This window comes from Sminthopsis crassicaudata, chromosome 5 (assembly GCF_048593235.1).
Source record: "Sminthopsis crassicaudata isolate SCR6 chromosome 5, ASM4859323v1, whole genome shotgun sequence".
NCBI lineage: Eukaryota > Metazoa > Chordata > Mammalia > Dasyuromorphia > Dasyuridae > Sminthopsis > Sminthopsis crassicaudata.
In genome coordinates, this window is record NC_133621.1 from 85,748,997 (window position 1) to 85,821,085 (window position 72,089).

The following is a 72,089-nucleotide window of genomic DNA, read 5'->3' on the forward strand; positions in this document are numbered from 1 at the left end:
GCAGCCTCAGGCACGGGCCGGGGGCCCCTGCTGCTCAGCCCCTCACCCGGGTCATGACCCGGCTCGGAGTGAGGGAGCCCTCGCCCAAGCACGTGGAGACGAGGAGCCCTTTGTTCCAGCGGCCGGGACGGGCCTGAGAGAGGAGCGGGGGAGGCCCTGCGGCCCGGCCGGCGCAGCTGTCCTTCCAGGTCTCACCACGGAGGAGAAAACGCGGCTGACTGAGCATCCCCGAACCCATTCATCCCGGAGTCAGGGAGTCCTGAAAATGGAGGGCAAACAAGCCGCCTCACGGCCCCCATCCTCCGTGTGCTGGGCCTCGGGTGGGGGAGGGCCTCAGGCTCCTTACTGCTCCGAGGCCCTCTTGGAACCTTCTTGTTCCCTCAGCCTTTCCTATGCTCATTTGCACAGAGTGACATCATGGTTATTGATAGGAATAGTACTCATATTAAGGGGTGGCAGCAATGAGAACTTCGGGCAATCGATAGCAAGTGGGATCTTTCTGGGGACTAGGTTCTCTTGAACACTCTCTTTTTCCCCGAGGCTGGGGTTAAGTGACTGGCCAGGGTCACAGCCAGGAAGCGTTAAGAGCCTGAGGCCGGATTTGAACTCGGGTCCCCCTGACTTCTGGGCCGGTGCTCCCTCCACTGCGCCACCTCTCCGGCCCGGTTGAGCTCTCTTTATCTCCCTGTTTCTCTCGGTGTAGACGTGTGGTGTATCCGGGCCTCGGGACCAGATTGTAGCTCCGGGCCGGAAGAACCCCCCTACCGGGCGCGCCCTCTGCCTATAGCACCTCACCCCAGCTGAGCCCTCTCCCCGGGACGGATGTGACCTCTGACTGCCGGCCCTTTCTCCAGATTGCGCTGGGGATAAATTTATCTCGAGCAAACCGAGTCAGAGGCCGCCTTCTTTCTCCAAGTGTAAGTGACATTCAGAGAGCCCCTAATACAAGGGGCAGATAGAGCAGACTAGTCATTCCTTTAAAAAGAGTTTTATGAACATCCTCAGCTCTCCCTTGTAGCGAAGAGAAACACGTCAACAAGGTCCACACTGACTGACTGATTCCGTGGGCTACATTCTACATTCCTAGCTACAGCCCTCTCCTGAAAGGAGGCCCTATTTTGTCTCAGGTTTTCACAGCGGAGACTCTACTATAATTTGATTTCTCTTCAGTGTTCCTTTGGTTCATTATCATCATCATGTATGTCATCCTCTATCCTGTTTATTTTACCCTGTGTTACTTAATACAAGTTATTCCATGTTCCTCCGAACCCTTCAATTTCCTTATAAAAACATTTCTACAATGATATTTTTTCATTCATATTATACGATTTTTACAATAGTCCTCAACTAAAGGGCCCTCTTTGTCTCTGTTTTTGGAACCACAAAAAGTGATGCTAAAAGTAGTTTGGAATGTGGTACCTTTCTGTCCTCAAGCTTTTTAAAAGTATAAAACATCTTTATTTAAAGTTTTAAAGTTCCAAGTTCTCTCTCTCCTTTTCCCCCACCCTTCCTCTGTGAAATGGCGAGCAGTCAGACATGTTACGCATGTGCCCTTCTACAAAAGTCCTAGTCCTGCAGTTACCTATAGGAAAGGGGGCCACATTTTACTTAGGAGCCCTTGGAAGTTTGAGTTAGGGGCCATCAGGCGCTCGTTCCGCCGCTCTTTCTGGTGTTTCCATCCATCCAGACAGTTCTCCCTGAGAACGCCTTAGTCACTCAGGGGCCAAGAGCATAGCAGGTATTATTTGTGGAGATTTCTCATCTGCATTCCATGAACTTTTTTTTAAACATTTACACATCCTTAATATTTAAACATTTTTCAAACATTTTAAACATTCACAATACTTCAATATAATTGGTTTCTTTGTGATCTTACACACTTTATTTTATGCATTTAAAACATCATTCTTAAATGGAATCCTGAGGGTTCACCTGACTGGCAAAATGGTCCCCACACCGAAAAGGTCCAGCATCCCCCAGTTCTGGTATAAAACCTTTCTTTTACAATGCAAAGCCTGAGGCAAAATATCATATTCACAAACCCACAGGTAGTGAGTAGCAAAACTGGAATTTCAACCCGAGTCCTTTAACTCCAGATTAAGTACTCGTTCTACTATACATACAGGGAGATACAGGGAGACTCATTTTCTCTGGCTCTCCTCCATGTCTGGATGGCTTTTCCTCGTCCACTTGGACTAATGACCTCCCTCCCTTCCTGCCCCAACTAAAACTCTGCTTTCTACAGGAAACCTTCCCCACGCCCTCCCCCGTCTCAAGGATTTCCTCTATAGCTTATTCTGTACATGTTTGTTGGTATGTGGTCTCCTCCACCAGATTTTAAACTCCTTGGCAGTAAGGACTCTTTTGCCCCCCTTTTGTCTCCAGTACTGCCTAGCACACATTTGGAGCTTAGTAAATGTTTATTGACTAATTAATTAATTGACTGGAAATCATGTGTAAATGGGGTGGATCTCCTTCATGGGAGGCAATGCAAGTTCATTTGGATCCACCCAGGCTTTGTCTGCATCCTCCCACAAGAGTTTGACTTCCCAAGTAGTGCAGCCCCATCCTTTGGATAACCTTTCCTGCCCTCCCCCCAGCCTCCCAGGGTGCTCAGCCTCCCCACAGTGAAGGGCTCTGTACTTCCTCAAGGTCCCTCTCCATAGCTTGGTGAATTAACGCATCTCACACCCTGCACTGCAAGATGCATGGAGATGCATTCACTAGAGGGTTTCTGAGGCCCCAGGAGTCCTGGGAGAAGTCACTTCATCTTTGTGGACCTCATTTTCCTCCTCTGTAAAATGGACTTAATGATCATTAAGCTACTTCTCAGGATTTTTGTGAGGAATATCCTTTTTTTTAAGGTTTAAAAGTGCCCCCAAAAGCTGTTATTATCTCCACAACCCCATGGTGCTCTAGATTCTATGATTGCCATGAACCTAACACAGAGACACAGATTAGTTGATCATAGAAATATGGAATATGGGTCAGTCAATAAACATTTACTAAATGCTTCCTGTGTTTCAGGCTCTGCGTTAAGTGGGATTCAAACATGTATAACCTATGTTAGATTGCTTGCTGTTTTGAGTGGGGTGGAAAGGAGGAAAGGAGAAAAAAATCAGGACAGAATCTTACAAAAATGAATGTTGAAAACTATATATGTGATTAGAAAAACAAAATACTATGGTGGGGGGAAGAATGGAATACAAAGAATGGCAAAAAACAATCCCCGCCTTCAAAAGTATATCGTCTAATAGGGACGGCAACTCATCATAAATTCATAAAAGTTATATTCAAAGGGGATGGCATTCAGACAGGCAAAGTGGGAAAGACCTCCTGTAGAGGTGGGGTTGGAGCTGAGTCCTAAAGGAAGCCAGAAAATTTAAGAGGGGAACTGAGCGTCCTTCCAGGTATGGGATGCAGGCTTTCCAAGGCCAAGAAGGGAGAGAAGCATGGAGAATGCCAGTTTAACCGTATTGTGGAAAGAATGGTGAGATGGAGCGCAGAGAGCGTAAGAAGATGCATGAAAAAAGAAAGGCAGGAAGGGGCCATTTATGGAGAACCTGTAAGTGCTACCCAGCAGAGTTTATATTTGATCTTGGAGACGACTCACAAGAATTCTTTGTGCAAGGAGAGGTCACATGGTCAGACCTAGGCTTGGAAAGAGCACCTTGACAGCTTGACAGGAGAGGATGAATTGAAGTGGGGAGATATTTGAATGAGGAAGAACATTTATAGCAATAATCCATATAAGAAGTGATGAAGGCCAGAACTAGGATGGCTGCTCTATGAGTAGAGACAAAGGGACAGATGAGGAATGTTGAGAAAGAGCATAATTTAGCCAAAATTGGCTATTTAGAGTGAAAGCAAGAAGTGGAGGGTGACACTGATGTTGGAGGTATGGGGGCCTAGGAAGATGATGGCACCCTCCATAGTAATAGGGAAGTCTGGAAAATGTTTCAAGGGGAAAGATAATGAGTTTAGTTTTGAACACCTTGAGTCTGAGATGCTGATGTATAATGGTTTGGAATGTCTAAAAGGCATCTGATGAAGCAAGCCTGTAGCTCAGGAATGAGACTCGGGCAGAATCAACAGATCTGGAACGCTTCTCAGAGATAGAGACTTATGGGTTCTTCTCCAGGAGAGCAGAGCCAAGATGGCGTAAAGGTAGAAAATTTACCCAACCTCTCCCCCAAACGGCCCCAAATTCTTTTAAGAATGGCTCCAAACAATTTTAGGGCACCAGAGTGCCCCGAAGGATGGAGGAGAACATTTGCGGGTCTGTGACGCCAGGGTGGGAGTACGGCATGCAGTCCTGCAGCAGGCCCAGATGGGCCCAGGCCTGACCTGTGAATCAGCGGCAGTCCTGGTGGCCCAGACCGCTCAGCCCAGACACCAAGGAGGACCTGGAAGGTTCCCAGCTCAGGCCCTCCCCGGCTCCAGCCTCAGCCTAGCAGGATTCTGCTGCTTTAGCACCCTGGACCTGACACCCTGGGCCGGGGCATTCCTATCCACTCTAAGGGGGGACGGAGAGCTTATGGTCAGAGTCCTCGAGGGAGCTCTGAAAACAGCTGGGCCATTTTTGTTTTAAAAGCCTGATTCTCCCCATCTTACTAGGACTGGAACAACTGGAACTGTTTATTCACAGGCTGGATCCTCTCCTTGGTCATCATGGCAGCTTGGATTAGCTCTTTTTCCAGGCTGCACCAGGGACCCTGCACCCTCCTCCCTGGAAACAGAGCCCTTCACACAGATAAAAGCTGAGTAGTAGGCTAGGGAAATGAGCAGACACCACCAGAGTTCCTGACTATAGAAAGTTACCATGGTGACAAGGAAGATCAAAACACATTCAGAAGAAGACAGCAAAGTCAGCTTCCAAGAAAAGCAAGAATTATCCTCAGACCATCAAAGAGCTCAAAGGAGATTTTGAAAACCAAGTAAGAGGGTTAGAGACAAAGTTAGGAAAAGAACTGATTGGTGCAAAAGGAAATACAGAAAGAGGAGAAGAATGCCTTAAAAAGCAAAATTGGCCAATTGGAAAAAGAGGTACAAAAGCTCACTGAGGAAAATAATTCCTTAGAAATGAGAATTGAGCAAATGGAAGCAAATGACTATGAGAAATACAATAAAATAAAACCAAAAAATAGGAAAAATGTGAACTATCTCAAGATACCAATTTATAGAAGCTAGAGAGACCTGAGAGATTATGTAATTCAATCATCTCATTTGACTAAATTAGGGAATTAAGGATTAGCACAGAGGAAGGAGCTTTGAGATTACCTAAATACTTAGGAACAGAACCAGGTCTTCTAATTCAGCTTTCTTTCTTCAGGTAGCACAGAATAAGATCTTGGGGAGGTGGAACACTTAGGGCCTTAGCAGTCATTTTTTCTTCCTTAAACATAATTGCTTTCATAGTTTCCAAATATGTCATTGCCTGGACATGGGTAAAGCCTAAGGAAGGAGCTGGATGGCTGCAGCCAAATTTCAAAGATCCTAGCTGCATTTTCCTAGAGGAAGTTTGAGATATTATCACATAATACCTAACGCTGTTAAACAACAACTACAAACAAAACAAATTCTACAGTAACATCTTCCCTAAACTGTTTTGTCAATTGCTTTTCCCAAGAAAACTATCTCAGGGATTTAAAAGGTATTCTGATTCAGCAAACCTACTATATGCAAAGCACTGTGATAACCAAATACAACTACTCTGGAGGCCTTCTATGATTCCCTCCTTAATAGAGGTCGTGCCATGGCTGTGTTTTAGGTGAGATTAAATTAAACTGAGATCCTTCATGCACTTCCCGCAACTAAAGGCCCTTGGATAATTAACCAAAAAGTGCCAGCTATACCAGGCCATGCTAGAGAGGGATATCCATTGCAAAAAAGTGTAAAGTTTTTGAGGAAATTTCTCTTTCTGCTCATTTACTTCCTGCTTCTTAGTGCCATATTTTGTGTGATTGATGATGGGCATATATATGGAATTATGTGGCTGAATAGTCAAACTTAATCAGCAGCAGTTATAGCTGTGGCAGGCATCAGAACATCAAAGGCTCAACTTGCAGACTTTGGGGACCTGGAGAGCTGGATTTAGTTTCTAAGGCTGACTGGTCAGCACTTGCTCCCTTCTCGTAGGTGAATGACAGGTATCTGTGACATTGGCTCATTACTTCGCAGCGCTTAGCACAGGTGGATGCTGCTGATGACTCATCATAACACCTTGCCATCACAGACATTTACGGTGTTCCCATGGTGTGTGTGTTGTTCCAGGTGCTTTTCTTTGTCCTTATAGCCTAGACTGGTGCATTGAGTGCGGGAATGCATTGTATTGTATTATGTTGATAGTATAAAGGTTTTTTTTGGGGGGGAGGTTTGGACCTGGGGAATAAATGAGAAAAAACACCTTCCTGCCATCATGGTGATATCAGTGGATGTAGAACATTGCATGGACTGTCAGACTCAGTCCTATTCTTTGTTACCAAAAATGGCTCAGTAACAGAGGAACATTTTATTTGCAAAATGAAGGGTCTATAAAAATGTAATATATCAGTTAAAATTGTCTTAAATCTAGAAAGGAAATGAGAAGAAAAAGATCTTAGTAATATTCTAAAGAGGGTCAAGCCTAAAGTTCAGTTTAATTCATTTATTAAGAACTTACTGTAGGGATAGCATAATGTTGGAGATATATACATATATATACCAGAAGACAGAAAATTTAGACAAGACAGAATCCCTGGTCTCATGGAGTTTATAGTCTGTTAGAGCAGCATGACATTTGTGTGGTTATTGCTTTTTATTACAATTATTTGTGAATGGGAGGTGAGATCTGAGTAAACTGTCAATTGACTGACTAAAATTTTCATTTTTAAATAGTTTGGGCATTGTCAGAATATCATCTTCATCACTAAAGAAATAATTCTGAAAGGAATACAGAGTTGAAGAAATCCAAAATTTAGCCTCGTTGTTGGGGAACTCACAGAGGGCTAATATTTCAGGCTCATAGATCTAGAACTGGACAGCACTTCTGAAGCTATCTAGTGTGACTCTCTCATTCTTTAAAAAAAGAAATTGAGGCCCACTAAGATTAAATGACTGGCCCAAAGTCACCCAGGTGGAAAGTAGGAGGGATGGGATTTGAACTCAGATCCTCCTTCTCCAAATCCAGGAATTTCCCCACCATGATTCATCTGGCAATCATATACCTTTTTTCTCTGCCAGAAGATTGTAAGCTCCTAGAGGGCAGAGTCCATGCCTTATCTTTTAAATACTGCAAAGTGTATTAGCATAGTGCTGTGCACCTGGTAGGTAGTTAAAGCAACACTTGCTGTATTGAATTGTTGGAGAGAAAGGAAGTCTGATTATTTGGTAAAGAACCTTTACCTTCATTATGGGAGGGAGGCAGCCCCCACACCCATTTATACAGACTGCTCATTACAAGGAAAACCTGTCCAATGTTGGAATGTAGATCAAGTGCTAATGGCAGCCAGTGGCCCAAATCTATAAGAATAAAAGGACTAACTAATGTTAAAACCAATTCTATTTTGAAGCTGTCTACATTTAATTCAATAAGTAACTTATCCAATATTTTTATATATGTATGTACGTACACATGAGGGACAGTATGGCATAGCGGATAGAAAGCTAATTTCTCTTAAGTTCAGTAAGAGCTGGCTTTAAGGCCTACTTTTGAGCGATACTGGCTGTGTGATCCTGGACAAATCACTCAACTTCTCAGTGCTACAGAATATTACAAAAGTCTGACTAATCCTAAGTTTTAATATCTTAAGAATAGCAATCAGGCTTTGGGCTGTCCTGTGTAGGTTACAAAGGTCGGAATTCTCTTTACCACTATATAATGGAGGTTCCTTACCAGTGAGTTCCCAGCACTGGTGAAATAACAGGCCGTGTGCTTAGCTAGCTGGTCCTTATCCCTCTCCCTGTGTTCAAGGTGTATTATACATGGAAAATGAGAGAGGAGAATCTCGGATGTACATTCTGGTGAGAATATAGGGCATCCTATTAGGCACATGACTCAAGAGGGGACAGGGACAATGAGGAGATCCAGATCAATCGCCAAGAGAACTTTCAGAGAGGGAGGTCACTCTCAGCTCTGTGCTCCAGGGTTCGCGGGGCATTTGTCTGAGCTGGCATTCAAAGAACATGAATGTTCTCAGCAGACAGAGATATGCAGGGAATGAGCTCCGGGGCCTAGGGCAATCCATGAAGGCCGAGGAGGCCAGGCCTCCACACACAGCAGGAGAGAGCAAGTCACCCACTTTGTCCTGGCAGTGTTGGGACCTGAACCTCCCAGGCTGGAGCCCCCTGTGGAAGGCCTTCCCTGTGGGATTCAGGATTTTGTGATTATGCAGCAGGAACTGTGGAACTGGCTTTTGAATTGGTGGCTGAGCATTTCCCCCAAAAAGCATAGTATTTTAACAAAATAAGAAAAGCTGAGCCTGCCTAATGGGACAGTAAGACTCTAATTGCTTTCCCGTATAAGAAGAGAGAATGAAATGAGATGTGGATTAAATGATCTTTGGTGTGAAGGATATTGGTAAATCTCTGTGTATGTGCTGGGGAGAGGCTGAGTAATGAGGCCTCATTCTGAGATCCCAGCCTTATCACAGACAGAAAAACAGTGCTCTGACCCATTAATACCGAGACCCAGGTGGTTCTGCTTTTCCCTAAGCCTATCCAAGAGACGGGAGATGAAAGGCTCCACGCTCAGGAGACAGTCTGGCCTTTGGACCAGGACTCAAAACATCGTCTGCTCTGAATCCCAAAGCCCAGCCTGGTTCCTTTCCTCGCTAGTCCTTCTCAGGGAGAGAGCAAGCGGGCTCAGCCAGATAACGATGGGAACGTGTTCAGCCTGGAGGCCTCGAAAGCCTCCACATCCTTTTTCAACACGCTTGGGCGTAGGCACACATGTTCTCCCATGGCTTGAGAACTGATGTTGACTGAATACAGATGGAAGCATACTCTTTTTGGGGCAGCTGGATGGTACAGTGGTACAGCACCAGCCCAGAGTTCAAATCAGATCTCAGACACTTAACACAACCTTGCTGTGTCAGCAAACAAACAAAAACAGACTCACTTTTTGGGGGGTTTTTGGTTCATTTGTTTGAATCTATTTGTACAAGATGAATAACATGGAAATATACATGATCGCACATGTATAACTTATATTGCTTGCCACCTCAGGGAAGCAGGGAGGGGAAGGAGATCGGGGGATTGAATTTGGAAATCAAAATTTTTAAATTTTGTTTTAACATGTAATTGAGGGAAAAGTAAAATATTTTTTAACAATAAAAAAGTGAAAATACTGTGTTGTGAATTACACTCAGTTTCCACAGTCCTCTCTCTGGGTGCAGATGGCTCTCTCCATCACAAGACCATTGGAACTGGTCTGAATCATCTCATTGAAGAGAGTCACGTCCATGAGAACTGATCATTGTATAATCTTGGTGTTGCTGTGTGTAATGATCTCCTGTTTCTACTCACTTTAAGTCTCTGTAAGTCACATGTAAGTCTCTCCAGGACTCTCTGAAATCATCCTCCTCATCATTTCTTACAGAACAATAATATTCCATAGCATTCATGTCCCATAATTTATTCAGTCATTCTCCAACTGATGGGCATCCACTCAGTCTCCAGTTCCTTGCCACTACAAAAAGGGCTGCCACAAACATTTTTTGCACATATGAGTTCCTTTCCCTAGGAGCAGATTCTTAGAACAAAGATTTGCAACCTGAACTTTGGTGAGAACAATATATCTTTCTTTTCATTAATATTTAACAACAATTCATTCAGCAAAAGAAAAATTTTTTTAAAAAAAGTTAATTTTTGTGAAGCAAAGTGTTGTCTTCATAGTCAAAGATTATCTAACCCTGTCCTTCTGTTCATATCTTGTAAAAGAATTTTTAAAATGTATAAAACCTGTGAGTCATAGACTTGTAGATTAAAGTTAGATTCAAAGAATGTAGATTTTAAAAAATCAATTTCTGTCAAAGGGGAATAAAGTGATAACTCCTCCCTCCAGCCCTTCTCCCCCCTTCTTCATAGGTGTGAAGATCAAATGAGATGATTTGGTAGGTATTTTGTAGAGGAATTATAATATTTTAAAAACTTGTCAGGTTATTTTCAAATGTAGCTGTACTTCCAAAGATGTTGATCTATCCCGAAGAACTGACTTCCTACAATGGAGTGATTAGGCAGGGGTTAAAAATAAGAAGCCCATTATTTACCTAGATTACATGAGGTATTTCAGGTCCTGTCATAAATCAAGAGGAGACTAAGTTGAACTCAGGCTAGCAGACTCCTGATCTCTGTTGGGAAACATAGAGTAAGGGACAGGTCCTCTATCTATATTTAATGTAGAGAGAATCAACCTTTACCAAAAAATGCTGTGGAAGAATTTATAGAATAAGAGCTTTACTTCATTTTGGGGCTGAGCTGGTCTCCTTGGCAGACTAAAAGATTGCCAGTAATCTCTGTCTTCCTTTTTAGTTCTGGGAAGAACATAAATATTATTAGTTAGTGATTTAGTCATTGAATCTAATAGTAACATTTCTGAGACAGCTTGAATGCAGGAAGTCAAGGAATTCTGGTCTCTCTAATACAAAGCTATTTGAGGAAGATGTTTTTCTTCTCACATGGTGAAATGTCCGAAAACAAAACAAAACCAAAAAAAAAAAAAAAAAAGGAAAAGGTTGGCTGACAGGCCAGAAATTTTTTAACGAAGATTCTAAGCGGATAGGAAATCCCTGCTAGAATATTATATACGTGTCCCCAGAATACTTTTCATCACCTATGATCATTCTTAATAGGCTAATGCCTCATTAATTTAGGTTCGTTATTAGACTTTACTTTTGAAAAAAGGGATTTGCTAAGCAATTGAAGGAAACAAGATTGGTGGTTTTATACAGATTGGGCATTTTCTAAGCAACCTGCTTTCAAGCCTCTTAGAAACGCTCATTTACATATAAGCTGGAATGCTAATTGACCCAAGGGAGTGAGATCTGTTTTAACTCCTCCTCTAAGCAGTTCTCATCTGTTCCCTAATCTTCTCATGTTAGTTTTGTCTCCTTAAGGGTACCTTAAGCTGCTTGAGGAAAGGAATCCTGTTTTTTTCTCTTTTGTCTGTCTGTTCTGGGATATCTTTTGAAAGCATTACCTGACTTTCCCTAGTTTGGTAGCTATTAATGGATAGTTATTTCAATGTTTCAGTAGCTATGGACTCTCTCCAATGAGATAATAATTTGTGTAAAGCTCTTTGCAAATGCTGCAGTACTTTGCAAAATTTCAAGTGCTATATTGATGTCAGTTATTATAGCATCAATGTGGTCCTCTCTTTAAGAGACCAGATCAAAACCAATCCAAGTTTTCTTATCTCTTAGGATGCTTGTTCATGTCTCCTAGAAATACATATAAAGGTTTTATATAATATCCTGGCAGTCTTTTATTTAATAATAGCTTTTAATTATCAAAATACATGCAAAGATAGTTTTCAACATTCACCCTTACAAAACCCTGTGTTCCAAGTGTTTCTTTGCCCCACCTTTGTTCCTGAAACAGCAAGCAATCCAACATAGGTTAACCGTGTAATTTTTCTATACACATTTCCACATTTATCATGCTTCATAAGAAAATCAGATCTAAAAAGAAAAAATGAATAAGAGAGGAAAAAAAGCAAGCAAATAATTACAAAAAAAGTGAACACACTATGTTGTGATCCACATTCAGTCCCTAGAGTTCTCCTTCTGGATGCAGATGGCTCTCTCCATCACAAGTTTATTGGAATTGGCCAGAATCACCTCATTGTTGATAAGTATCAAGTCCATCAGAACTGAACATTACATAATTTTGTTGTTGCTGTCAACAATGTTCTCCTGGTTCTACCCACTTCACTCAGCATCAGTTCATGTAAGTTTTCCAGGCCTCTCTGAAATCATTCTGCTAGTCATTTCTTGTAGAAAAATAATATTCCCCCCCAACCAAAAATTAAACTCGAAATACAAAAATTAAAAGGAGAAATCAATAAAATTGAAAGTAAAAAAACTATTGAATTAATAAATAAAACCAAGAGTTGGTTTTATGAAAAAGCCAATAAAATAGATATTTGATCAAAAAAAAGAAAGAGGAAAATCAAATTGATAGTCTTACAAATGAAAAGGGGGATCTTTCCACCAATGAAGAGGAAATTAGAGAAATAATAAGGAGTTACTTTGCCCAACTTTATGCCAATAAATTTGATAACTTAAGTGAAATGGATGACTTCCTCCAAAAATATAGGCTCCCTAGATTAACAGAGGAGGAGATAAATTGCTTAAATAGTCCCATTTCAGAAAAAGAAATAGAACAAGCTATTAATTAACTCCCCAGGAAAAAATCCCCAGGGCCAGATGGATTCACATGTGAATTCTACCAAACATTTAAAGAACAATTAGCCCCAATGTTATATAAATTATTTGAAAAAATAGGGGATGAAGGAGTCCTACCAAATTCCTTTTATGACACAGACATGGTACTGATACCTAAACCTGGTAGATCGAAAACTGAGAAAGAAAATTATAGACCAATCTCCTTAATGAATATTGATGCTAAAATCTTAAATAAGATATTAGCAAAAAGACTTCAGAAAATCATCTCCAAGATAATACACTATGATCAAGTAGGATTTATTCCAGGAATGCAGGGCTGGTTTAATATTAGGAAAACTATTAATATAATTGACCATATTAATAATCAAATTAATAAGAACCATATGATCATCTCAATAGATGCAGAAAAAGCATTTGACAAAATCCAACATCCATTCCTACTAAAAACTCTTGAGAGTATAGGAATAAATGGATTATTCCTTAGAATAATCAGGAGTATATATTTAAGACCGTCAGTAAGCATAATATGCAATAGAAATAAACTGCAACCTTTCCCAGTAAGATCAGGAGTGAAACAAGGTTGCCCACTATCACCATTACTATTCAATATAGTACTAGAAACGCTAGCCTCGGCAATAAGAGCCGAGAAAGAGATTCAAGGAATTAGAGTAGGAAATGAGGAAATTAAACTATCACTTTTTGCAGATGACATGATGGTATACTTAGAGAACCCCAGGGACTCTGCTGAAAAGCTACTAGAAATAATTCAAAATTTCAGCAAAGTGGCAGGATACAAAATAAATCCACATAAATCCTCGGCATTTTTATATATCACTAACAAAATGCAACAGCAAGAGATACAAAGAGAAATTCCATTCCAAACAAATGTTGATAGTATAAAATATTTGGGAATCCATCTACCAAAGAAAAGTCAGGAATTATATGAGAAAAATTACAAAACACTTGCCACAAAAATAAAATCAGATTTAAATAATTGGAAAGACATTCAGTGCTCTTGGATAGGCCGAGCGAATATAATAAAGATGACAATACTCCCCAAACTAATCTATTTATTTAGTGCTATACCAATCAGACTCCCAAGAAACTATTTTAATGACCTAGAAAAAATAACAACAAAATTCATATGGAAGAATAAAAGGTCAAGAATTGCAAGGGAACTAATGAAAAAAAACTCAGAGGAAGGTGGTCTAAGTGTACCTGATCTAAAGCTATATTATATAGCAGCAGTCACCAAAACCATTTGGTATTGGCTACGAAATAGACCGGTAGATCAGTGGAACAGATTAGATACAAAGGACAAAAAAGGGTACATCTATAGCAATCTAATCTTTGACAAACCCAAAGATTCCAACATTAGGGATAAAAATTCATTATTCGGAAAAAACTGTTGGGAAAACTGGAAATTAGTATGGCAGAAATTAGATATGGATCCACACTTAACACCATATACCAAGATAAGATCAAAATGGGTCCATGATTTAGGCATAAAGAGGGAGATAATAAATAGATTAGAGGAACAGAGGATAATCTACCTCTCAGACTTGTGGAGGAGGAAGGAATTTATGACCAGAGGAGAACTAGAGATCATTATTGATCACAAAATAGAAGATTTTGATTACATCAAACTAAAAAGTTTCTGTACAAATAATACTAATGCAAACAAGATTAGAAGGGAAGTAACAAATTGGGAAAATATTTTTAAAAACAAAGGTTCTGACAAAGGTCTCATTTCCAAAATATATAGAGAACTGACCATAATTTATAAGAAACCAAACCATTCTCCAATTGATAAATGGTCAAAGGATATGAACAGACAATTCTCAGAGGAAGAAATTGAAACTATATCCACTCACATGAAAGAGTGTTCCAAATCACTACTGATCAGAGAAATGCAAATTAAGACCACTCTGAGATACCACTACACACCTGTCAGATTGGCTAAGATGACAGGAACAAATAATGACAAATGTTGGAGGGGATGTGAGGAAATTGGGACACTAATACATTGCTGGTGGAGTTGTGAAAGAATCCAGCCATTCTGGAGAGCAATCTGGAATTATGCCCAAAAAGTTATCAAACTGTACATACCCTTTGACCCAGCAGCGCTACTACTGGGATTATATCCCAAAGAAATACTAAAGAGTGGAAAGGGACCTGTATATGCCAAAATGTTTGTGGCAGCTCTTTTTGTTGTAGCTAGAAACTGGAAGATGAATGGATGTCCATCAGTTGGAGAATGGTTGGGTAAATTGTGGTATATGAAAGTTATGGAATATTATTGCTCAGTAAGAAATGACCAGCAGGAGGAATACAGAGAGGGTTGGAGAGACTTAAATCAACTGATGCTGAGTGAAATGAGCAGAACCAGAAGATCACTGTATACTTCAACAACGATACGGTATGAGGATGTATTCTGATGGAAGTGGAAATCTTCAACATAAAGAAGATCCAACTCACTTCCAGTTGATCAATGATGGACAGAGGTAGATACACCCAGAGAAGAAACACTGGGAGGGGAATGTAAATTGTTAGCACTAATATCTGTCTGCCCAGGTTGCATGTACCTTCGGATTCTAATGTTTATTGTGCAACAAGAAAATGATATTCACACACATGTATTGTACTTAGACTATATTGTAACACATGTAAAATGTATGGTATTGCCTGTCGTCGGGGGGAGGGAATAAGGGAGGGGGGGTAATTTGGAAAAATGAATACAAGGGATAATATTATAAAATATATATATATATATATATAATAAAAAAAAATTAAAAAAAATAAAAAAGAAAAAAAAAAAAAAAGAAAAATAATATTCCGGGGCAGCTAGGTGGCGCAGTGGATAGAGCACCAGCCTTGAATTCAGGAGGACCCGAGTTCAAATGTGGTCTCAGACACTTAACACTTCCTAGCTGTGTGACCCTGGGCAAGTCACTTAACCCCAGCCTCAGGGTAAAAAAAATAGTAATAATAATATTCTATAACATTCACATATCATAACTTATTCAGTCACTCTTGAGTGGATGGACACCCATACATGTGGGTCCTTTTCCCTTTTTTATGATGTCTTTGGAATACAGGCCCTGTAGAAACATCACACAGTTAGATAGCCCTTTGGGCATATTTCTAATTGCTTTCCAAAATAGCTAAATCATTTCACAACTGTACCAACAATGTATTAGTGTCCCAATTTTCCCACATCCCCTCCAACATTTACCCAATCTGAGAAGGATAGCTCAGAGTTTTCTTAATTTGCATTTCTCTAATCAATAGTGATTTAGTGATTTAGAGCAATGTGATATATGGTTTTAATTTCATCTGAAAATTGTTCATATCCTTTGATCATTTATCATTTGGAGAATTCCTTGAATACTAAATTCAAGTCAATTATCTACATATTTTAAAAATGAGGTCTTCATCAGAATCCTTGGGTGTAAAAACTTCCCCAATTTTCTGCTTCTCTTCTAATCTTGGCTGCATTGGTTTTGTTTGTACAAAAACTTTTTAATTTAATAATCAAAATTTCCATTTTGCATTTCATAGTGTTCTCTAATTTTTCTTTGGCCATAAATTCTTTCCTTCTCCATTGATCTGAGAGGAAGACTATCCCTTGTTCTCCTAATTTACATATAGTATCACCCTTAAGGTCTAAATCATGAACCCATTTTGACCTTCTTTTGGTGTAGGATGTTAGGTGTTGGTCTATGCCTATTTTCTGCCATACTATTTTCTAATTTTCCCAGCAGTTTTTGTCAAATAGCGAGGTTTTATCCCAACTCGCGATCTTTTTTAAAGTTTTAACTTTTCATAGATATCATGGGTAACTTAGTTGTTATCTTTTGTACTTTATACATTTTGCCTCCCTTTCTCCTTTTCTGAATATCCTTTTTCTTAATGATAACTTTAGAATGTTTTCCTTTGTCTAAAATTTTTTTTGAAACATTTTTCTAGATCACCAAAGTTCCTGGACCAAACTCTTCTTCATCACTTTCCAAGCTCTGCTTCTGACCCTAGGTCACGTAAACCACCTAATCCTGGAAATTAATATTTTAAACAAAGGGAGGACCCTCCACCCCTGTGCCCTTTTCTTTGCCTGGCTGGCTCCTCTCAGAACCTCCACTTTAAGGAAAGTGCCAAGACAAGTCATGTATTCATTTCTTGACTTTCAGTACTTTCTCTGCCATGTTGTCTCCATATAGGGAATTACCTTTCCTTTTCTTTCCAACTCCCCTGTTCTTTTCCAGCTTTTTGTATATGTTGTCTCCCTCTGTCAAAATATAAGCCCCATAAGGATAAGGACTGTCCTTTCTGCTTTGTCTTCCCAACTCTTAGAACTGTGTCTGCCATGTAATGAGCTCTAATAAGTGCTTGTTGACTCAACTTGACTACTGCAATCTTTTCTTGGTAAACTATCTCATAGAATGTTCCATTGTGATAATTTTTTAAAAATGGGTTAAATAAAACCCATCCATATAATATCAAGATCTTAAGTACAAGTATGGGCAGACTGATAACCCACTAATCCACACGTTTACAACTGCTTAGAGGGATGTCTGATAACACAGTCTGATAACATGGGCAAAATGTCCCCCACTGTTCCCATCCAGCAGGCAGTGCCCTCATCAGAGAAGGCACTGTACTGTATGAACCAAACTCAGAAGAAGCGTTAAGTACAGAGTTAGAGTCCACCCCAAATGTTCCTGGGAGCTAACTGTATCCAACCTGGGGCAAAGCATTCCAGCTCATAATGGTCTGATCAGCCGAGGTCGGACACATAAGTTGACTCTGACATAGTGATTTCATTTTGATCGTCTTCAACAAAAGGAAAACGATGTGGCCAGCCTGACGGTGTTGCTCTCTCTGCAGTGAATTGGAATGTAGTTCTAGAAAGGACCTCAGGGTCTGGTCTCTTATCCTGCCAGATGATCTTCAGATTCTCCCTAAGACAATTCTGATATAAATGGTTCAGATTCCTGGCACGGGCTGGTATCCCGTCTGGGTTTCACAGCAGTGAAATCAGCACAAGGACTCTGCAGACCTTTAGCTTGGTTATCAGTCTAATATCTCTCCTCTCCTAACTTTCCTTCAGAGCCTCCCAAACACTTAGCTACCCTGATAATGTGTGTGTCAGTCTCATTGTCAATGTGGACATCCCTGAAAGTATAATGTCAAAAAATGTTTGTGGCAGCCCTTTTCATAATGGCCAGAAACTGGAAACTGAGTGGATGCCCATTAGTTAGAGAATGGTTGGGTAAATTATGGTATATGAAGGTTATGGAATATTATTGCTCTGTAAGAAATGACCAGCAGGAGGAATACAGAGAGGCTTGGAGAGACTTAGATGAGCTGATGCTGAGTGAAACAAGCAGAACTAGGGGATCATTATACACTTCAACAATGATACGTATTCTGATGGAAGTGGATATCTTCAACATAGAGAAGAGCTAATCCAACTCCAATTGATCAATGATGGACAGAATCAGCTACACCCAGAGCAGGAACACTGGGAAATGAGTGTAAAATGTTTGCACTATTGCCTTTCTACCCAGGTTACTTTTACCTTCGGAATCCAATTCTTAGCGTGCAACAAGAAATTTGGTTTTACACACATATATTGTATCTAGGATATACTGTAACACATTTAACATGTATGGGATTGCCTTTCATCTAGGGGAGAGGGGAGAGGGAGGAAGGGAAAATTTGGAGAAGTGAATACAAGGGATAATGTAAAAAAAAAATTACCCATGCATATGCAATGTCAAAAAAAATTATAATTATAAAATTAATTTTTAAAAAAATGAAATGATCAGCAGGATGAATACATAGAACCTTGTAGAGACTCAGATGAACTGATGCTAAGTGAAGTGAGCAGAAGCAGGAGATCATTATACACCGCAACAAGAAGACTCTACAATGATCAGTTCTGATATACGTGGCTATTTTCAACAGTGAGATGATTCAGGCCGGTTCCAATGGTCTTGTGATGATGAGAACCATCTGCACCCAGAAAGAGAACTGTGGGGACTGAGTGTAGATCACAACATAACATTCTCACTCTCTTTATTGTTCATTTGCATTTTGTTTTCTTAGTCATTTTCTTTCCTTTTTGATCTGATTTTTCTTGTGTAACGAGATAATTGAATAGATATGTTTACATATATTGGATTTAACATATTTTAACATGTATATCATATATTGGATTGCTTGCCATCTAGGGGAGAGGGTGGGGGAAAGGAGGAGAAAATTTGGAACACAAGGCTATGCAAAGGTCAATGTTGAAAAATTATCTGTGCATTTGTTTTTTTTTTTTTTTTAAAAGAAAGTACCTTGCCAAGGGAAGTGAACTTATCCACAACATTGAAAACTTCACCATTTGCTGTAACTGATAATTCCATAAATGGATGATGTGGTTCTGGCTGATGGAGGACTTGTTTTTGGTTTTTTTTTTTTTTTTTTTTTTTGTGTGTGTGTGTGTGTGTGTGTGTGTGTGTATTAATTATTAGGTTAAAATTAGCATAAGCAGCAGAGAATTGATCCATCCTTTGTTGCATCTCAGCTGTCTTTTGAGTACACAATCATTTGCAAACAAAAACTCACGCTCCACCCTTCCTCCACTGATCTGTCCTTTGCTGGGCAGCAAACACCATATAGATTGTTCTTCAGCCTCTTCTGAAGCTCTCGAGTAGATGACCTTTTTCCAGGTGTACAGTTAAGTCTATTGAATAGGATTGGCAAGAATCTTTCAAGCAATGACAGAGACAGACACTGCCCCACTCTCGTGATTGTCATAGGACAATCTATTCCATTTATCTTTATAAAGATGGGCAATGGAGGCATCTTTGAACTTCTGGGGTATAACTTCCTCTTGCCATATAATCTGGAATTATTTCAGCCAACTTTTCTAAGCCACCTTGTACATACCAGCTGGAACAGAATTGGCGTGCACTGTTTTACCACATGAAAATTGCCAAATGGCATTCAAATCCTTCTTCAGCTGCAATTTCAGCAAGGGAGGAATTGATTTCTACTTGAGGTATGGCCAGTAGCTTCAGCATTAACTGATGACCTCCCTTGAGAAGACTAGAAGTGTTCAGCTCATCTCTCTAGGATCACGTCCTCATCACTGATCAATGTGGCACCATCAGCACTCGGTAGTTGATGCACCACAGGTCCTGGTCCATAAGCAGACTTCAGGGTTATTGCCAGGAACAGAAGAGAGGTCTGTGCACACAACATCTGTAGGTCTGCCCGGGACACATCCACTTCGTGACAGCAGGCCTTCCCGGGTTCTGGATAACACACAGTGCTCTTGAGCTTTCCCAGTCACCGATGGAGGGAAACAAGGCTGTGGGCCTACTTCCGTGCTTTTTAGCCATGTTGTCAAACATCCTCAATGAGGAGAAACATGAAATCAAAGTCAGCTGCTGTACTGATGGTAAATTCTTTAACTTGAGAAGGCTACAAGCCAAACTAAATTAGAAGAACACTGGTTTTTAAATGATGAGTCATATCTTAGAGTAGCTTTGGATCATTTAAAGCACTCTTTAGCTTCCCAAATACAGTACAACCCAATACTCCCATCCTCTTATCCAATTCTGAACCTAGCTGATTTCCCATCTTCAGTGATTCCTGATGAATAACATAAGATTTCATCATCTATTTGATTTTTCCTGTGTGAATTGTTAAAGGTGATCATGGATATATTTGAGAAGGTTTTGTAGTATTCTGGAACAATTGTTGCTAAGTCAGGATTGTGAAGATCTAATGAGATGACTTCACAGGTACTTTGTAAAGTAATTATAACATTAAAAATTATTTGGTTATTTTGAAATGTAACTATTTCCAGAGACCCTGATCTATCCCTAAGAACCTAATTTCCTACAATGGACTGATAAGGAAGGGGGTAAAAATGGAAGTTCATTATTTTCCTGGATTGCATGAGGTATTTCAGGTCCTGCTCAAGAGGAGACTAAGTTGAATTCAAGTTAGCAGACTCTTGATCTCTGTTGGCCCAGGTAGAGGAAGGGATAAGTCCTCTAACTGTATTCATTGTAAAGAAAGTCGACCTTTATTGTGCCACCTCCTTTAAAGATTCGTGGAAGAATTCACAGAAAACAGCTTTACTTTACTTGAGACTTCAGTTATCAGATGAATTGGTTCAAAGCTACAAAATTCATCTTCAGTAATAACATGTGGTCGAGTTTCTTTTGTTAGGGGTCCTGCCCTCTCTGGGTCACAAGTCACTATCATTTTCTTCTATCAACCTCTGAGAGTCTGATGTGAAGAACTTATGGTACCCAGGAATAGGTGGTTGGTATTGCTTTTTCTCTTTTATTGGTTAGTAGCACACAATTTAGTGCTTATCATGTACTAATAAATTATTGTCTGATCAAATCTGGGTTCTGTTTACATAATTTAAAAACTCTTCAGGCAGCCTATTTTCATGCCCAGAGTCATTGTCCTCTAGCACAAAAAAAGCCTTCTATCAAGCCCTTTTAACTGGTGTTGGCAAGTAACACCACTTGGATTGTCAAAAGCCAACAATGGGCCACGAATGATGTAGTGTGGGCAGTAATCCCAGAGATAAAGAATTTTACTGATTCATTCATAAAACCACAATTTGTAAATATTTCTCATTTAGTACTTAAGTAGATTCAGAGCTATCTCTATTTAGCAGAGATCTGAAGAATAACAAGTCAATAACCTCCTGGAAGTAGTTCCTGGTATATGTCACAGATCATCATTGTCTATTCATCCTATATGATTGCTATTTATGGGCTTCCATCTCTCTTGCTCAGAGGATATATTCAAAGTGCCACATTTCATGGTAATTAATAAAATTTAAAAGTAAAAGAACTCCATTTCTCTGAAAGTTTTTTATTAATTCTACTTTTCTCAAATATAGACTGACCTTCCAAATTGACCCAAATCTATGAAGTTTTTATTCAATTGGAGGGAAAGAAGTGATCTTCTACCATATGTATTGTCCTGTTCAGTTTTAAAGGACCTCAGCTATCTGTCTTGTATGTGGTGAGGAAGGATGCTAATTGGTGCGTCCAAACAATACATAAACATACAAGTAAATTCAAAACATAAATACAGAGAAATTACAAAGAAATTTTTAGGGAATAAGGTGCAGCCTTAAGAGTGAGGATCAGCAAAGGTTTCATGGAGGAAGTAACAAATGAGCTAATTGTTGAAAGAAACTGGGAATTCTAAAAGATAGAGGTGAGGGGAAAGTGTATTCCAAGCATAGAGGTTAGTTTATGAAAAGGCATGGGGTGGGGAGGACATTGTATCTGGAAGTAGGCTGGTTTGGCTGGACTCAAGAATCCATGAACAGTGGGGGGAAAGTCGGAGTATGTAGGCTACAACCAGATCAATCAATCAATCAATAAAAATTAAGTGCTACTATGTGCCAGGTACTGAGTTAAGCACTGGAGATATAAAAGAGACAAAAAACAGTCCCTGACCTAAAGGAGCTTACAATCTAAATGGGGAAGAAAACATGCCAACAAATATATATAAAAACCTTATTTAGAGAATAAATAGGAGATAATAAGAGGCAAGACTTAAAAGGGGTTGGGGAAAACGTTTGTAGAAGGTTTGATTTTAGTTGAGTCTTAAAGGAAACCATGGAGGTAAGTAATTGAAGTGGAGGAAGAAGAGTGTTGCAGTCATGGGGGACAGCCTAGAAATAATGTCTAGAGCTGAAAAGATAATGATAAATGCCAGAGTGGATGTGAGAAAACTGGGACACTGATGCATTGTTAGTGGAATTGTGAAAGGATCCAACTCATTCTGGAGAGCAAACTGAAACTATGTCCAAAGGCCTATAAAACTGTGCATACCCTTTGACCCAGCAGCGCCATTACTGGGTCTGTATCCCAAGAAAATCATAAAGATGGGAAAAGGACCCACATGTGCAAAAATGCTTGTAGCAGCTCTTTTTCAGGTAGCAAAGAATTGGAAAAGGAGTGGATGCCCATCAATTGGGGAATGGCTGAACAAGCTCTAGCACATGAGCTTCTATATTGTTTTATAAAAAATGATGAACAAGCTGATTTAAGAAGGGCCTGGAAAGATTTACATGAACTGATGCTGAGTGAAACTAACAAAACCAGTAATACATTGTACACAATAACAGCAAGAATGTGCGATGATCAACTATGAAAGGCTTGGGTTTTGGTGGTTCAGTGATCCAAAACAATCCCAGTAGACTTTGGACAGAAAATGTTATTTGCATCAGGAGACTGAATGTAAATCACTATAGGCTACGTTCACTTCCTTTTTTCTGTTTATTTGTGTGTGTATGTTTTTTAATCTCTCCCATGGCTTTTTCCTTTTGCTCTGATTTCTTTCTCTCAACATGATTCATAAAAAAAAAAGCAATGTGTATTAAAAATAAATAAAATTTTTAAAAATAATGCCTAGAGCTGAGATATGGAATATCTTGTTTGTGGAAGCAAGACAGTGTCGCTGGATCAGAGTATATGTTCAGGAGTAAGGTGTAAAAGAACTGGAAAGGTAGAAGGGAGCAAGCATTTTCTATTTGCTCCTGGAGGCAACAAGAAGCCATGGGAGTTTATTGAGTGCAGAGTGAGGAGAGGGTATTTGACACGATCAGACTTGTGCTTCAGGAAAATCACTTCAGCGACTGAATGGAGGATGGATAGGAGTGAGGAGAGACTTGGGGCATTTGGACCCACCAGCAGTCTACTGGCTACTGCAGTACTCCAGTTAGGAGGAGATGGGGGCCTGTGTCAGGGGAGAGTCGAGAGATGTTGAAAAAATGAAGCAATTCAGAATGGGGTTGGGAAGAGTGAGGAAACCAGGATGATTCCTGGTTGTGACTGGGTGGATGGTGTTGTCCTCTAGAATAATGGCAAAGGTAGAAGTGGGTAGAATTTGAGGGAAAGGGGAGCTCAGTTTTGGACCTATTGAATTTAAGATGTTTCCTGGACACATGATGTCAGAAAAGCAGTTGGAAATGCAAGATTGGTCAGGGGAAAGAGGGTTGGGAAGGGTAGCTATGACAACCATCTGCAAGGAGATAGTAAGTTCATGAGAGCTGATGAGATCACCAAGTGAAACAGTGCAGAGCAGAGCTTCTTAAACTTTGTCCATTTGTGACCTCTTTTCACCCAAGAAATGTTTATATGACCCTGGGTACGTGGGTATATAAAATAGGTATTCAAATCAAACATTTACTGTAAATCATAAATTTCATGCCTCCGTTCAGTTATAAGACCCCTTTATGGGATTGTGAACCACAATTTAAGAAGCTGGGGTATAGAAGAAGAGACGAGGACCCAAGAAAGAAGCCCGAGGGACCCCAATGTTTAGAGGGTATGATCTGGAGCTGGAGCCAACAAAGGAGACAAAGAGTGGCCAGATATATATAGGACAACCAGCAGAGAGTAACATCCTAAAAGCCTAGAAAAAAGACAGTATCAAAGAGGAGGGAGTGATCAATAGTGTCAGAGTGCAGAGAAATCGAGAAGAATAAAGATTAGAAGAAAAAGCCATTGAATCTGGCAGGAAATCTGAAAGATCCTTATTTAACGTTTTTAGAAAGCAGTTTGGTAAGGCTGGGAGCTGGATTGTGAGGGCTTCAGAAGAATGAGGGGAGGGATAGCTAGGTGGGCAGTGGATAGAGCACCAGCCCTGAAGTCAGGAGGACCTGAGTTCAAATGTAATCTCAGACACAACACTCCCTAGCTGTGTGACCCTGGGCAAGTCACTGAACCCTAATTGCCTCAACATTAAAAAAAAAAAAAAAAAAAAAGAGACAGACTTTTTTTGAGTTTAGTGACAGAGGCATAAGTGACAAAGGTTGATAATTAGCAGGGATAAAAAGATCAAGTAAAGTTTTTTCCAGAATGAACACAATTTGAGCATGTTTGCAGGTAGTAGGGAAGGGGGCTTGGAGGAGTTTGCCATTTTCTTCTCCGGCTTATAATATAGATGAGGGCTAAATGACTTGTCCACATTCACACAGCTAATGTCTGAGAACACATTTAACTTCCGGAAGATGAGTTTTCTGACTACAGGTCTAGTGCTCTATCCACTGCACCACCTAGGGAGATTGAAACCCCAGAGGGAGATTGAAAACAAGAGAAAGAAAAGTAGAGATCACAAGGAGGGAAGGAGACGGCAGCCATCTTTTGCAGGAAATGGCTTGGAATGGGATCTCTTTTACAAGTAGAGGAGTTAACGTTGAAAGGCAAAAGGATACTTTATCATGTGAGACAAGGGTGAAGGAAGAAGCAGTAGAAGAATGATAATGAGAGGAAATGAGAAAAAGGAGACAAGAGGGAGTTCATGGCAAATGGTCTTAATTTCTTCTGTAAAATAGGAGGCAAAGATCTTATCTGAGAAAGTGGCGGGGGAGATGGACCTATAAGAGGTTTGAGAAGGGATGAAAAGGTTTGGGAGAGCCTTTGTAGAGAGTGGGATAGTGGATTGATATGAGAAGCATGGTAGAATTGTCTCACAGCTGTGAAGGCTCAGTTGAGGTTGTATTCATAAATTTGAGCTGGACCCAGTCAGAATCATGTGTGATTTTCTCTATCTTTGTTCAGCAGTACATGTATAAGAATGTTTGGTGAGAGCAATCTAAGGCTGAGGCTGGCTGGTTGAATTAGTGATATGATAAGAGGGATAGGAATTCAAGAGAGGAGGACAATGTAGAGTTGAATTGGTTCAAAATGGTCAAAATGGGGAGAATAAAAAAGAATGATTGGTGTAGGGGAGATGACCTGGTAGAGAACTGAGATTCCAGAATAGATAAAGAGCAGTAGAATTTTGTAAGGTAAGACAGAGGGAGAGTTGGAAAACTAATAAATTATGATTGGATAATGGGACCTCAAGATGCCCAAACACAAAAGTGGTACATTGATGTGTGATGGCAAGATCATGGTTATGTGTGGCTAGAGTGGGGTGGAAAAGTAGCTTATGGGAGATGAGAAGATCAAGGAATTGAGTGTAGGTTATTTAAGGAAGAATTAATATGTATGCTGATGTCCCCTAGGATAAAGGCAGGAGTTAGGAAGGAGGGAAAAGTTGTGAGCAAATGGCAAAGAGTTATCATTAAAAAACAAGGGTTTTTGTATTTTATCCTAAAGGTAATAAGGGACCACTTGTGCTTTCTGAGCAGGGGAATGACATGGTTAGAGCTGTGCTTTAGGAATATCACTTGGACAGTTTTGTGGAGGATGGAGTGAAAGGAAAGAGACCTGAGACCAATTTGGAGGCTGGTACAAGGGGACAAGTGAAAAGCACTGAGAGCTTGAACTGGGTACTCATGCAGGTCAAGAATAAAAGATTCACAGGATGAGGACGATTGGGGGTTGGGAGAAGCAATGTGAGATTATTGCCAGACATCTGCTAGAAGAGAGGATGAAAGCAAGTGTACACATAAAGATTTGGTCTTTGCAAAGCAAGGTGATACTTCTTCATCAGAGACAGCTGTCAAGGAGAAAATTGAAGATGATTTCAAGGGACTGCAGAACTGAAATGAATGTAAAGATGAGACAGAAGAGGGGAGAAGAGGAAGCTCACGAGTGAATGGTTTCTATCTTCTCAATAAACTATGAGGAAAGTAATTTACAAAGGAAGACAGAGGAGGTAGAGGGAGGGAGGGAAGGAGGGAGAGAGAAAGAGAAAGAGGGAGAGAAAAAGAGAGAGAGAAAGAGAGGGAAAGAGAGAGAGACACAGAGTGGTGTGATGCATAGACCAGGTCCAAACTTGGAGACTTCTTACAAAATTTCCGCTTCTGCCTTTATTCATGGCTTCTAGGAGCACCAGAATTCCACTTGTTTTTCTGCACTCCCATCCCCCACTCAGGATTTACTCAAGGAAGTTAGCTTTTAGCCAGGTTTCTACAACAAAGATAAGGGGCCTCTGGTTCCCATGTAAATACTAGAGCTAACAAAGCATCGAGTATAAAGCTGGCTTTATATAACCTAATAAGAACCACAAAGGTGGTGTCCCTTTTCCCTTTGCCCTCCCCTATCACTAATCCCATAAATTATCAGGACAACTCTCCTTTTTTCTCCAATGAACCCTATTTCCTCAGGACCTGTGTAGTTGTGCTATACTTATAGTACCTCCCCTGAAGTTTGAGAATTGCCCCTTCTTTCCTAGAAGGTGAAAGCACAAATATTTACAAGGGAGTCAAGCAATCTGTCCAGAAAGTCCCACTTCCCAGAAGCCTAGAAGGAAGGAAAGAAAGAAGCGTTAATTAAGCATCTACTGTGTGCTAGACACTGTGCTAAGTGTTTCATAAATATTTTCTCATTTGATCTTCACAACAACCCTAGGAGGTAAATGCAATATACAGTTGAGAAAATATAATGATTAAAGTGACTGCCCAGAGTGACACCTGAGGTCTGCTTTGAACTCGGGTTTTCTTGACTTCAGGCACAGCACTCTATATGCAGTTGGCCTAGCTGTAGATGAATAATACAAATCTTTATTTAGCATTTATTAAATGTCTTCTATTTGCCAGACGTGGAACCAACTGCTAGGAATACAAAAGGTGAAACACAATCCCTGCCCTCTAGGAGCTCACCGTTTAATGAAGGAGATAACATGCAAATAAGTAAATGCAAAGTAAGCTATATGTAGGAGAAATAATAAATAAGAGAAAAAAGCCACTTTTAGGGCCTTTTACATGACAGGTACTTTCTAGGTACTTACCAAATATTGATTGATTGGTTAATATTAAAAGGTTAGGAAAGGTTTCTTGTTAAAGATGAGATTTTGGTTGGGACTTAAAGATCAGTAATGGGAATAAAGGAGGAGAGCATTTCAGATATGTCCAATGCTGAGATGGAGCATTGTCTTGTTCATGAAAATGGAAAAGGGGGTCATGTTATTGGAGGGTGGGGAGTAAGGTGTAATAAGACTGGAAAGGTAGGAGGGGACTGGCTCATGAAGGGCTTTGAATGCTGAACAGAGCGTTTAGTATTTGCTCCTGGAAGCAATAGGAAGCCACTGGAGGTTACTGAGTAGAGGGGACCATGGTCAGACCTGTGCTGTAGGAATCACTTTGGTGGCTGAATGGAGGATGGACTGGAGTGAGCAGACACTTGAGCAGCTATTGCAGTTGTCCAAGTTCAAGGAGATGATGGTTTGCTTTTTGAAAGTGAAGAAGGACCATAGGGGTAGGAGGGCACAAAAAACAAAGTCCTGAGTTACAGTTTTGGAAAGTCCAGCTTTGTGTATAAGTATCAATATAAAGCCACTTCCTACCCTCATGTTGTTGTTATTAGAGTCAAATACAAAATTACACTTTCCACCTGTTCTATGCTTTCATGAATTTTTTGTTATCATATGTAATCTCACCTTTTGTAATAATCATGGGAGAAATATTTATGTGTTTGGAGGATTGGTGGTAGGAAAATGCAGACTTTATTTCACAGATATTGATTATTAATTTCTTAATAACTTAAAACTCAAGTTTCTATTGTTTTTTCATTACATGTTTGTATAAAGTCTCTGGCCTGAGTCCGTCCTGGCTTGAAATTTCTATTCTATTTAGGAGTTCTTATTCTAAAGAATGTATTCAATGCAATTCTTCTTTCCTCATAAATTATTGATTTATAACTATGGCTCATCAATCTTTCTTCCACTTGTTCTCTTGAAATAGCTCTTGTATTTTTTATTTCATGGCTGCCACTATAATCCAAATGTAATTCTTTACATTTTGTGCGGACTCCTCCAATAGCCTCCCAACTGGTCTTTCTGCTCCCAGTTCCTTGAATATCTCCTTCACCAAGGTATATTCCGGATTCCTTTGCTATGACCCCAGAGACCTCTTCATCCTGAAGGATTATTCCAGTGCTGGGATTCACACTTTCCAAGGATTCCTCAAGGCTGGGAAAGTTCTCAGAACTTTCGGCTAAGAGGGGCCCCTAGGGATCAGAAGCAACGTCTGGTTGAGAGTCCAAGGTCCAGGCTTCAAATCCCAGATGTGACCTCTCTGCTCATCTGTGAAATGAGGGAATTAGAGGCCAGCCAATGTTTTTAGTTCCTAAGATGGGGATTTGGGGGTTAGTGACCTGGGTCCGAGCGTCCGTGGAAAGGACCACAGGGCTTGGAACCGCAGCCCTGCTTCTGTCTGGGCTGGGGCTGGCCTGACCTCTGATGTGGCAGGTAAGGGCTGTGTGCTCCTCTGAGTCACAGTCAGGGCTTTGTCCGCAGGACTTTGTGTTGAAGTGAGTGGGGCAGACAGCTCTTTGTGCTGGAGTTTCTTAGGCTGACTCATCTTGTCAGTTCTCCGGACTGAATGACATTGTGCATTGGACTCTGGATGTATTCCTCTGCAGACAATTGATTCTAATAGACTGCAGTCGCTGGGAACTTCTTAAGGAGTCTTTAGTCAAAGGCTGTGAATATAAAAGACTATTTATAAACACGTTATATAGAGAGAAATAGGAAATCAGAGGGAAGACACTGGCTTTGGGGTGGGCTGGGAAAGATTTCTGTAGCAGGTAGGATTGGGGCTGGAATCTGAAGGAAGCCAGCGAAGTTAGGAGGGAGAGCATTGGGGGAGAGTTAGGGGGCTTGGAAGGTCTATTATCTTGTTTGAGGAACACCAACCAAGGAGGCCAGTGTTGTTGGGTCACACAATCTTCAGGAGTGGGTAAAGCAAGTAAGGGTCTCAGTGGAGAGAGCCCTGGGCCTGTAGTCTAGAAGACCTAAGCTTCAGACACTAGCTGTGTGACCCTGGCCAAGTCACTCTGTCTCTGTTTGCCCTTACTCCACTGGAGAAGGAAATGGCAGATCCCTCCTGGATGTTGTTGGCCAAGAAACTCAAAATAGGGTCATGAAAAGTCAGATACAACTGAACAAGAAGCTTGGAAAGGGCCTTGAATGTCAAACAGGGTTTTATCTTTGACTCTGGAGGTGATGGATAACCAGTGGAGTATAATTATTGACTAGGGTGGTGACTTGGTCAGATCTGCGCACTGGGAAGATCTCTTTGATAGTCTGAATGGATGATGCACTGGAGGAGTGAAAGATCCGAAGTAGAAAGACTGACCAAAAGCCCCTAGCAATAGCCCAGGAGAAGGTAAAATCAATGGGTATTGGCCACAGATTGGGGAGGGGGGTGATGGTGTGTGTAAGAGAGTGAGAATTTCAAAGTGTAGTCTCATCTGTGAGCTTGGGTGACTTGGGGGTGTCCTCCATAGAAATAGGAAAGTTAGGAAGAGGAGGTGGTTTGGGGGGAAAATATAATGAGTTCATATTTGGATATGTTGAGTTTAAGATATCCAGTGGGTAGTTGGAGCTACAGGTCAGGAGAGAAGAGGGGTTAGGACTGGAAAGTGGATGTGACAAATATGAGCCTAGAGATGATAACTGAATCCTGATGAGAGAGTGAATTAGTATGGGGGAAAGAGAAGATGGCCTGAGATAGAGCTGTGGGGGACACTTCCAGCTAAGGGTATAATCTGCATGAAGATCTGGCAAAAGAAACTGAGAACTGGCTTGGACAAGTGTCTCAGAAACCTAGGGAGAAAAGAGTATCAAGGAAAAGATGCCCCATTTCCTTACCTGTAAAATTAAAGCCCAAATGACCTAAGTCTTTCTGTTCTAAATCATCGATCCTGTGAAATGACACTAAAAAGCCTTAAGTGTTTTTGCTTTTCTTTCTCTCTCTCTCCAATGCTTAGCATAGTGCCTTATACATATTATGTGCTTAATAAATGTTTCTTGACTGACTGATATGATTGTAGGGCAAAGAAAACTTCTACTCTTAGAATATCCACCAATAGAATACAAGCTTCTTGAAAGGGAAGGACTTTTATTTTTGCCATCAGTGCCTAGCCCAGTTTTCTCCAACATAGCAGGTCCTTAATATGTAGGCAGTTAGATGTGTGGAGCTCCAGGGGCTGGAGTCAGGAAGACCCAAGTTCAAACCTGGCCTCAGACACTTCTTAGCTGTGTGACCCTGGCCAAGTCACTTCACCCTGTTTGTCTCGGTTTCTTCATCTGTAAAATGAGAGGAAATAGCAAATCACTCCAGTATCTTTGTCAAGAACATCCCAAATGGGGTCACAAAGGAATCATTCACAACTAAATGACAACTTTTTTCTTTATGAGTTGTTATTGCTGAAAAAGTCATTGCCCTGTGGACAACCCAGAGATAAGATTCTCCGGGAAGGACTGTAGTCTATCACTGGGTCCATAATCAAAGACTGTCTAGCTTAGTAAAACCTGCTAACATTTGCCCTCCACTGACATAGCTTTTCAGGTGTAATGACCCAAGTCGTTTTAAGCCTCACTTTTTTCATTTATAAAATGAGGAGGTTAGGTTAGATCAAAGCTTTTAAAATGTGAGACATGACCCCAAAACTGAATTATGGGGTCATGAAATTCTAATTTATTATCAGTAAATGTTTGATTTGTATACCTATTTTATATACCTATATACCCAGGGTCACAAAAATTTATCAGGCAAAAAGGAGTCACCAGTAGAAAAAATTTAAAAAGCCCTGGGCTAGATGATCTTTAAGGTCACTTCCAGTTTTAAAACTATAATCCTTTGAAACCTTCTGTAGCAGGAGTTCTTAATCTGGGATCCATGGATTTTTTTTTTTTTTTTTTTTTTTTGTTTTTTTTGGAAACTTCATTTTATGCATCTCAAAACATTATTCTGAGAAAGATGCATGGCTTTTGCCAGATGAACAAACCAGTCCATGATACAAAAAAGTTAAGAACCCTTTTTTGATTGTATCATTGATCATTTTATTCACTTGAAGCCTGCCAGGGAATCCATTATTCATAGAGATTAATTCATTCTTCTTTTAGGCAGTCTTACTTGGTGGGAAGTTTATTTTTCCCTGAGCCAAACTCCATCCCTCCACACTTCTTCTGTTTTAATTCTCATTCTTCTTCCCAGTGAAAGTCTTTCAAAGACTTAACAGTATGATCTTGGCTCCAATAAGAAAACCTCTGTCTAATCCTTAGAAAGTATGAATTTCATTACTCACTACCCTGGTCAAAGTCTTCTAAATTTTCTCCAGCTTGTCAATGTTTCCTAAAATGCAGCTCTCCAGATGTTTTTTGACCAGGACATAATACTAGAAGGAACTATAGTTCTTCTCTAATTCTAGACACCATGCCATTGAAGCAGCATGAACTATTTGAAAGAAACAAGATTATATTTTCTTAAGAAATAGCTTTCATGAGCAGGACCCGGAGATCATTAAAATACTTCAACAACAATACTATATGATGTTCAATTCTGATGGACGTGGCCATTTTCAATGATGAGATGAACCAAATCAGTTCCAATAGAGCAGTAATGAACGGAACCAGCTACACCCAGCGAAAGAACTCTGGGAGATGACTATGAACCACTACATAGAATCTCCTAATCCCTCTAATTTTGTCCACCTGCATTTTGGATTTCCTTCATAGGTTAATTGTGACTATTTCAAAGTTTGATTCTTTTTGTGCAGCAAAACAACTGTTTGGACATGTATACATATATTGTATTTAATTTATACTTTAACGTATTTAACATATATTGGTCAACCTTCCATCTGGGGGGGAAAGGGGGGAAGGACGTTTGGCAATTGTCAATGTTGTAAAATTACCCATGCATATATCTGATAAATAAAAACTATTAAAAGAAAAAAAAGAAATAGTTTTCATATCATTACATGCTATGTTCACCTTTTTCTTTTTTCTCATGACTTTTCTCTTTTCTTCTGGTTTTTCTCTCCCAACATGATTCATATGGAAATAGGCAAAACAAGAATATATGTACATGATCCAAAAAATATTGTTTTACATGTACCTGAGGAAAATGGTAAAAAAAGTAAAAAATAAATTGCATGAAACATAAATGAATAAATAAATGAATGAATGAATAAAAAAAGAAATAGCTTTCATTGTAATGGAATATTATAATGAGCAGGCTTATTTCAGAAAAGTCTGGAAAGATTTACATGAACTGATGCTGAGTGAAGTGAGCAGAACCAGGAGAACATTGTACACAGTAACAGCAAGATTATGTGATGTTCAATTGTGATGGACTTAGCTCTTCTAATCAGTGCAGTGATCCAAAACAATTTCAATAGAGTTGTTAGGATAAAAAATACCATCTTCATACAAAGGGAGAATTATGGAGACTGACTATAAAGTGAAGCATACTGTTTTCACCTTTTGTTTTTGTTTGTTTATTCTTCGTGTTTTTCCCCTTTTTCTTTTTCTTTTTCTATCACAATATGGATAATATGAAAATATGTTTAAAATGATTGTATATATCTATATCAGATTGCTTACTATACTGAGGAAGGGGAAAATTTAGAGCTCACTTTAGAATATTAAAACAATGAGCTAATTCTGATTCTCCTCACCACCACCAAAATCAGTTTGAATCGTCCAGGTTTTATAGTTCACACATATCATGATACATAGAGTCAGTTCTAGCAAAATTAATGAGCTACTGACATTTTCAAATTCCCTTTTCCTCCTAGGTTATCAATAAATTCCCTCAATTACTTAATGCTGCCCAAGATCTCCCACTGCACCAGTCTACTGTTCCCAATAGAGTTCCCAGCAGTTCCCAAATGTTTTGGGTCTTTCCCAGAATCTTTCTACTTGCCTCCTTAATCCTTAATCTCTCCTCATTTCTTGGTAGCCTGCCTTCATAGCTTCCTTATGCTTAGAAGCCAGTTCCTTCTAATGTAAGAATGATTCATAATGGGAATTACTTTAATGGCAGGAATGAGGATCCTGTCAGGAGTAACTTCAAAAAAACCCTACCTTACTCCAAGGAAGGGATAGACCACTTCAGAGAACAACTAAATATTTGATCCACCCTTCTCCCAAACTTCCCTTTTAGCATCAAGGAGCTATCATCCTTTCATTCACCCACATTTGAAATCTCAGTGTCATCCTCAGCTCCATATTCTTACTCATCCCAAGTATCTTGCCATTTCTATTTCCAAAATATTTCTTATACATGTTTTATTCTCTACTCACAGAGGTACTACCCTATTTCAGGCCCTCAACCCTTCTCAACTCCACCTTTTACCTAAATTATTTGTCTTCTTACTTCAAGTCTCTCTCTCCTATCTGTCCTCAACCCAGCTACCATAGGGATTTCCCCAAATGCAGGTCTGACAATGTCACCCTTCCCACTCAAAAAAATCCAGTCATTTTTATTGTTTGTCATTTAAAAATTATGTCTGACTCTTGGTGATCCCTTTTAAGGTTTTCCTGGCAAAGATAGTAGAGAGGTTTGCCATTTCCTTCTCTGGCTCATTTTACAGATAAGGAAACTGAGGCAAACAGAGTTAAGTGATAATGTCCAGGGTCACACAACTACTAAGTATCTGAAACCAGATTTGAAGATGAGTCTTTCTGATTCCAAGCCCAGTGTCCTATCCACTGAGCCACCTACTACCACTATTATCTCTAGGCTCCTTTGGCATGGAAAGCTCTTTTAGTTAATCAGTAAAGCACCTACTATGTTCTAGGTACTAAAGAATTGAGGTTACAAATTAAAACAAGAATAGTCTTTGTCTTTAAGGATTTAAAATCCTAATGGAGAAACAAGAGGTAAATAACTAGGTACATACTATCTAGAGAAAGTTACTAGAAGGTGATTTCAGAGGGGAAGGCACTAGCAGTTGGGAAGATTGGAAAAGACTCTTGGGGAAGATAGATTTTGAATAGTTTTGAAGGAAAACATAGAAGCTAAGAGATAAAGGTGAGGAAGCTGCAAATTCCAGGCATGAGGGAGACTTGAGAAATGGAGTCTGGTGTTGGAGGGACAGAGAGTTGGTCTTTGTTACTGAATCATAGGGTGAATGGAGTGACATCTAAGAAGATGAGAAAAGGCGGTAGGAGCAGGGTTGTGAAGAGTGCCAGAGTTCATTACATTTTATCCACCAGCTGATCCTTTCCTTCTTTTCCAATCTTCCATTTTCCTCTTCTTCCTTGGACTCTATAGCCAGCCATTCTGAGTCATTTCCTAGTCACAAATGGCATTCCATCTCCCGTCTCTGCTTTCATACTGACTGAAATACTCTCCCTTCTCACCTCTATCTCTTCACATTGCTGGCATCCTTTAAAACTCAGCTTAGTTTTTCTCCTACAAGAGGCCTTTCCTAGTCCCCACAGGCATTCGTTTCCTCTGTTTCCCTTTTCTCCCTTCTTCCTCTCATCTCACCTCTTTTTTCTTCTTTCCCTTCCCTTTCTTCAGTCCACATAGGGTATCATACTCTTACTTGAGGGTGCTCTATCCAAAGGAACTTAAATTTTGATCCCGGAAACCTCCCAAAGGTTTCATTTATGGGCTAAGCTTTTTTTCTTTTTTTCTTAAGAACCAAGCCTTAAACCCAAATCAGTCTGGATGTCACTGCCTGATTAACAATAGGTTTCCTCCTGGTCTCTGGGCCCTGATTAGTTCAGGATGAAAATAAATAGCAATTGTTTGAATTTCGGCCAGAAATCCTGAGAGTCTTTCCCATTCCAAATTGAAAGATAGATAGATAGGCAGACAAAAAGACAGATAGATATGCATGTGCATATTTTTTTTAACTAAATAAGAGGCCATTCTCTGCCTCATTTGTTACCTAGTCTTTATCTCGGATTGGGCGTTCTCTCAATCAAATTGATTCCTGTTAAAGACCTTAGCTTAAAAAGACCAAGGTCTCTCGCTGTATCCAGGGCCATCTCCAGTCATCCTGCTAGATCCAGATGGCTCTGAAGGAGAAAGTGAGGCAGGTGACTTTGCATTTCAATCTTGGCTCATCTTTCTGGTGTCAGGGTTCTCTTTGAGAACAAAGGACAAACACAGCACACTAGGACCTTCTTCTATAAAGTTATATCTGTATGTATCTCATACAAACCTATCTAAGTCTTATAGATGTCTTATTCTCTACTCACAGAGCTACTACCCTCTCACACTGGAATGTCAGCTCGTTTTGATTGAAAGCCAGTTGTCTATATCTCCACCATTCATTTGGCTTGACTGGCACATATAAGGTACTTAGTAAATGCTTGTTGATTGGTAATTGACTATCTGATCAGGAGCCAGTTGGGTAATCTGCTCATTTTGTACTTATTTAGGACAGTGGAAGGGAGCCATAGTATCCTGCCAACCCTGTAAACTCTCCAGTACCCTTATATCCCAGGCATTTGCCAGCCTGTTTGGGAGATACTGTTCAATGCAGTTCTTCAAAAACAAATTCAGAGAATGCAGTTGTAACTTGCTTTATGGAATCCTGAAATTCATTTGTTTAGAAAATGTCTGCTGAGTGTCTACTATGTAGAAAGCTTCTTGCTAAGTATTGTATAAACATCTAAATTAACACAAACTTTACTAACTAGCCCTGTGACCTTGGAAAGTAGCTACTCACATTTGTAAACCAAAGCATTATAGGCGCATTATTATTATTATAAACCTCTTTTATAGATGAAGAAACCAAGGTTAATGACCTACAGTCAAACAGACAATCCCCGAAGAAAGCTTAGAGCTTCTGACTCCAAGATTCAGGCTCTGTCCATTTTACTACATGAGTCATAGCCTCTCTTTGAAAAATGGAAGAAAACGACGAGTTTCTCATTCCTAAAAATGAAGGGGTTGAACTAGGAGATCTCTATGATTCTGTTAAAAGATCGGTAGGTAATTTTCTACAGTGAAGGAGTCTTCATTCTAGGGTTCATTTAATTATGAAGCTATGATATGATTTACAGATAACTTTTTCTGGAACAGTACTATAGTGGAAGGTACACTTATTATTCGAAAACTCTTCATGTTACAGATAATACTAAAGAATTTGACTTAAAGAAAGACAAACCAAACAAATGTGATGTTGAGATTATTCACTTTAATTAATAGGAAAGGACTAATATATAATTTATAAGCTCGGGTTTATATGATCGTGGAGTTCAAAGTCTTAGGCTAATGAGCTGATAAGCCACTCTGATATAACGCAACTCCACCTTTCTTTTATAATATTTTATAGATACCATAGGACAGATTTAAGATTCAGTAAGTTCATACTCATATCTGTGAAAGTGGAGGAGGGAGGGAAAATAAAAGGAGAGAGAGTGAAAAATGTGTATGTCTAATCTTTGATTCTCTCTGTCCCTTTCATCCTTCACACCCTTATTCAGCATCTTAGGTTGCTAGGTTTCTTTGTAAGTAGTCTCCCAAACTTCTGCTGGAGTGAGAGAAGTGAATGGAGGGAACAAAGTAGAACAAAGAAAAAAGAATGAAACTGAGAATCCAAAGAACCCAGGTCTGTCACTAGCTAATTAGTTGACTCTGGGCAAGTCATTTCACAAATCTGGGCCTCAATCTCCCCATCTGTAAAATGAGGAATTTGGACTATGTGATTTCTAAAGTACATTACCACCTCAAGATGCCATGATTAATAATTGGCCTTTTCACTGTATAATTTGCTACATCATTAGAGAGGACTTTAAACTCTAAACTCCTTTAAGTACAGGTTGATCCAGGGTGAGGATTTATAATTAGGTCATATGATTTTTTTTTTTTTTTTTTGTGGAAGGGAATACTTTTCTTTTTTAAATGATGAAAGGCCATGAATAGCAAATAACAGTGGATCCCTCTAGTCTATTACATCCTCCCTACCTATCTATCCATGAGATGCCATTTTAACAATTCTATAGTAATTGAACTTTCTGGATCTCGAGGATTAAAAAACATAATTATACCTTTTTAAAAAAAAAATAGTTGTTTACTCATGACCAGATATGATTTTCTTACCTGCTTATTTCTGCAAAACTGAATGACAAATGATTCATAGCATCCCTCTATCCCTCTGTAATCTCTTAAAATAAAAACTCACATTTATATAAAGCTTTAAAGTTTATGAAATATTTTCCTTAAAGCAACCAAGTGAGGTAGGCAAGTATACATATTATTATGCCCATTTTACAGATGACAAAGCTAAGGTTCAGAAAAGCAAAGCAGCTTGCCAAAGTGGTCATACAAATCATATGTCATAGCTAGAATTAAGAACCAAGTCTTCTCCAAATCCAGCTAGCTCACTTCTCCTTATATCAGCCTATCCTCCTTAAAAAGCTATCCAGTATAATTCATCAGTTAGATAGCTCAGTAGATAGAAGTCTGGGTCTGAGTTAGGAATCACTGAATTAGAATCGTTGCCTCAGATACTTGCTAGCCTTGCTTTTCTTAATTATAAAATGGAGATAATAATAGCACCTACATCTCAAAGTTGTTGTGAACTTCAAATGAGATCATATTTGTAAAATGCATGCTTAATAATGGATTTTTCCTTTCTTTCTATACCTGGAATCCAGCCTTCTGGCTAATAAACCTGTGTGTGTAGACCTAGTGTACAAATCAGTGGAGCTGAAGTCAGCAAAGACCTGGCTTCTGTCGCTAGCTGTGGAGTTTGGGGGAAACCAAATATTTGTATGCCTGAAGCATTTAGATTTATAAGTGGTTTTCACTGGAAGGATCAGAGTGTCCCCATCTCTAGTTCAGTGCTCCCTGAAAATGGAAAAGATCTTTATGAAAAAAAAAAAAAAAAAAAAAAAGCTCCTGGCTGAAACATTTATAGATTTTTTTTGAGAACTTATTCATGCGCAGTGTGTAATGCTTTTCACTATTTTATTATATCTGAACATACATATCAACTGTACCCTTATGTGAATGTTACCTTATTATAGGAGAAATAGAAGTGATGGTGAAGATACTGAGGCAGCCCTCAAATGCCTATTTAACTCAGAAATAAATAATTACAAATTTATTAAGCACCTGTGGATACAAATACAAAAAAGGAAGGCAGTCCCTCCCTTCCAGGTCTTACATGCTTAATGGGGGAGAAGTCCAAGAAGTCCCAGAATAGTGAGACCCAGTGAGGAACAACGATTAACTGGATTCAGTATAACTGAGCAACAATCCTCAGCACTACAGTATAACATTGTTTCTTTGGGGAAAAGCTTTCCTAGCACCAGCTCGGGAACATCTCTCTTTGGTGGGATTAGCAAGCTAGAGAGGATGAAACAACCTGGGAAAGTTCCTCTCTACTTTAGAATTAGAGGTACTTCTGTAAATCCATTAACTGCTGCCTGGTGTCCCCTGGAGCTGACTCTGAAAGCTAAACTCAATGACTGCTGAAGCCAGGCCTGAAATGCCCCATCTTGAGAAGACCTTGCCATGAGATTGGCTCTCCTGGGAAAGAAGAGATTTAAAGGAGAAAAGACAGATTCACACAGTTCTATGTGACTATCATAAAGAAAAAGTTTTGACTATTTTCTTGCCACTGGATTTCAATGAGGCAATTCTCACTTAAGTCCAATTCATGCAAAAGCCAAGACATCAGCTCATGATGTCACTGATACTCTTTGAAAATGAAGGACAAACAGCAACAAGAATTTTAATTGGAATGTAAAAGAAGTCAGGGAGGTCAGTAGTATGAGGAGAGAAAACCATCATCTCATCAATTCCACTGAGTTAACACACCTAGTTTCAAGTATACTTCTCCAGAGTTCAGGCCCTCTACACCCATAATAAATTGTGTATTAGGAAAGTCTCTTCAATCTTATGCGCCTCTATATTCACATCTGTCAAATGGGGATAATAAAATCTGCCCTTTTAAAAATTGCTTATTTTTTACAGTATAGACACTCCTGCATATTCTTTTCTTCCTTTTCTCACCAGTTAGAATCCATCTTTGTCACAGAGAAAAAGAATTTAAAAGAATGTAATTCAACCACCAGAGGACTTTGTTTGACAGTATAAACAGTATTCATTGTTTGCATAATCCCCCAGCACTCAGTTAAATGAGGGATGTTTTATTTTCTGTCCTCTGACATATTTGCCAGAATGTTTCCTATGATCAAATAAAATATTTTTGAAAGTGCTTTGGATGTATATAAACCATTGCACTTACATAAGTTATCATTGAATCCTAAGTCAACATTAAGGATGTGTAATTTCATCTGCAGAGGTCGTGACAAACCCTTTCACTAAGGTAAATAAAAATCATCCATACTTAAGAACTCTAGAGAGACTTGAGGCTCAAAATGGTTTGGTGCCTTGACCTTGTTCATTCAACCAGTGAGTGTTAAGAGGTAGAATTCCCCCATTCTTCCAAGCTCTCTGTCCAACACTTGATCTACTGGACCATACTCCTTCCTTCTTGTTATTAAGGGCAAACAGCTTACATTGCTTATTTTATTATGTGGCAGTAATGAAAATAATAATATTGTGGAAAGAGAGCCAGCCTCAAAGACAGCAAGAACTGAGCTCAGATCATGCCTCTTACATTCGAGTTGTCTGAATTTCAGCAAATTTCTCATCCTCTCAGGGCTGTGGGCAATTTTCAAAGATTATGAATTGCAGAGGAGGTGTCAATCAGCAGTGTTAGGGAAAACTCCCATATTTGCAAGTTCCCTACAGCAATGAAATCACTAATCCAATCCCTATCTCTACCCCTAATAATAGCAACAATAATAACAATTTTCTTTTGGAATACACTGGTCTTTTGTCTTCAATTAAAAGCTGATGAAAGTTTTATGAAGAAAATAAAACCCAAAAGGAGGCAAATTCTTTTGCTATGCTATTTCAGGAATAATACAGTATATGGAAGAGCAAAAAGAAACAGCCTCTCCAGCCCTGTAGGGCATTCTGAAGGACTAACTAAGTTCTCTTCTCTTCAATTCCCTCTCCTTCATTCGTCCAGTTAGAATCTGTTGCCCTTCAGGCCACAGAGATAGGCCCATCTGTTCAAACAGGCTCTGACCTGATTGATTGGCTTGGGAGGCTCTTATAGACCAGGGGATCCCTTATGTTCCTAACAGCCTAATAGTATTCTCACTCTACACAGGCCCAGAGGCTTGGGCACGTAGCTGAATGTTACAGCTCCTACAAATTGGAAAACCACATTAAAAAGCACTTTATGGGTGTACAGAATAATAATGATAAGATCTAGTCAATTCAATTCATCACATATTTTTTTTTTTAATTCTTATTGAGATATATGATCTATGTGTTGAGCTCTATGCTCGGCATTGTTGGGGTGGGGGAGAGGAACAGAAGATATTATCTCTGCCCTCAAGGAGATTATAGTCTCATTGAAGAAGCCTTAACATTAAAAAAAAAAAAAAAAAAAAGATTTTTTAATACCTTGTTAAACCTTCATTTCTCCATAGGTCAACCCTGCTTTGTATGGGGAAAAAAACAGGCAAAAATATTCAAAACTGTAATTTCATGTAACAGGTTAGAGCACACCCCTCATCCCTCTTTTCTTCCTTCTCTTCCAAGAAAAAAGAAGTATGTTGCAACATCTGTTTTTCAGGTTTAAAATTATATAAACAATTAATTCATTTGTCTTTAACTATAAGATTTTAAATATATATTTAAATATATTTACACATTATTTTAATAATTATCCAAAAAATATAAATAATTTAATGTCTCTTTTAAATATACATTTAAAAGCTTATACTTAAAGGCAAATTATTGTATTTTGATATGTATGTATATAAATAAAACAGAGAGACAAATAAAGAGATATACACACACTCAGAGAAGAGTTTTAAATATATTTTTTCCCTGCTTTTGCTTACTTCCCTGCTCTAATTTTTACAGTCCTTCCCACGTTTTGTAAAATTCCTTATGTTCATGTATTCTTAGGGCACAAAGTATTTCATTATACATATATGTGTATATCATTATCTGTTGATCCATACGCTAGTTAATAGGCATGCACTTCATTTCCACTTTTCTGCTACTACAAAAAGCATTGCTCTAAGTATTTTTTTATTTAACTTTAATGATTCAGTCACTTACCAAATATTTATTAGGTTCCTACTATGTGCCAGGCACTATGCTAAATGCTAGGGACACAGAGAAAGGCAAAAAATAGATCCTGCTCTCTAGGAACTCACACTGTAATAGGGGAGACAACATGTAAGCAGGTATTTACAAACAAGCTAGATCCAGGTTAAATCAGAAATAATTAACAAAGGGAAAGCATTGGAATTAAGGGGCATTGGGAAAACCTTCCTATAGGAGGTAGAATTTTAGCAGGATTTTGAAGGAAGCCAGGAAGTAGAGATAAAAGAGGCGTGGGGGGGGGGGGAAATGTCTGGAATGAGAGGAGACAAAGGGTCTTATGAGAGAGGTGGTAAAAGTGGAGAGATTTTTTGTGTTAAGAAGACTAGAAAGGTGAGGGTAGGGACAAGCTTGAATACCAAACAAATTTTGCATTTGGCCCTAAAGATGATAAGGAATCACTGGAGTTTATTGGAGAGGGAGGTGATTGGATCAGATTTGTACTTTAGGAAGAAGTGTCAATGCATGATTTTTTTGTTTGCAGATGATTGTGTACTCAATAGAGCCTCCAGAAGCTGAGGTGAAACAAAATATGGATCAATTCTCTGCTGCTTGTGCTAATTTTGACCTAACAATTAACACTAAGAAAACCCAGGTCCTTCATCAGCCAACCCCACACCATCCATTTGTGGAACCATCAGTTACAGCAAGTACCCTTTTCAATGCTGTGGATAAATTCACTTACCTCGGCAGGATACTTCCCAGGGTGACCATAATGACAATGAGACGGACCCAAGCATTATCAGAGACAGCTCAGTGTTTGGGAGGCTCCGAAGGAAAGTGTCGGAAAGGAGAGGTTTTAGACTGATTTTCAAGCTGAAGGTCTACAGAGCCCTTGTGCTGTGAAACCTGGACAGGATACCCGTGCCAGCAACCTGACTCACTTCCTTTTGAATTGTCTTAGGAAGATTCTGAAGATCACCTGGCAGGATAAGAGACCAGACTCAGGTCCTTTCTAGAACTAAATTACCCAAGTATTCCAACTCACTGCAGAGAGAGCAACAACATTGGGCTGGCCACATTGTTAGAATATATGTTGCCAAAAAAGATTATTTATAGAAAACTTACACAGGGTGAGCGCTCAAAAGGTCTGCCTTAAGAACTTTAGAACTGATTGTATGACATGAGAGATACTAGCACAGGACTGCCCAGCATGGCGGGCGTATTCTCATTGAGAAAGGGATGTGCTCTATGAACAAAGCAGAATTGAATAGGCTCAGAAGAAACTGATGGGAATCTGACAAGGGAAACTGAGCCTGGAGACCCCCCCCAAAAAAACTTCCCATGTTATCCAGACCTAGAAGCCAGCCCAACCCCACCTCTGTTAAGTACCACTAATTTATCTTTCTGTAGAGTTCAGCTGACACCACCCAAGTTTTCTATAGAGTTTAATTAAAGCTACATACCCCTACTTAACTTTCAATAGAACTGAATTCACCTTACGTACCTCCACTTAAGCTCTATACAATTTGAACTATCACTAATCAGACTTTCTATAGCCTTACTGAAGCCTATTCAAACCCAATCGCTCTGTATTGTCTCAAATCATATAAACAAGGGTGGGAAGAATGGGCAGAATGAGCAGAACGGACAGAACTCTAATTCCATCAAAGAGTTCTGCTCCATTTGAGATCTCTTGATGATTTATAATAAACTTAAACTTCTAATTTTACTTATAATTTAGTAAATTCTTTTACTTCACCCGTGCCTTGTCTCATCAAAAGCCTGCACATCCCCAACTAAACTATGACTTGACCCCAACATAATGATGCATTTTGGTCCTCTTCAAGAATGAAGGACAACCACCAATCAACCAATTTTAGCAGGATTACTTTGACAGCTGAGTGGAGTGTGGATGGGACTGGAGAGAGACTTGTCTGTAGGAAATTTTGGAGGAGGGATGGATTTAAGGGGGAAGATGATGGCAGTAGTTCTTGGTGTGCGAGTGCTGAGACCCCTGATTATTTACCTTGATAACTTTCATTAAATGCCAGAAGAAATGCTTTTATTTTGGCATTAAGATATATCTACAGGAACTGGGGATGTGAATTTTAACAGATAACACAAAAAATATTCCTTACATTTTTAATTGAATTTTTTGGGCTTTTACATCATTTTCATTTCCAATATCTCTCCAGTTTCTGAGCCCAAGTAATGAGGGAAAGGAAAGGGGAAACCCCATTTCTCAGCGCATAGATAGTAAGATAATCCCATGAGGAGCAGTGTCCCCTGTAAATGAATTTACAGGCACGAAAACCTAGATTGATAAATAAAAGATTTATTGTAGAAATTTGGAAGTAAAGCTCAGTTATAAAGACGCCAGGGCCAGAGGTGGCCACTTGGCGGGCAGGAACACCTACATGGCTGGAAGGATACCATGGGTTGGCTGGGAGGGCTCCTGCAAAGAGAGCGCTACGGCTCATTTCTTTTATACCTACAAGATGATGGGCAGTACCCCTGCCCCAAGTTCTTGGTGGGCTTTTCAGTTAGCTCAGATCAGGTGAGGGCTGGGGGAAGTTGAGCTGATGGTGGGGCTGGGCCCGGATATTCAAAGGGTGCCTTTGACCAGGATTTGTGAATCAAGGTCAGCCATGGGTTGGGCAATTAGAAAGGAATCTTAAAGGGACCTCAACCCCCATCACAAGAACCATCCCTTGTAACAAAGAATAAAATAAACAAACAAATAATTCAGCTCAAAATGAATGTATCAGCAAGGCTGACAATGTAGGCAGTGTTCCACACTCACTGTTCCTTACCTCCACAAAGTATCAGGAGAGGTGCATTTTCTCACTTCTGAGCACCTCTTGCACCTGGAGTCATTTCAAACAGCTCACAAGAGTCAGCTGTTAAATTTTCAATGTGTGCATTTACAGTATGGAAATCAGCAATGTCACAAATCTGGGCTTGACTTGTTTATTGATTATCTAAACTTTTAAAGAAAGCGATGGAAATCATGTTAATAATGCAGATTAAGTTTAAATATATCTAAGATTCCCCTCCAGTAGGTCACTAAACATTTCCAACACCCAATTGCTTGAGATCCACCTCTAGGGAAAGGATTGCAGTTTCTGACAGGAAAAGTAAGAATCTGGATTTGAGAGTCAACATGAATAATAGCTCAGGGACAACTGGGAATGCAGATGGGTGTCTGCACAGTAGCACAGTCACGTTCTGCTAGCTCCTTGGGCTCCAGCCACTCCGAGGTATAAACTTTAAATGCTTTGGCTCGAGCCCCTCCCCTTGGGTTGCCAGAGGATTTAGACATGACAGAAAGAATCTGGCCCAGAGCCTTTGCCCTTGGGTCAAAGGCAAGACTGAGCACGGGGAATGTGGGTAAAGCAGTGGACAGCAAGAGGCCACTGGGGGAGGAAAAGGGTGTGAGAGCTGACGAAGCGAGAACAACAGAAGCAGGAAATGGGAAGGGGCCCAGAACACCTGGGCCTGTCCCAAATGGCACTTAGCCAGCTCTGAAAATAGGCAGAGGGGCCTAAAGGACCCGAGGGAAGCCTAAGAGGAAGGAGACCCTGAACTTGAAGGTATTTCCTTTCCCAGAGATATGCTTGGGAATTTGTCTGTTTTGGCCTCTGTGTTGTGCAGTTTTCCGTTTCCACAAACTCTTCCTACACCCTCAGTTCGGCCATCCCTATATAATAGGGACATGCTGGCCACAGGCCAGGTGTTCTTTCCCCAGCTCTAGGTCCACAAGGAGTCTGGCTCTTTCTCTTTTGTCTCTGGCTCCCTCCTCCTCCCTGGAGTAGGGGTAGAAGATAAGGATGATCCCTTAAACCAAGCTTGAGCTTGGCTTCTGTCTGGTCTTCCCCAGAAGATTATCAGAATCTCTTTAGAAAGGCTGTCATTGTACAAGGTGGAGAAATAGGGCAGCTGTTGATTTCCTCTCCCACGAAAGAGAAAGCAAAGTATACTGAAAAGACTTAAAACATGAAACAGTAACCCATAACTCCAATTAGGCACTCCCCCAGAGGGTTATATATCAAAACGTGAAACAGTTTATGTTTTTTTTCTAAACAGCTGTTTTACCTACCTTGGCTCTGCATTGTCCAAGCAACTTCTTCACATAATTTGATGTGGTTTTGAGTTATCTTCTTGCAGATGGACAACTCTTGGGAATTTTTGTATACCTTTGGGACACATGTGCTGAACTGGTCAGAGATCGTAGATCTCTCAAGTCCATAAAACAAACACTCAAGATGGAACCATGCATCTCAGGATTGCTGTTCATTTTGGGGTAGGAATGAGGGGAGAACAAAACAGGAGACAGCCAGGGCGCTGAGATCCACTCTCAGGCTCCCCTAAATGCCAGCATACTTTAACTAACTGCTATAAAGTGCCTTGCTAGCTGCCAGGTCTGTGGAGGAGCCCTTCTCCCCCTGTCATGGAATATCTAAGAGAGTCCCAGACCACAGATTCAGAAGAGAATAAAACCAGAAATTGCCTCTCCTTTAAAGTCTGAGTGGTCAGCTCACTGCCCCATGGCAAGTACCCTTTGTTGTTCCAATATGACTAAGAGGCAAACAACATATTGGGACCAACCAGAAGCTTCTGTCTGTGCTTTTATCCCAGCACTCTACCCTGGGTCTGAAGACAGGAAGACTCATCTTCGTGAGTTCAAATCTGACCTCAGACACCTACCAGCTGTGTGATCCTGGGCAAATCACTCCACCCTGTTTGCCTCAGTTTCCACATCTGTAAAATGAGCTAGAGAAGGAAATGGCAAACCATTCCAGTTTCTTTGCCAATAAAACCCCAATTAGGGTCACAAAGAGTCAGTCATGACTGAAAAGTGAACAGAAGGAGCAATGCTCCAGGAACAGCACATGTGTTACCAGAAAAGGCCCAGACCTACACCACATCCTTAAAAGAAATAGAATCTATTATTCTAGGACTTAGACACAACCTGCTTTAGAAAGAGTGTGATAGATTTCTGCACCAACCAGAGCTGTATCCACAGTAATGAGGATGGTGAGAAAACTTGGGGGAATTTTAAAATGTTGCTTTGAGGCAGTCAAGTGCTCTAAACAGAAACTTGTGTTTTCTTCCCGAGTAACACCGTCAAAATGGAGAGATAAAGGGGCAGAGGCAGTGGGACACGGAATGGGGCCAAGCTAAATTTGAAGAGTGTAAAGTGAAAATCAAATTCCTGAGATCCAGTGAGATTTTTTTTTTTAATATTTTAAGGGTATCTGCCCAAAAGACTATAAAATTGCGTCTACCCTTTGACCCAGCAGTGCCATTACTGGGTCTATATTCCAAGGAAATCATAAAGGATGGAAAAGGACCCATATGCAAAAATGTTTGTAGCAATGGCAGAAACTAGGCATGGACCCACACTTAACACCACATACTAAGATAAGATCAAAATGGGTCCAAGATTTAGGCATAAAGAATGAGATCATAAATAAATTAGAGGAACAGAGAATAGTCCATCTCTCAGACTTGTGGAGGAGGAAGGAATTTGTTTCCAAAGGAGAACTAGAGACCATTATTGATCACAAAATAGAAAATTTTGATTACACCAAATTAAAAAGTTTCTGCACAAACAAAACTAATGCAAATAAGATTAGAAGGGAAGTAACAAATTGGGGAAACATTTTTACAGTTAAAGGTTCTGATAAAGGCCTCATCTCCAAAATATACAGAGAATTGACTTTAATTTATAAGAAATCAAGCCATTCTCCAATTGATAAATGGTCAAAGGATATGAACAGACCATTTTCAGATAAAGAAATTGAAACTATTTCCACTCATATGAAAGAGTGTTCCAAATCACTACTGATCAGAGAAATGCAAATTAAGACAACTCTGAGATACCACTACACACCTGTCAGATTGGCTAAAATGACAGGAACAAATAACAATGAATGTTGGAGGGGCTGTGGGAAAACTGGGATACTAATACATTGTTGGTGGAGTTGTGAAAGAATCCAGCCATTCTGGAGAGCAATCTGGAATTATGCCCCAAAAGTTATCAAAATGTGCATACCCTTTGACCCAGCATTGCTGCTATTGGGCTTATATCCCAAAGAAATACTGAGGAGGGGAAAGGGACCTGTGTGTGCCAAAATGTTTGTGGCAGCTCTTTTTGTAGTGGCTAGAAACTGGAAGATGAATGGATGTCCATCAGTTGGAGAATGGTTGGGTAAATTATGGTATATGAATGTTATGGAATATTATTGTTCTGTAAGAAATGACCAACTGGAGGAATACAGAGAGGCTTGGAGAGACTTACATCAATTGATGCTGAGTGAAACGAGCAGAACTAGGAGATCATTATACACTTCAACAATGATACTGTATGAGGATGTATTCTGATGGAAGTGGATTTCTTCAACATAGAGAAGAGCTAATCCAATTCCAATTGATCAATGATGGACAGAATCAGCTACACCCAGAAAAGGGACACTGGGAAATGAGTGTGAACTGTGAGCATTTTTTTTTTTGTTTTTCTTCCCAGATTATTTTTACCTTCTGAATACAATTCTTCCTTTGCAACAACAACAACAACAAAATTCGGTTCTGCACATATATATTGTACCTACGATATACTATAACATATTTAATATGTATGGGAATGCCTGCCATCTAGGGGAGGGAGTAGAGGGAAGGAGGGGGAAAATTAGAACAGAAGGGAGTACAAGGGATAATGCTGTAAAAAAAACCAAACAAACAAAACAATTGCCTATGCATATGTACTGTCAAAAATGTTATAATTATAAAATTAATTTTAAAAAATAAATTTAAAAAAATGTTTGTAGCAGCTCTTTTTCAGGTAACAAAGAATTAGAAAATAAATAAATAAATATCCAGCAACTGGGGAATGGCTGAACAAGCTGTGGCATATGAAAGTAATGGCATATTGTATAATTATTATTACATTACTATTCTATTAAAATTATAAACAAGCTGATTTTAGAAAGGTCTGGAAAGATTTACACGAACATCATGATGCTGAGTGAAACAAGCAGAACCAGGAATACATTGTATACAATAACAGCAAGAATGTACAATGATCAACTACGAAAGGCTTGGTTCTTCTCAGGGGTTCAGTGATCCAAGGCAATCTCAATAGATAAATCAACACATGCTATGTTCATTCCTTTTTAATATATTTTTTAATCTCTCCCATGGTTTTTCCATTTTGCTCTGATTTTCTCTCCCAACATGATTCATAAAACAAACAAAAAAAGAAAGAATAAAAAATATTTTAAGGGTATCTATAAAACTAGCTAGGCCATCTTTTAAAAAGGTTCTTTAGGCAAGAGGAGAGGAAGTAGAAACAAAGAAGAAAAGAAATAGTACATCCAATTGTTGCAAAGTTTGGTCATTTAAGATCTCCCCAGTCACACAGTTTCTCTCTTCTCTCCAAAGGCCCCTCTCCCTAATTTTAATATCTCCAAACAAAGTGCTTTTCCTAGAAGGCTGATCTGTCCACCCATCTGTCCCCACTCCTTCCCTCTTTCCCAACCTTTCCCTGCCCCCAACTTCAAGAGGTACCCCTATTACCTCCAAGATCCACAATAAACTTCTTTGCTTGACATCTGAAGCCCTTCATAACTTGGCCTCTTTCTACCTTTCTAGTATTTTAATTCTTCATTCTCCACCAAGTATTTTAATCAGGAAGATCTTTGTTATTCCTCAGAGCTGACATTCCAGCTTCTGACTTCATTTGTTGGCACAGAAAATGATGAGGGATCACCATTTAATAAAAAATCTGGAGAGATCTCTAGAAGTAAAGCAAAGTTTATTGTACATTCTCAGGAGTTCCACCCCTCGAGCAGACAATCTAAGGAGGAAGCACCTTTTGGGCAGGATTAACACCTTTTAATCCCTAATGCAAATACCCCCTCCCACCACTGACCCTCTTCCTCATTGGCGAGATCAACCTGAGAAGTTGAACTGAACTTGACCAAGAAGTACATAGTTGCCTATATTTGACTGAAATAGGGAGAAAATGTCATGGAAGGATAACAGGAAGGGGACTTAAGTATTGACTCAATCTTCAAAATCCTTCAGGCCTACTAAAACTCTGAAGTAGATGAAGCCTTACTCCATTTTCACTACTGTCTTGAAAGATCTCACCTCATCTTGTTCACTTTCTAAGCCTGAAATGTTCTCCCTTTTCATCATTACCTGTTGCATACCTGTGCACCTTCTGTAGGAGGTCTTTCCAAACCAGGTCTGCTCCACTGAGGAGATGATTTTCCATTTGCTCTGTAGGTATTTCTGTCACTCCTTTTAAAAATTACTTCCTCAAATACCATCCCCATCCAGTAAGAACTGTGGAGACTGAATATGAATCAAGTTTAGTATTTTCACCTTTTTTGTTGTTTGTTTGCTTAGTTTTTTTCCCCCTTTTGCTCTGATTTTTCTTCACAACATGGAAAATGAAATTATGTTTAAATTGCATATATTTAACCTAAAAAAATAAAATAAAAATTACTTCCTCATTCCTTCATGTGATGAAAGCACCCCATTTCAACTGGACGGACAAGGTAAACTGATGTGATTTAACTTCTCCCTCCCAAGAAATAGTTTGTTTTGGTGAAATACTGAGCTCACTGAGGGTATTAATTTCAGTTGTTTCCTTTCCATTGGGATTTCCTTCTCCAGTTCATTTTATGGGTGAGAAAACAGAGGCAAACAAGGTTAAGTGAGTCACCCAGCTCACTGAGGGAGATGAAGGTGGCTGAGCTGGTCCTAAGTGTCAGAACATAGAAAAGTGGTAAGAAAAATAACTGGACAGAAAGAGGTCCTGTGATATGCTCATGAAGAGGGCAGGGGAGGCTCAAGGAAACTGAATTAGGCTGATTGCCAGAGCCAGATGAAAACTAACTGGGGCTGTTCTGTGTTAGGACATCAAGGATGTGGTGTCTGGTAGGGCTGAGGCCAAAAAGGGCGAGTTAGGGACCAGGGAGAAAATGACCTTCCCACGCTTCTGTGGGGACCCAGGGAGCTGAAGAGAAAGTTCTATTTGAGTTCTGTGTGACCTTGCCCAAGTAGCTTCATCTCTGGATTTGCTTCCTCCTCTGTAACAGTGAAGAATTTGAATGGCCTCTGAGGTTCCTCCCAAGCCCTTTTAACAATGTAGGCCTGGGTCTGGAAGAAAAGAGACTGATAAAGGCTCCTAATTACATAGTGGAAGGGGAGTGACAAGAGAAGGCACTTGGAAGAAGATTTTATTCTTTAAATCTGGGCCAAGAAAAGGGAGTAACTTGAAATCTCTTGGGCAGTGGCGAAACACTTTACACAGGGCAAGGGTAAGATACTGCTAGAAAAGACCAAGGAGAGGATGCTGACCTCTGCTGGTCTAAGCTCTCTCTTGGTCCCTTTTGAGGGCCACCTCCAGTTGTCCTGATCTACTTCTGGCCACCGGACCCAGATGGTTCTGGAGGGAAAAGTGAGGCAGGAGACCCTGCCCATCCCTCCCTCCCATAAATCCAGCTCACTTGCATGTCATGGCATCTCCTCCCTGATATCATGCCCTCTTTGAGAAGGAAGGACAAACAACAGCAACTTCTTGTATTCTAGTTTTTGGTAATTCAGTAAACTTTTTAAGTGCCCAAGATACCACGGGATAGATTGTAAGCTCCTTTAGGACTGTGACTGACTATCTTTATATCTCTAGAACCTCACACAGGGTTCCACAGAATAATAATAGCTAACATTCATATAATGCTTGACAAATATTAGCTCATTTTATTCTCACAAAACAGCCCAAGGAAGTAAATGCTATAATTATCTTCATTTTACAGCCGTGGAAACCAAAGCAAACAAGTTAAGTGACCTACCCTGAAAGTGTGTGAGGCTTGATTTGAATTCAGACTGCAGGCCTAGGATTCTATCCATTGTAACAGCTTGCTGTGCTATATACTTAAATGAATATAATTCAAAGAAAAATGAGATGAGGGGCCAGAAATCAAGAAAACTTCTGTTCCTAAGTTTAAATCTGGCTTTAGACTCTTACTGGAAATATGACCAGGACAAGTCATTTAAACTTGTTTGCCTTAGTTTCTTTATCTATCAAATGAGCTGGAAAAGGAAAGGACAAACTATTATCCAGTGTCTTTGCCAAGAAAACCCCTACAAAAAGTCAGACATAGTGGAAGCAACTTAATGACAGCAAATTCAGATGGGTGAAAGAAGGGATCCTGACAAGGTATTTTAGGAAAATCTGAGGAGGAAGAGAACACTATTAGTAGGGAGGGATTAGTCAAAATTAGGCATCGAAGCCAGATCTCAGTAGATGGCCAGTGGCTAAAGGAGACCAATTTTGTCACCCAGTGTTGGTCTTAAATCTTGGGGTTGGGATATCTGAAATGAACCATTAGTAAATAAGCCTCATTTAGGGCTTTGAAACAAGAGTTTTCTCACTGGGGTTATTTAATCTAAATGGAGCAGTTTATTTTAATTCCTTGGAGAACTCTTAGTCTACAAAGCTGTAAATTCTTATTTATGTAATATTTTGCCTTAAATGCCAATCAGTAACGCATTTCCATGGTCAAAAAAAAAAAAAAGGCCACAGTAGTTCTAAATCCACCAGGATATTTGTTTTTGGCCTCCAGAGAGGCCATTCATATTTGCCCTAGGTTAGTGATAGGCAGTCAGCCTGTGATTTCATTGGTTGAGGGAACTCCCAATCAATCAAAATCACTATTTATTAAGCACTCCTAGCACTGGGGATACAAAGAGAGGCAAAAGACAACTCCTGCCCTCAAAGAGTTTACAATCTGAGGAAGACCATATGTAAACCACAGGAATTGGCTCAGAGGATAGTATGGGGGTCAGTCTTGGATATTTACTAGCTGCGACAAGTCACTTAATTTCTGTTTGCCTTAATCCATTGGAGAAGGAGATGTAATGTATATGTAAATATGTATATGTATATATAAATAACGGAAGGGAGGCATGGAGAATTAAGAGGATCTGGAGCAAGCTTCCAGGAAAAAGATGAGACTCTAATTGGGACTTAATAGCAGTCACTGAGATCAGTAGGCAGAGCAGAGTTTGGGTTGGCAACTTCTCTATAACTTAATGTCTTTGAAACACTGCAAAGTAAATTAGCTTGCCCGGGATTATACTGTCAGGCTTCCTGCTTCCAAGGCGCTTTCCATTCACTCTGCAGCTCCCGTCTCTTAACCTCTAAATTGGAGTATAGTGAACAGTAGCTGGTGGGCCTTTCCCAACAAGGATGATGTTGATGGTGACTCCTGATGTTTAGATATTCATTTTGTTTTCTGTATACTAACTCAGAACAACAATCATCTGAGGTATGGAGCATGGGTTTTATAATTTCCACTTTGAAAATTAGGAAATAAAGCCAGGGAACATTGACTCGCCCAAGATCTCTGAGTTAGCGAAGGGCTAAATATAGGTCCTCTAAGTCTAAATCCAAGGTCCTCTCTGCTGTAGTCCATTGCGTCCAATGGTTCTCAGTTGGCTATTTTAAATCATTCTCCTTTCCTGTTTCTGAGCTAACTACTCCAGTCCCTGTAGACCCTGGGTTTTTATTATAGTGCTTGGTCATGGTTATTATCTTTTGATCTATTGCACTCTGCTTTTTAAGAGGTAGAATGGTAGGATCTAGTCTTACCCACCGTGAGTGTGTATATCTTGAGCACTCTCCTCTTCCCTCTTGCTCATCTGTGATTTCATCAGCTTCCAAGAATCCAACTATCCTTTCAAATATATAGCCCGCTCCTACATCTACATATCTAGCCCCATCTCTCTTCCCCAGTTCCACATCTTCAATTGTCGGCTTGATACTTCACCTGAAAGTCCCTTATGAGTGTCAGACACACATTATCCAGAACAGAACTTGTTTCCTTTCCCTTGAACCCACCTCTGTCCTTCCTTCCCTATTTCTGTCAAGGACATGACCCTTCTTCCAGATGTCCAAATTAGAAACTCCAGATTAGAATCCTTTTTGACTCAGCTCCTTCATCCAAGTCAGTTGCTAAATCTCCTGGATTCTGACTCCTTAATGTCTCCTCCCACATTCAGCCTCTTCTATGTCCCCACACCATAATCCTCCTAGTCTAGGGCCTTTGATATTTTTCACCTGGATTATTGCAATAGCTTCTAATAGGCCTCTCTGGATTCAGCCCTTCCCCTCTGCAAACCTCCTTCATTCAGCTGCCAAATTGATATTCCTAGTGTAGGTTTGACTAGTTCACTCTTCTACTCAAGAAACTTCCCAAGATCTCCAGTGCCATATTCTGGCCTAATTGGCCTACTCTTCCTCAAACTGGACATTCCAGCTACCATCCCCTTTGCATAAGGCCATCTGTCCCTCATCCCTGAAGTGCTGTCACTCTTTACTTCCTCCTCTTGGAGCTCCTAGGCTCCGCCTAGGCTCAGCTCTAGGACTATTACATTGGAGAGTCCTTTCTTGAATATCTCACTATTAGGATGCTAATCCCACCCTCCAACACAATATATTTACTTAGTAATTACTTGCATGTATATACCCTTCACACACACATATTCTTCCAGTAGAGTGTAAGCTCTTTGAGGGCAAGGACTGTCTCATTTTTTATTTATATTCCCAGCAGTGTATGCTCCATGGTAGGTGCTTAATAAATGATTGTTGATTCATTTCTTCCTTTTCTTGAGTCTGATATTTTTGACTATGGGAAACTTGAGACTGGTTGACATGGATGTAGAAGGAAAGGAAAAGAGGAAAGATGTGGGGGAGGGAATGTAGCCGGAACGCTCAAGATTGTGTCTCTAGGGATAAAAGTGGGGAGCAGAGTTTAAGCTCTAGCCCAACCCTCCCATTCCCCAAGATCTCCAACATGCTCCTCCATTCCCTAGCCTCTCAAACAGTGCTGCCTGACTCACTAGAGGCACTTAATAAATGTTTGTTGATTTGATTCGACTGACTGATTGCTTGGGCCAGTAGGGAAAAATAAATAAAGCAATGTCAGATATTGTTTCCCCATGCCTTTGCTCTAGGAACTAAGGACCATAGAAAAATTATAGTCAAAGTGCCTGAAAGAAATGAGCAAGAAGCATCACATAGGGGTTGGTGGACCGGCAAATCTCAGCACTGGGATTAATCTGCAATCTTCCAAGTGATGTCACAGTTTCACCAGTCTTTCCAGGGATGACCCACTTCCTTTGTATAGTCACACCTCGTTGGCTAATTATAATGAAGGGGAATAGGAAATTCCGGTTAACTGAATCTTCTGGATTAACTTGGGGCCATCTAGAAACCTTATGGAGATCCGCCCTTGTTGACAATCTTCATAAAACTTGGATCTCTCTTTCAGGGATTAGTGGATTAAGTATTAGAACTGATTGTTTGATGCCTGAGGACTCTCCAAGAATTTCATGATCACCACTTCAGTCATTTGTCCTCATTCTCCAGGACTGGAAGTGGGGGTAGAAAAAGTAGAGAAGGAAACAGGATGATATTTGTAAAATGCTACACAATGTCGAGGCACAGAGTAGGTGATTAGTTAATTCTTGTTCCCTTTCCCCATCTCCCATATCAATGTAGGGACTTTCCAACATGGAACTCTCCTCTGAGGTTAGGCGATTTGCCCAGGGTCACCCAACTAGTGACACAGTTAGGGGTAGATCTTTCTGACTACAAGGCTGGCCCTCAGGAGGTGCTGAGCTAAAGAAGATGAGTCCCTTTGTTCTCTTATTTGAAGTTTTATAGACACTGACGCAGAACAGTGGATAAGCCCCTCCACACTATATTAGTTGAGGTCTTTGCCACCCACTCTAGTAATGTTCTGAGGCATCAGTGTGGTGGGATAGCCACATTCTGGAAGTCTGAATGCAGAGCGCCAGTTCTGATAGATCCAAGCTGGAAAGAATTTGAGCATGGCCTCCAGTAATGGACTATATATTGGATTTTCCACTGCTGTCCTTCCTTCTTTGATCCCATCTCTCTCTTTAGGAACTTGCTCCATCTCTTACTTATAAGAACACAAGTTTAGAGCTGATAGGGACTTGGGAAGTTGAGTCAGTCTCACCTCATCCATTTATAAGTGAGGAAACTGAGACTTGCCATGGCTCATGTAGCTTGCTCTCTCTGTCTCTCTCTCCCTCTTTCTCATCTTCTCACTTCTTATCTGCATCTACAAGTATGTCCATTCTTTCTCATTAGATTTCACTCATTCAATTTGAACCTCTATGCAGTTGATTCTAAGAACTATGTGTATAGTCCTACCTTTTTCCTGAACCCTAGACTAGCATCGATAATTGTCTGTTAGACAGCTTCACCCGTATTTCTGCTTGCTAATTAAATTCTTTCTTTCTTTCTTTTTTTTTCCTGAGACAATTGGGGTTAAGTGACTTGCCCAGGGTCACACAGCCAGAAGTGTTCAGTGTCCTCTTGACTTCAGGGCTGGTGCACTGTGCCACTTAGCTGCTTCTCGCTAATTCAATGTCAACATATCTAAAATTGAATTTGTCATCTCTCTGCCTCCCTTCTCCCCCCAAAAAGAATAAAAACCTGGCCCTCCTTCAAATTTTGATGTTTCTTTTTAATTTTTTATATTAAAGCCTTTTGTTTTCAAAACATTTGCACGTAAGTGAAATGAGCAGAACCAGGAGATCATTGTACACAGCAACAGCAATATTACACGATGATCAATTCTGATGGACATGGCTCTTTCCAACAATGAGATGATCCAGGACAGTTGCAATGACCTTGTGATGATGAGAGCCATCTACACCCAGAGAGAGGACTGTGGGAGCTGAGTGTGGATCACCAGCATAGTATTTTCACTCTTTTTGTTGTTTGCTTGTATTTTATTTTCTATCTTATTTTCCCCCCTTTTGATCTGATTTTTCTTGTGCAGCAAGATCCTTGCAAAATCTTGTGTTCTAATTTTTTCCCTCCCTTCCCCTCGCCCTCTCCCCTAGCTGACAAGTATTGATGTTTCTTTTAAGAGTACCAGTGCACTCCCAATCTCCCAGGTCCCTGATTCCCCCCTGCTCCCCAAACCATACCTAGTCAACTAACTGACTGGTTCTGTCTCTTCTACTTTAAAGACATCTTTTATGTTCTCTAACATTTCAACCATCCTTTGTAGACTCTGATAATAACCTTCCCATTGATCTCCCTGCCTCCATCTCTCCTCCTGCTCCAATTCACTTTTCACAGAGATGCCAAAATAATTTCACTAAGACACAATGCTAACTATGTCACTCTCCTGCTGAGAAACCTCTACTAGCTCCCTATTGTCATTTAAGTAAAATAAACCCTAGAGGGGCATTGGTGGCAGGTTCCAACTTACCTTTAAACTTTAATTCACATTGCTCTCCTGCTGGGCTAATAAACTATTCCCACACTTAGCGTCCTAGCTTTTACTTCTGTTGGGTCTCAGAAGCTGTCCTCCTCCTCCCCCAACTGCTCAGGATAGAATACTTGTCCTCCTCAGCTCTACCTTTCTCCCCCACTTCAAATATTCCTAAAGCACTTCATCTGGATTTCCCATTTGCTTCATTATCTTTTATTATCTTTACCCATATGTGAGTCCCATCTCCTCGACCTCCACCCTCCCAGCTCCAGGAGAAAGTCATCTGTAGAGTAGACATTGTTGTTTTTGTCTTTGCCATCCCATATAGTCACAAAAAAGAAGTTGTTCAATTGAACTGAATTCTGAAGAACTGCCTAAACAGAGGCTAATTCTGATAGCTGGCCACTGGTTTTTGGCTTTGACTTTAGCAGTTTATCAGGCAGACCTGAATCTGTCATGGACCCCAGGGTCATTTACCTTCTCTGGGTCTTCATGACCTCATGGCTGAAAGGAAGAACTTGGACTCTGGGGCCTCTCTCAGAACCAGCCTTGGGGTACTAAGATCTGATGTTTCCTCGGACGTTGGGGGAAAGGGGAAGAGTGTTAAAGAGAACTGAATCATCGGGCACTCATCTCCAAGCTCTCCCCCTGGTCCTGCAGCTTGAATCAGTTCAGCCAGAGTTCTATCCTAGCTTGGCCATTAAATGGCCACGTGCTCTTAGTTGAGTCAAGTCAATATGCTTCTAGTTTATTATCTGTAAAAGTGGGGCTCCAACACTCACTCCCCACCAGCAGTTATGTTATGTATTCACTAATTTAAAAAACAAAAAGACTACCCTCCAGAGGCAACTGGAGCTCTGGAGGTTAGTTGGTTGTCCAGGCTCTAGCCTCTGACTTCCCGCTTGGTTCTGGCTGAGAATCATTTTGTTCAGCTTTCCGTTTGCTGCCTTACAGTGAAGATAACCTGGAGGGCTGAGAAAGGGAGAGTTTCCTATGAGTTGATTGCTTTTTTTTTTTTTTTTCCACATCAAGAATTTCCAGGCTTGCTATTCCCATTTTACAGATGCTAAAAACTGAGGCCCAGAAGGTGAGGTGCTTTGCTCAAGGTCATCCAGGTAGCAAGTAACAGAGCTGGAGACCAAGCCAGACTTCTGTAGCTCCAGCTTCGGTGCTCTTGCCCCAGCGCCATCGGCCTCTCAAGGACTTTAAAGTGACTCCCCAGCCTGAATTAACCACTTAGCTAAAATCGGACATTTTTCCGTAGGAGGGCTTAAACGTGCGGTTTTACTGGCGCACCTACAAAGGGATTACAAAAACCCATTTTCAGAGTTCAAGGAGGAGGCGATATGGTGGGAGGGGGGTCCAAGAGAACGCGGCCTCCAGCTTGGGCTGCCTCAGTGGGAGGGAGCCGAGCCCAGAAGCAGGGCTGGGGCCGTGGCTCTTTCACCTCCCAGTCAGGAACTCTGAAAAGGGGTCTGCGCCCCCGGAAAAAGCGGGGCCAGCCTCGCCAGCGCCCTGCTTACAGCCTCTTAGCTGGAGGCAGGCTCTGCTGACCTCGGGGGCTCATGGACCCCAGACTGGAAGTGGGCCCGAAGGCCCCCCAACCTGAAAACCCTGGGGCGCGGGAAGTGAAATCGCTCTGAGATGGCACGGGCAAGTGAGGCCCCGGAGCACGGCGCCCGGGCCCGGGCGCCCGGCGGGTGCTGAGTGCGGCGTGCGCAGAGCGCCCAGCTGGAACTGAAACCGGCCTCGGGCGCTCCCAGCTCTGGGAGCCCGATCGGGCCGCTGCGCGCCTCAGTTTCCACTGCCGTAACATGGAGATGGATGGCGTCTCCCTCGAGGGGCTTGTTTTTTCTTCCTATCTTGCACACCGGGTCAGATGAGATGGAAGATGTGAACGGGCTTCCAGAAGGAATGAGAAGACCGAATGTTTCTAGTCCTCTGCAGACTAGTGCTGGAGGGGCGCCCCGAGACCCCGGAGCCGCCTCCCCGGTGTGCCGTGCCCCCGGGGTCGGAAGGGGCCCAGCCCCGTCCATTTCAGGCCCAGGACGCTCCCCGCTGCTCCCCGCTGCCTGTCGGTGCTTTACCAAGCCCCGGTGTTGCTCTTCAGAGACTGGGTGCCTCGTGTGAGAGCGGGATGCGACTGCCGGCCCCGGGGTGCGCCCCTCAGTGCGTCCCCTCAGTGTGTCCCCGTTAGTGTGTCCCCTCAGTGCGTCCCCTCAGTGTGTCCCCTCAGTGCGTCCCCTCAGTGTGTGCCCTCAGTGCGTCCTCTCAGTGTGTCCCCTCAGTGCGTCCTCTCAGTGTGTCCCCCTCAGTGTGTCCCCCTCAGTGCGTCCCCTCAGTGCGTCCCCTCAGTGAGTCCCCTCAGTGAGTCCCCTCAGTGTGTGCCCTCAGTGTGTCCCCTCAGTGTGTCCCCTCAGTGTGTCCCCCTCAGTGCGTCCCCTCAGTGTGTGCCCTCAGTGCGTCCTCTCAGTGTGTCCCCCTCAGTGTGTCCCCCTCAGTGTGTCCCCTCAGTGCGTCCTCTCAGTGTGTCCCCCTCAGTGTGTCCCCCTCAGTGCGTCCCCTCAGTGCGTCCCCTCAGTGAGTCCCCTCAGTGAGTCCCCTCAGTGTGTGCCCTCAGTGTGTCCCCTCAGTGTGTCCCCCTCAGTGTGTCCCCTCAGTGCGTCCTCTCAGTGTGTCCCCCTCAGTGTGTCCCCCTCAGTGCGTCCCCTCAGTGCGTCCCCTCAGTGAGTCCCCTCAGTGAGTCCCCTCAGTGTGTGCCCTCAGTGTGTCCCCTCAGTGTGTCCCCCTCAGTGCGTCCCCTCAGTGCGTCCCCTCAGTGTGTCCCCTCAGTGCGTCCCCTCAGTGTGTGCCCTCAGTGCGTCCTCTCAGTGTGTCCCCTCAGTGCGTCCTCTCAGTGTGTCCCCCTCAGTGTGTCCCCCTCAGTGCGTCCCCTCAGTGCGTCCCCTCAGTGAGTCCCCTCAGTGAGTCCCCTCAGTGTGTGCCCTCAGTGTGTCCCCTCAGTGTGTCCCCTCAGTGTGTCCCCCCAGTGCGTCCTCTCAGTGTGTCCCCCTCAGTGTGTCCCCCTCAGTGTGTCCCCTCAGTGCGTCCCCTCAGTGAGTCCCCTCAGTGAGTCCCCTCAGTGTGTGCCCTCAGTGTGTCCCCTCAGTGTGTCCCCTCAGTGTGTCCCCCTCAGTGTGTCCCCTCAGTGTGTCCCCTCAGTGAGTCCCCTCAGTGAGTCCCCTCAGTGTGTGCCCTCAGTGTGTCCCCCTCAGTGCGTCCCCTCAGTGCGTCCCCTCAGTGTGTCCCCGTTAGTGTGTCCCCTCAGTGAGTCCCCTCAGTGTGTCCCCTCAGTGTGTGCCCTCAGTGCGTCCTCTCAGTGTGTCCCCCTCAGTGTGTACCCTCAATGCGTCCCCTTAGTGTGTGCCCTCAGTGTGTCCCCCTCAGTGCGTCCCCTCAGTGCGTCCCCTCAGTGTGTCCCCCTCAGTGCGTCCCCTCAGTGTGTGCCCTCAGTGCGTCCTCTCAGTATGTCCCCCTCAGTGTGTCCCCCTCAGTGCGTCCCCTCAGTGCGTCCCCTCAGTGTGTCCCCCTCAGTGCGTCCCCTCAGTGCGTCCCCTCAGTGTGTCCCCCTCAGTGCGTCCCCTCAGTGCGTCCCCTCAGTGTGTCCCCCTCAGTATCCCCCTCAGTGTGTCCCCTCAGTGTATCTCCCTCAGTGTGTCCCCCTCAGTATCCCCCTCAGTGTGTCCCCTCAGTGTATCTCCCTCAGTGTGTCCCCCTCAGTGTGTCCCCTCAGTGTATCTCCCTCAGTGCGTCCCCTCAGTGCGTCCCCTCAGTGTGTGCCCTCAGTGCGTCCTCTCAGTGTGTCCCCTCAGTGTGTCTCCCTCAGTGCGTCCCCTCAGTGCGTCCTCTCAGTGTGTCCCCTCAGTGTGTCTCCCTCAGTGTGTCCCCTCAGTGAGTCCCCTCAGTGTGTCCCCTCAGTGTGTGCCCTCAGTGCGTCCTCTCAGTGTGTCCCCCTCAGTGTGTACCCTCAATGCGTCCCCTTAGTGTGTGCCCTCAGTGTGTCCCCCTCAGTGCGTCCCCTCAGTGCGTCCCCTCAGTGTGTCCCCCTCAGTGCGTCCCCTCAGTGTGTGCCCTCAGTGCGTCCTCTCAGTATGTCCCCCTCAGTGTGTCCCCCTCAGTGCGTCCCCTCAGTGCGTCCCCTCAGTGTGTCCCCCTCAGTGCGTCCCCTCAGTGCGTCCCCTCAGTGTGTCCCCCTCAGTGCGTCCCCTCAGTGCGTCCCCTCAGTGTGTCCCCCTCAGTATCCCCCTCAGTGTGTCCCCTCAGTGTATCTCCCTCAGTGTGTCCCCCTCAGTATCCCCCTCAGTGTGTCCCCTCAGTGTATCTCCCTCAGTGTGTCCCCCTCAGTGTGTCCCCTCAGTGTATCTCCCTCAGTGCGTCCCCTCAGTGCGTCCCCTCAGTGTGTGCCCTCAGTGCGTCCTCTCAGTGTGTCCCCTCAGTGTGTCTCCCTCAGTGCGTCCCCTCAGTGCGTCCCCTCAGTGTGTCCCCCTCAGTGCGTCCCCTCAGTGTGTCCCCTCAGTGCGTCCCCTCAGTATGTCCCCCTCAGTGAGTCCCCTCAGTGTATCCCCCTCAGTGCGTCCCCTCAGTGCGTCCCCTCAGTGTGTCCCCCTCAGTGCGTCCCCTCAGTGTGTCCCCCTCAGTATCCCCCTCAGTGTGTCCCCTCAGTGTATCTCCCTCAGTGTGTCCCCCTCAGTGTGTCCCCCTCAGTATCCCCCTCAGTGTGTCCCCTCAGTGTATCTCCCTCAGTGCGTCCCCTCAGTGCGTCCCCTCAGTGCGTCCCCTCAGTGTGTCCCCCTCAGTGCGTCCCCTCAGTGCGTCCCCTCAGTGTGTCCCCCTCAGTATCCCCCTCAGTGTGTCCCCTCAGTGTATCTCCCTCAGTGTGTCCCCCTCAGTATCCCCCTCAGTGTGTCCCCTCAGTGTATCTCCCTCAGTGTGTCCCCCTCAGTGTGTCCCCTCAGTGTATCTCCCTCAGTGCGTCCCCTCAGTGCGTCCCCTCAGTGTGTGCCCTCAGTGCGTCCTCTCAGTGTGTCCCCTCAGTGTGTCTCCCTCAGTGCGTCCCCTCAGTGCGTCCTCTCAGTGTGTCCCCTCAGTGTGTCTCCCTCAGTGTGTCCCCTCAGTGAGTCCCCTCAGTGTGTCCCCTCAGTGTGTGCCCTCAGTGCGTCCTCTCAGTGTGTCCCCCTCAGTGTGTACCCTCAATGCGTCCCCTTAGTGTGTGCCCTCAGTGTGTCCCCCTCAGTGCGTCCCCTCAGTGCGTCCCCTCAGTGTGTCCCCCTCAGTGCGTCCCCTCAGTGTGTGCCCTCAGTGCGTCCTCTCAGTATGTCCCCCTCAGTGTGTCCCCCTCAGTGCGTCCCCTCAGTGCGTCCCCTCAGTGTGTCCCCCTCAGTGCGTCCCCTCAGTGCGTCCCCTCAGTGTGTCCCCCTCAGTGCGTCCCCTCAGTGCGTCCCCTCAGTGTGTCCCCCTCAGTATCCCCCTCAGTGTGTCCCCTCAGTGTATCTCCCTCAGTGTGTCCCCCTCAGTATCCCCCTCAGTGTGTCCCCTCAGTGTATCTCCCTCAGTGTGTCCCCCTCAGTGTGTCCCCTCAGTGTATCTCCCTCAGTGCGTCCCCTCAGTGCGTCCCCTCAGTGTGTGCCCTCAGTGCGTCCTCTCAGTGTGTCCCCTCAGTGTGTCTCCCTCAGTGCGTCCCCTCAGTGCGTCCCCTCAGTGTGTCCCCCTCAGTGCGTCCCCTCAGTGTGTCCCCTCAGTGCGTCCCCTCAGTATGTCCCCCTCAGTGAGTCCCCTCAGTGTATCCCCCTCAGTGCGTCCCCTCAGTGCGTCCCCTCAGTGTGTCCCCCTCAGTGCGTCCCCTCAGTGTGTCCCCCTCAGTATCCCCCTCAGTGTGTCCCCTCAGTGTATCTCCCTCAGTGTGTCCCCCTCAGTGTGTCCCCCTCAGTATCCCCCTCAGTGTGTCCCCTCAGTGTATCTCCCTCAGTGCGTCCCCTCAGTGCGTCCCCCTAAGTGCGTGCCCTCAGTGCGTCCCCTCAGTGTGTCCCCCTCAGTGCGTCCCCTCAGTGCGTCCCCTCAGTATCCCCCTCAGTGCGTCCCCTCAGTGCGTCCCCTCAGTGTGTCCCCCTCAGTGCGTCCCCTCAGTGTGTCCCCCTCAGTGCGTCCCCTCAGTGCGTCCTCTCAGTGTGTCCCCCTCAGTGTGTCCCCCTCAGTGCGTCCCCTCAGTGCGTCCCCTCAGTGCGTCCCCTCAGTGCGTCCTCTCAGTGTGTCCCCCTCAGTGTGTCCCCCTCAGTGCGTCCCCTCTGTGTCCCCCTCAGTGCGTCCCCTCAGTGTGTCCCCCTCAGTGCGTCCCCTCAGTGCGTCCTCTAAGTGTGTCCCCCTCAGTATCCCCCTCAGTGTGTCCCCTCAGTGTATCTCCCTCAGTGTGTCCCCCCTTCAGTGTGTGTCCGGTGATTCAGCGGTTACAAGCTCCCGGCAGTAAGGGAACTCAGCCGCCCTCGCTCCCCCTTTCCCCCCATGTGTGCGTCCAGCAGTCATTATTACCGTTAATTGTGAGAAGCTGGGAGAGAGCACCAGAAAGAGAGCCCCAGTGAGAGGGGAGGGCTGGGAGTCAGAGCAAGGGCACAGAAAGATGCCCTCGCTGTCATTCCTGACTCGGAAAGAGGAGGAAAGAAAGGGAAAAACGGGCCTGGAAGAGGCTGGCCACGCCACCGGAAAGCTAATTAGGCGGAGACGCGGGGATAACGTTTCAGATTTCCGGTGGGCCCCCCTCCGCTCACAACCATCATTGTTTGCTCGCCGCCGACTTGACTTGGGGGCTTCTTAGAGTAATTGCTCATTAGGGCATGCTTTGAATATGCAAATCTTGTGGAGGCCTGGCGTCTTTGCCAGGGGTTGGGGGAGGAAGCAAAGGGAGAAAGTGGGAAGCTCCGGCTGAACTATGGGGGGTAATATTGCAGTGCACCCCGCCCTTCCCAGGCCAGCTGCAGAAAGCAGATAAAGCTGTCGGCCGCCGCGTTATTTGACAGAACGTGTCTGTGGAGAGAATCCCATTACTCTCCACTCCCTGAGCCCATTCAGGCCTCCACAGCCATTGGCAGAGGGACGCAGGGAAAGATCCTCTGGTCTTGATAGCCCACTGAGGTTGGGTGTATTGTTAGCCTCCAAGGGAAGCCCCCAAAGGAAAAAACGGAGAAAAAAATGCATTGTACTCCTCACGGACTGTGCTCGCTCTCTCTGTCTCCCCCTCCACCCCACCCCCATATCTCTCTCTCTCTCTCTCTCTCTCTCTCTCTCTCTCTCTCTCTCTCTCTCTCTCTCTCTCTCTCTCTCTCTCTCTCTCTCTCTCTCTCTCTTATCTCTGTCTCTTGTCTCTGTCTCTGTCTCTCTCTGTCTCTTATCTCTATCTCTCTCTCTGTCTCTGTCTGTCTGTCTCTCTCTCTGTCTCTCTCTCTCTGTGTCTCTCTGTCTTTTATCTCTGTCTCTGTCTCTCTCTCTGTCTCCCTCTGTCTCTCTCTCTGTCTCTTATCTCTGTCTCTGTCTCTGTCTCTCTCTCTCTGTCTCCCTCTGTCTCTCTCTCTGTCTTTGTCTCTCTCTCTCTGTCTCCCTCTGTCTCTCTCTCTGTCTCTTATCTCTGTCTCTGTCTCTGTCTCTCTGTCTCTGTCTCCCTCTGTCTCTCTCTCTCTCTTTGTCTCCCTCTGTCTCTCTCTCTGTCTGTCTCTCTCTCTTTGTCTCCCTCTGTCTCTCTCTCTGTCTCTGTCTCTCTCTCTCTGTCTCCCTCTGTCTCTCTCTCTGTCTCTGTCTCTGTCTCTCTGTCTCCCTCTGTCTCTCTATCTGTCTCTGTCTCTCCCCCCCTCCCCCCCTCTGTCTGTCTGTCTCCCCCCCCCCCCCACTCCTTCTTTGTCTGTCAATGCCAGTACCACATGTGAGTCACTTGATAAATGCTCTTTGACTTCATTTGTTTAGTCTGGCTGAAGTGATATCTGGCCACTTTGAGGCAGGACCATGACTGATCACCCTGACTGCAAATGACAAGCAGAATGGGTCCTTAATGGTTCTGTCAGTGCAAGAGTAGAAACCACTCATTTGATATGATATTTGTCCCTAACCACCTGAAATAGGGGGGGATAAGGGGACAAAGATGGGGGGCTGTGCAGAACTATGTGTGTTGGGGTTGGGGGGAGGGGCCGAGTAAGGATTAGTATGGTCTTTAACATCTGTAAACTGTTTGCCTCTTTAATTTGAGTACAAGATAGGAGATTACAATAGTTGTTCCCATTCTAGTGGAATATCTAAATTATGAAATTCATCATTTACTCATCTATTTTTTTACACAAAATCCTTTGTGTTTTTTCTCCTTTTCTCAGTATTTTTTTCCTTTTTTAAAAGATAAAACATACATTAATAAATCAAGGAAAACAACCCAATAATCTCTGGGTTGTTCGTCTATATTCTTCTATAACATCATGAAATGGACAACTAGAACAATAGCACAGAAAATTCTTAATTAGTTGGAATTCTAAGAGAAAGTAAGTTCGGATGAAGATAGTGTTGGAATTAAAATTCTTTTTTTTTTTTTTTTTAATTTGTTTTAACCCTCTATGTTGAAAATGTTTCCAAAATATCTAAATCAACTTTTCTGCCCTAGTGAGGAGGATCTAGGGGGTTCAAATGAATTTTTCTATGAAGAGTCTTGTGGGATCTGGGATCATATGATGATCTGTTTCTCTCTGTCTCTCTGTATGTGTGTGTCTGTCTCTCTGTCTCTCTCTGTCTCTCTGTCTCTCCAGAACTGTGAATGGAGATGTAGAAAAGTGTGAGAATTTGGTTCTGAAGTATATCAAGTCTAGATCATTCTCATAAAGCTACTTCTAGAAATAAAAGCTTGAAATTAATTGGGTTTGGCATTTTGCTATTTTCATTAGTCTCTCTTTTATTGGATAAATGGGGGAGGTAAAAATCCAATTAATTGAGGTTTCAATTATTAGGTGATTAGCTTTTATGATTTGTGAAATCAGTTGATTTCATCAGCACGAGAAATGCATCCCTCTCCGATGCAGAGCTGCAGTTAGATGCTAGGAGATTTATCTGGATCACTGAAAGATCAAATCAAGTCAGTCAATATTTATCAGTCACCCACAGTGTCAGGCACTGTGCTAAATCCGGGGGATACAAAGAAAAATAAACAACAACAACACAATTCCTATTCTCAAGAAGTTCCTCTAGTGATATGCAAATACCTATTTACAAATAAGATACATGTAACATAAATTGGAGATAATGCTATTAAGTCGGATTGAGAAATTGCCTTGTAGAAAGTGGGGTCTTAATTGAAACTTGAAGCAAGTCAAGGAAACCAGGAGCTGGAGATGACTGTAGAGAACATTCTAAGCTTGCAAGACAAGTGAAAAAGGATAGGAGTTGGGAGATTATGTGACCGCATAAAATGCCTTATTTATGGTCAGAGGGCTAGCATGTATCATTGGTAGGACTTGTATCCAGGACTTTTTGACTCTGAGGTTTACCTTCTATCTACTTAGACCATATCTATATTCTCTGTCCATCTCTGCAAAAAACAAGCAAACAAATAAATAAACAGGTTTACTAAACTTTTATTTTCTTAAAAAAAAAACTTAAAAAGTTGAATCCTTTTAAACTGGTTTAAGGTTATAGATGTAGCTTTTCATGGTGGTATTGGAATATGGGGCATTACAAATATGATGAATATAGAGAAGTGGAAATTTACATTAATTGATCAAACTGAAACAAGTGGAGCCAAAAAAAAAAATCTCACTACAAAGAATAATCACAAAAATTCAAATGCAAGAACTACCATAAAAGCACAAAATTTTTGCAAAATCACAAATAACCAGAATGGTCTCAAAAATACCTTCCCCCACACCTTTGCACAAATGTGTGTATCCATTGTCAGATGGTTTTCAAAACATTAATAGTTTTTTTTTTCTTTTTCTTTTTCCTTTTTTCCTGTTCCTCCTTTTTCTTTTAAGAAGTCTTTGTTAACATTGGATGGCTGTAGGTAGAAAAGGCTACAGAAGCAAATTTAGGCAATATAAAAATCAAAAGATTAGCTATAGTTTTAGTAACATTTGAAATGTTGTGCCACAAATTATTACATAAAGTATAATTTGGGAATGGCGTGTTGTGTTTAATAAAATATTTTGGTGAATTGAGGTACCTATATAAAAGGATATATGTGTCTGTGTGATGATTAACATTATTGAGGAAATTAAAATGTAATGTAAGAGAACAGGAAATCCTACTAGTCATAACCATCTTTCATTGCTGTTTCAGAAGGGGACTTGCAGCAGCTTGGGGTCATTTTGAATATCATTATCATAGTTATCTGACTAGTTAGATTCCTAATTAGAATTCTCCACTAATCTGCTTTTCTTGGCTTCATAACAAGATAAGAGTTTAGTATGTTTTATTTTTTGTAAGTTTTAAAGTTTATTTTAAACTTAAATATGAAAAAAACCACATAAGATGATTCAATATAAAACAATAAAATTCCATTTCAAGAAAACCTATATAATAAACATACACCTTATTTTCAAATCTGTCAAACTTTCGTTTACTTGTATGTTTCCTTTTTTTTTTCTTCTTCTGTGCATCAATTTTTTCTTTCCCTCTCCACCCCAACTACAATTGCATATATATGTATAAGTACATACATTTACATATATAGATAGACACATATATATTCTCATGCACATATATGTTAAACTGTACAATGCTTATTTCTGCTTGTCATTTATTTTTTTCTGAAGGTGGGTACCATCTTCTTTCATAAGTCCAATTCTTTCTATGTTTTTCTAAATCAATCAGCTCATCATTTCCTACACTACAGCAATATTCCAACCCAAAGACATTTTATCTGAAAGATTGTCTATGAAAGTTTCTCTCCTCCTCCCCCCCCCCCCGCCCCGAACAATTTTCTGCATTCCTTTTATTCTTGACTGCATACATTTTGTTTATACAAGAAAATTTTAATTTGAAATAATCAGAATTATTGATGTAATGCTTCAATAATGTTCTCATCTTATAACATAGTTTAAGATCTGATACTACTGAATCTGCTTCCTTTATATTCCCCCCTCCCCTCTCACTCTTTGAAGTCCCTGACCTTTTATTCTTCCAAATGACCTTTTTTGTTTTTTTTTTTCTAGAGTTTAGTATACTTTATAAGGAAATATTTGTTTAATTCACAAAACCTTTCATAATCCCTACGGAATGTTTCCTGATAGAAAGGGCATCAGTACAGAAAAAATGTACTATAACTTTGGTTGCATATGGAACCACTGGGAAGAACCCCAGTAATGGTGCCTTCCATAGCAAGATCAAATAAGGCAAAGTTTTAGAGAAAAAATAAAATCAAATCTCCAAAAGTAATGAAAAAGGAAGCAAAGATCTTTTCTTTATGTCTTTATCTGGCAACATTTTCTTTCCTTCTTCTCAGATAGTAGTAATAACAACAATAGCAACAACAATGATAATTTGTTCAGTCATTTCAGTTGTGTACAATTCTGATTCTTCATGACCCCCTTTGGGGTTTTCTTTTGCAAAGTTACTGAAGTGATTTGCCATGTCTAACTCTAGCTCATTTTACAGATGAGGAAAACAGTGTCAAATGATTTGCTCAGTCATATAGTTAGTTAAGTATCTGAGATGGGACTTGAACTCAGGGCTTCCTGACTTCAAGTCCAGCACTCCACTCCCTGTGCCATCACGTATCCCTAGCCCTTGGTTTCCTAGCTTTTATAAAATGATGAGATTGGATTAGATCAGAAGTGTCAGCCTACAATACTTCTGAATGGACCAAATCAGAAGAAAATATAATTGGGAAATAATTGACAAAACAAATATATTAGAACATGTGTGATGTTAATATTTCATTTTTAAAAGTTATTGCATTTGCAGGGCTTCTTATGTAGTTTAGTAACCCCATTTCTATTTGATCCCACTGAATTATCAAAGCTTCTTAAACTGAATGTGAGAGGGATTGCAAAATTATGATTTATTATCAGTAAATACTTGATTTGCTTACCTATTCATATGCCTTTATACCCACAAAAATTTTGCACAAAAATTTCTCTGGCAAAAAGTTTAAGAACCCCTGGATTGGATGATTCTATTCTCTTCTCCAAATCTAAATCCATGATCCTATGACCAGGTAAACCTCCTGGAGAAACACTGAGAAGAGGTGACAGTAGTGGAGTTGTCGCATGTAGCCAAATATTGTGTGATCAGTATAAACAATATAAAGATATTTGCATTCCTCAATTCTAACCATTAGTCCTATGGCATCATGGTAAAATAGCTCCTCCACTTTTTCTTGCCAAGAGCCAAGCAGCACTATACAGAGCGAGCTCCTAGGGAACCTGTTCTCCCCCTCCTTCTACTCATATCTTTAGCCCCCAATTTAAAGCACCTTCCTGGATTATGAGAATCAAAGAAGGAAATTATGTATACACTCTTACATCTAACTGCCATCGACATTGTCCCCTCCCTCCCATATTCTTCTTTCAAAAGGAGATTAGAAGCATGACTTTTGGATATGCTTCTTGCCTTGTGTTTGCCTTGGAGATTTCTTGAGGAATATTTCTTCCCCTTTCTCTTTTTCTACCACTGCATTTTTCTTTTTAGTTGAAAGGATATTTTATGCTTTGTATCTTCATACAGATACAATTCTGTGATTTCAAGAAAAAACATTCAGGGAGATGGAAGGGCAGAAAAGGTGCTTATTGATTTTTTTTTTTAAATGAGAAGACTAATTCAAGCATATATAAATAAAATTCAAGATTAAGCAACTTTAAAAAGCAATTGTACATAATGGGGGGTGGAGGGGGGGAATGTGAGAAGGAGCTCCTTGGAATAGAATTTAAGCTTATAAGCAGAGTTATTTAAATCAGCCCTAGTAAATGTAACTGGGGTGACTTGGAAGTGACTTCATTAAGTCAAGTTATCATCATAGCTGGGAAAAAAACCAAGACAAATTCTCACATGGCTGGGAGTTGTTCACTTGGGAGTTAGGAAGGAATATTGCTAATGACATGTAGGTATGGTATTTACAGAGACAAAATGCAGAGTCCTCCTTCAACTCTGATGCTGATGTTGCTCAGAGAGACAGAGAGGCAGAGACACACACACACAGAGAGAAAGAGAGAGAGACAGAGAGACAGAGAGACAGAGAGACAGAGAGGCAGACACACACACACAGAGAAAGAGAGAGACAGACAGACAGACAGACAGACAGAGAGAAGGAGAGAGAGAGAGAGAGACAGAGAGACAGAGAGAGAGACAGAGAGAGAGAGAGAGAGACAGAGAGAGACAGAGAGAGAAGGAGAGAGAGAGACAGAGAGAGAGAGAGAGAGAGAGAGAGAGAGAGAGAAAGAGAGAGAGAGACAGAGAGAGAGAGAGAGAAAGAGAGAGAGAGACAGAGAGAGAGAGAGAGAGAGAGAGAGAGAGAGAGAGAGAGAGAGAAGGAGAGAGAGAGACAGAGAGAGAGAAGCAGAGACAGAGACAGAGAGGCAGAGAGAGACAGAGAGAGACAAAGAGACAGAGAGGCAGAGACACACACAGAGAAAGAGAGAGAGATTCACAGACACAGACACAGACACAAAGACAAAGAGAGAGACAGAGAGATTGGGCGAGAGAGTGTCAGAAACAGAGGTAGAGAGACAGAGATAGAGAAAGGGAGAGAGACAGAGACAGAAAGAGAGACACAGACAGAGGCAGAGAGAAATGCAGACGGAAAAATAGAAATGATATTAAAGGACATTTTCCTGGTTTATGGACCTGACAGCAGGGATTAATAAAAGTTAGCTGTTCCATCAGCTTTGAAAGCATCTTATACTTTTCGCTGATAACTTAGGCAGTAGGTTTCTAGAGGTTAAAATAGAGCAGGGAAACCTATTCTCTGGAGCAAGTTGCTAGCTAGGCACAAGGCCACCTTTTCTTAGAGGGTGTCTTGAAAAGAATGCTGGAGGTTGGGAGCTTATATGGGAGATAACTTGCTTAAGAGAGGTTACCAGATTTGTGTACATTTCTCCTTGCACTGATGGATGGCAGGCCCTGAGGTGGGAACAACTGACTCCATCAGGCTAAGGATGGAATAAGGTCATTGTAGTCTGAGAGTCAATCACTGAAACCAAACCGTGGAAGGGGATTTCTTTCCTTCCCCTCTGTGCCCGTCTGTTTGCTGACTTTGGCCTTTCTTGGGATGAAATCATGAAAGTCCTCTATGTTTATCTTCCTGAAAAATGAAATGTTGATTTTGTCAAACAAAGCACTTCATTTTGACTTCCCTGAACTGAGTAGGGCCAGTGTGTGGTTTCTGAGTGTGGCCCTTTGAGCCAAATCCAGTTTATCCAGATTCTAAACAAAGTAGTCTCTTCTGCCTCACAACCTGCCTGGGAATTGTCTCCTTTTGGCCCAAGATACAACGAAGCCAATGGAAACAGGAACGAAAGGCAAAAGGGGTGTGTGTGTGTGTGTGTGTGTGTGTGTGTGTGTGTGTGTGTGTGTGTGTGTGAGAGAGAGAGAGAGAGAGAGAGAGAGAGAGAGAGAGAGAGAGAGAGAGAGAGACAGAGACAGAGACAGAGACAGAAAGACAGAGAGATGAGACAGAGAGAGACACACAGAGACACAGAGAGGGAAAGACAGAGACAGACTGAGATAGAGATAGAGAGAGACAGAGACAAAGGAGAGAGACACACAGAGACACAGAGAGGGAAAGATAGAGACAGACTGAGATAGAGATAGAGAGAGACAGAGACAAAGGAGAGAGACACACAGCGAGAAAGAGAGACACAGAGACAGAGATAGAGAGACTATTTAGTCTGGGAAGAGACTAGTTATTATTTTCCCAATCCAAGACTGACTCATCTTTGAGTGTGTTATGGCTTGTTTATTTAGTCTTCCCCCACCCCACACATGAAATCCCTGACCTTTGGTCTGTTAAGCCTGGCTAAGCTCAGGGATTCTGGTGAAGTGATCCACAAAACAGATCCACCCCAAAAGCTCAATAGATCCATGCATGAAATGATTCTAGTTTGACTTTGGTTTAAATCAGAAAATTTTAACATAGGGTCCATGGTTAGATTTCAGGAGGTTTAGTTTTGTTTCCCACCTAGGATAATTTGACCTAATGAATCACATTTGAGTCACCCCAGTTACATTTATTAGGGCTGATTTAAATAATTGTTTATAAGTTTAAATTCTATTCCAAGGAGCTCCTTCTCACCTCCCCACCTCCCCCCCACATTATGAACAATTGCTTTTTTAAAATTTTCTTAATCTTCAATTTTCTTTATATATACTTAAATTAGTCTTGAATTTTTTATATAGACTTATTTTTAAAAAATTAATTTAAAATGAGTTTCCCAGTTTTTTGAATGGGAAATATATATATCTTTACTCTCCCTAACCTTTATTTTCCTTTGTAATCCCATAGATTTTATTTTTATACACATGAAAACACTATTCTGAAGAGTCCATAGGTTTTAACCA

At 41.7% G+C, this 72,089-nt stretch overlaps 1 long non-coding RNA gene across 1 annotated transcript; it reads right to left on the reverse strand.

The window, feature by feature from the left end:
- Positions 1 to 29,830: 29,830 nt before the first annotated feature.
- On the reverse strand, positions 29,831 to 49,025 carry LOC141545159 (uncharacterized). Its single transcript, XR_012482913.1, has 5 exons — positions 48,790 to 49,025; positions 44,025 to 44,197; positions 41,954 to 42,190; positions 32,094 to 32,217; positions 29,831 to 30,404 (listed from the first exon to the last, which is right to left on the reverse strand). It is a non-coding gene; the product is annotated as an uncharacterized LOC141545159 (long non-coding RNA).
- Positions 49,026 to 72,089: the final 23,064 nt, after the last annotated feature.